Below are 66623 nucleotides of genomic sequence, written 5' to 3'. Positions count from 1 at the left end.
GGCAAAGAGCTAGAGTTTGATCTCTTTGTTGCCACCTTGTGATGGGCTGGACTTGTGCAGATCTGGTAGTATTCTGTAATACCAGAATAAATCCAGTTATCCAAAGAGGGTTTTTCCCCCCACAGATAAACACACATTGATCATCTGTTTGCAAACTTGGGGTTGAGCTAGGATTCTAAGCATCCACCTGGCACCACCTCATGTTGAGCTGGAAGCATGTAGTCCTCTAGATACTTACAATCTAGTCAGAAATTGAACTTCTAATTAGTGCCTACCAGTATAAAGATACAGTGATAAGATCCGTGCAGTGTGAACAAAATCACTAGAGCTAAAAAGTAGCCTGTAGAATGCTTCCAGTTCATCTATTTAGGTATTGAGTTACAACTCATCTACAAAAGGATGCAGAACTTCCTTGGGGTAGACTTCTAAGAGTGGGGATGAGATCAAGGCTGTAAGAGAAGACAGGTTCAAATTTGGTCCAGTATGGTGGCTCAGAGACTTATTTAGAAAACAAGGGACTTCCCCCCCCCTATAGTTGATCATAGGTAAGGCCTGCCCATGTAATCTCAGATCTGTCTTGCAATCTCTACATAGTAGCAGTACTGACCAACCTTAAACAGCCATTCCACATCTTGGTTAGAGGGATGCAAAATCCACTGAGTATCCAAAATGTATAGAAGAAATCTGTGCGACGATACCTGTACAAAAACTTTATGTGGCATGAACTTATGCTGTCTGATTGCGGGCAAAACCCTTTTCAAGTTTGGGTTTTGTTTTGTTTTTTTACTTTTTACTTTGTAAGTTTTAACCTTGTTTTTCGAGTGTTTCAACTTTGCTTTTTAGTCACCTTTTATATTACGATGTGGTTTGTAAAGTTACTTAAGCAAAATTGACGGTGTAGAAATTTGATATATAAACAACTAAAAAAAGAAAACCCCACTTTGGGGGCTTAAATGTTTTATATTGCAGACAGAATGTGGCTATTTGAAATGTACATTGCCCCAAATGTCCTGCCTTAAGTGTTGAATTCCATGCAACACTTTTTTGCAACTCTTCTATGCGATTTTGCAACCGCCCAGATATGGGAGCTCTCATCTCCACTCAACTGAGCAATTTTCCCTTCCCTTCCTTCTAAAAGCTAAATGCTAAATTAGCACAAAGAATTCCACAAATGAATTTTACATGATTCAAAAATATTCCTTCTCTCTCTCTCTCTCTCTCTCTCTCTCTCTCTCTCTCTCTCTCTCTCTCTCTCTCTCTCTCTCTCTCTCTCTCTCTCTCTCTCTCTCTCTCTCTCTCTCCCTCCCTCCCTCCCTCTCTCTCTCTCTCTCTCTCTCTCTCTCTCTCTCTCTCTTTCTCACTCTGTCAGTTTGCCTTTCTTGCAGTTACTCATCAGTTCACTGAGCGATCTGAAATTCTATCACGAGAAAGGGAGTAACATCTGTTCTCTCTTTCTCTGTACAGCTGTCCCAGTTTCAAAACTCCACCAAGATTCCCTCTTGAATAACTTTCTCCTGTTCTAATTTGGGAAACTGCCAAATGTTCTAGTTCTCGGCGTGAGCTGGCACCAGCCATAAGTAGCTCAGACATTCAACCCAACCTCAATGTGTTAGACTTCAATTCTCATAACCTGGTAGGACTAGCTTTGCTCCTTTGGGATTATAGGATGTAAAGTCTATAACACATCTGGATGGAATCTAATTCTGGGAAGTGTTTTGGAATAACATCTGCTTTGGTACTCCTAAAGGTGCTTTTCGAAAGGCAACGGGACTTTCTTGTTTTTTTTCCCCCTTGAAGACGTTTCACTTCTCATCCAAGAAGCTTCTTCAGTTCTAAGCCAGAACTGAGGAAGCTTCTTGGATGAGAAGTGAAATGTCTTCAAGAAAAAAAAAACAAGCAGAAAATCCAATTGCCTTCTAGCAAAGCACTTTTGGGACAACTGTGACCTGGATGATTGAGAATCTCCATAGACATCTGCTTTGGTAATTACCATGTGGTTACACACACACACACACACACACACACAAATTCATGGAAGCACAAGTAATTTAATGCTACACCATGGGCGAACCATACTTTATTGTCTTAAAGGACATTTATATAAACATTTTATTTAATTCACCAGGCAAGCTTCCTGAAAAATAATGCTGATAATTCTGTTGATGACTATATTGCTGATTTTACAAAATGGTGGTAAGTGAAAAATCATGTCATGGTTTTGTTTCCTTCCTCTTTATATTATTTTGTATAGGCAGTTTGCTCAAATAACTACTTGGGGTGTATTTATGTGGGCAGAATAGTTGTTATTATTATTAATATTATTGTGTAAAACATAGTAAAATTAGATCCACACAATAAATCCCATTGGTTTAATTTGATAATAAAGTTGATCATTATTGATAATTGGGAGTTAGGTAGCATATACATTTAAATAATAATAATTATTACATAATTTATTTAGTTATATTTATATACCGCCCTATTCCCTGAGGACTCAGGGCGGTTTACAGGGATTTTTTTTTATTTATTTATTTTATTTTAATTCCATTTATATCCCGCCCTTCTCCAAAGACTCAGGGCGGCTTACAAGCTTAGCAGTAGCCTTCATTCTATGTATATGCCTGCTTATTAGGGCTTTCACACACACCCCCAAGCGGCATTATTACAAAGTCAGCTTAATTGCCCCCAACAATCTGGGTCCTCATTTTACCTACCTCGGAAGGATGGAAGGCTGAGTCAACCTTGAGTCTGGTGGGATGCGAACCTGCACTAATTGCAGGCAGCTGGTGTTACTTAAGGAGGCATTAGCCCACTGCTCCACCAAGGCTCAAGGTTAAAAATCCAAAATACGAAACTTAAGAACCAAATTAAAAAATATTAAATTGACCCTGTAGTCGATTAAAAAGAACCCCAAATTAAAATTTCTCCTCAGTCTGGGCCCGAGAGCTCGAAGAGCCAGGTCTGCAGGCCCCGGCGAAATGATCGGAGGTCGGGGGCAGTTCTCAGCTCCACCGGCAGCTGGTTCCAGAGGGCAGGCGCTCCCACTGAGAAGGCCCTATCCCTGGGTGTCACCCGCTGGCAGTCTTTTACCGGCGGGACCCTGAGCAGACCCTCCCTGTGGGAGCGCACTGGGCGAAGGGCATTTGATGCCGGCAGCAGGTGTTCCCTCAGATATCCCGAACCCAGGCCATGTAGGGCTTTATAGGTGATAACCAGCACCTTGAATTTCACCCGGAGGGCAACCGGAAGCCAATGGCAGATTTCTAGAATAAAATGCTGCAGATACATAGGGACCCATGGCTGAATAAGCTGTTTTTCCCCAGTATGACTATTGTAATATCACCATGATCAGGTTAAGAGTAAAATACATAATAGTTGCTTCATGATAAACATAATGACTTGCTTGTGGTCATCGCTGTCTGCCTTAATTCACAAGTTAAGATAGGAATAATCCTTCAATTTTAACAGGGGTCTTCAGACTCAGCCAGCATGCCTGGCTGAGGAATCCTGGGAGTTGAAGTCCACAAGTCATGAAAGGGCCAAGCTTGAAGACCCCTGAATTATAATAATCAGTATAACTAGTGATAATACTAATCATGTTAACCAGTGCTTTTTTTGTAAAAGAAAAAGGTGCCGGAACTCACACGTCATACAACCTGCCTTGCCTACCCTACAAGGTTCCATCCAAAAAGGGTGCCAGAACTCCGTTCTGAGCGTTCTATGAGAAAAAAAAGCCCTGATGTTAACTAATAATACTAATATTAGGCCAAAAGGACTGATGGTTTTAGCGAATTTCTAAATTAGTAGATATAGAATTAGAAACTGAGATCTGATCCTGACGAACACCGGGATAGAGTCAAAACTAAAACAGTTTAATGTACTTAGCTTTTGTTGTTTCTGTTCGAGTATTCTTTTCTAGCATTAACATGCCCAGGATTCGTATTTTTAGTCTATAGATTGATAGATAGATAGATAGATAGATAGATAGATAGATAGATAGATAGATAGATAGAGATAGATAGGTATAGATATAGATATAGATATAGATATAGATATAGATATAGATATAGATATATATTATTTTATTACATTTATATACCACCCTTTCCCGAAGGACTCAGGGCGGTTTACAGGGTGATTAAAAAACCAAAATACAAAAGTTAAAAACAAATTTTAAAAGAAATTATATGTGTCCCTGTCTAAATAAAACCCCAGTTAAAATAAAGTTAATCCTCAGCCTGGGCCAGAGAGCTCGAAGAGCCAGGTCTTCAGGCCCCGGCGGAATGAACGGAGGTCGGGGGCAGTCCTCAGCTCCACTGGCAGCTGGTTCCAAAGGGCAGGCGCCCCCACTGAGAAGGCCCTATCCCTGGGTGTTACCCGCCGGCAATCTCTTACCGGTGGCACCCTGAGAAGACCCTCCCTGTGGGAGCACACTGGACGAAGGGAACTTGATGCGGGCAGCAGGTGTTCCCTCAGATATCCCGGACCCAAGCCATGTAGGGCTTTATAGGTCATCACCAGCACCTTGAATCTCACCCGGAGGGCAACCGGAAGCCAATGCAGCTCGCGGAGTAGAGGTGTTACATGGGAGTATCGGGAAACCCCCATCACAACTCGCGCGGCCGCATTCTGCACCAGCTGAAGCCTCCGAGTGGTCTTCAAGGGCAGCCCCATGTAGAGAGCGTTGCAGTAGTCTAAACGGGAGGTCACGAGCGCATGAGTGACTGTGCGTAGGGCATCTCGGTCCAGATAGGGTCGCAGCTGGCGCACCAGGCGAACCTGGGCAAAAGCCCCCCTGGTCACGGCTCCTATATGGTCTTCAAAATTGAGTCGTGAATCCAGGAGGACGCCCAAGTTGCAAGCCCTATCAACGGGGGGTAACACCTCACCCCCCATCGTTAGAGATGGAATAGTCTGGTTGACCCGAGATGCCGATATGCACAGCCACTCAGTCTTGGCGGGATTGAGACGAAGCCTGTTTCTCCCCATCCATATATATATATATATATATATATATATATATATATATATATATATATATATATATATATATATATATATATATATATATATATATATATATATATATATATATATATATATATGTGTGTGTGTGTGTGTGTGTGTGTGTGTGTGTGTGTGTGTGTGTGTGTGTGTACATGTATATGAATATATTGATGAAAAGTCCACGAAAGAGACCTAAAACAAGATGGATCAATGACATCAGCAAGTATTGTGGGTCCATCTTGTTTTAGGTCTCTTTTGTGGATGCTTTTCATCACACACACACACACACATCAACAACAACATCTTTAATAAAAGTTCCTGTATATACAGTTTTATTAAAGATATAAAAATAAAGATAAAAAGGAACTACAAACTAATATAATTAAGAAAAAGAGATCAAAACGGAAGCTAAAAATGCAAGAGAAGGGAAAAGCATACAAACCTTCTGATCTTTACAGCAGTTGTAAGTAAAATTATAAGTTGCCTCTTCCTCTGTGGTTACAATAGGACTCTCTTCTTTCTCCTGTCTAATCCCCAAAACCATCGAAACCATAGATTCATTTTTTTTCTGCTTCATGCAAAAAGTTTATAAGGGTTTTCAAGTCATTATAAATATAGATTTTGGTCTTTGATCAAAGACGACAATTTAGCCTTCTCTGAATGTTCCATCATCTTCACCAGCCATTCCTGCATTGCGGATAATGATGAATCTTCCCATTTTTGTGCATATAATAATCCTGCTGCAGTTATTATGTGTAAAAGCAAAATTCCATAACTTTTTTTTACAATTCTTTGTCCATCATTCTTGGGAGAAGGGGGTGGGGGTCAATTTAAGTTTATCTTTTGTAAAGTGTGGAATGGTTTAGGAATGCTAACCTATCCTCAAGAGCTAATTTGATTTCCCATTTGAATGTGTGTGCATCTCTCTCTCTCTCTCTCTCTCTCTCTCTCTCTCTCTCTCTCTCTCTCTCTCTCTCTCTCTCTCTCTCTCTCTCTCTCTCTCTCTCAATGTGTGTGCGTGTGTTTGTTTGGATGGAATGGTTGATGCAGGTACTCAAGGATCAGAGACAGGAGCTACAGGTATTCCCCTGGGCCTCCCACATGCCGCAGAAAGAAATCTAAGTAAGATGTTCTTTTTAAGACGATCAATATTTTTTTTTGCAAACAAGGAGTTACAAAGCCCTGGCAACTCAACTCTCCACCTTTTCTCCTAAATTCCTAGCTAATTCCCAAATAACTGGAAAGGGCTAGTTTACAGACAGATGTAGAGAAAACCATGGAGACGATCTGTCAAGACCATTAGCAAAACATGAACTTGGGCAGAGATGTGTCCTCTAAGCTTGCTGTTTGGCTCCCAGACATTTTATGACCAAACTAGGTAACATCTTCAGTGGAGTTTTTTCCTCGCAGCAACCTTCTGACTGGTTGCTGTGAGGTGCGAAATTCACCTGGTGGGTGGGTGTAGTCAAATCTGTCATTGGCTGGTGGTACAGGTGGCCTGCTTCCTTATTGATTCATTATGGGTCAACCAGTCAGAAGGCACAAGACTTCTTCTGAATCAACCAGCCTTGTGATTCAATCTTCTGAGTCAATCAGTCCTGTGGCTCAACTAGTCACAAGACCAACCGATCACCCACGACCTATATAAATGAACGAGACACTTCCCCCCAAAACCCCTGCTGAAGATGTTACCTAGTTTAGTAATGAGATGTTTGGGAGCCCATCAGCAAGCTTGGAGAACATACCTCTGCCTAAATCTACAACCTGAGCTATGAATATTTTCTACAATTTCTAACATGAATTTAGCTTGGAAAAACAGGAATGTGTGAGAAAGTAACTCAAGACAGCATTATCATGACTTGTGTTGGTATAAGACAGGGGTCTTCAAACTTGGCCCTTTTATGATTTGTGGACTTCAACTCTCAGAATTCCTCAGCCAGGCATTCAATTCTCAGAGTTGAAGTCCACAAGTCATAAAAGGGCCAAGTTTGAAGTCCCTTGGTATAAGAGGAAGGAAGGGGAAAGGCTGATAGGTTTTCAAAATCCTGTCAATAAAGCAGCCTTCTGGTATTTTTTGTGGACTGCCTCAAAAGGTTGACATCAATCTTTTTATACCAAAGTTTATACCAAAGAGTCATGATTGGACAATTGTTAAGTTTCTTTTTATTGTCTCTCCAGAAAGAATTAACGGTTTGCTAATAGTCTCTGCAGTTCTTCTCCAAGATCATCCCAGTTATGTTCAGGAATAGCTGAACAATGTAGACTAGAGGTTTTCAGTTGGAAGTTAGGCAGTTTCCACGCTGTCCATCTTTTGGATCTCCCCAGAGATTCATACAACCCTCAACCTACTGCCTTTATATAAAACCTAGCTCTTCCCTTGGGTCTTGAATTTATGTTGGGTTGGGCCTCTTTAAATCATAAAATGGGGTGAGCATGTTTTTTTGGATTTGCTCCCTCTGAGTGATTGCTGTTTTTAAAAATACAATATTGCTGCTATTTTTTTAATTGCAAAGCCATCCAGAGTTGGTCTGGAGTTGGGCAACCTAGACATTTGATTTTTTTTTTAAAAAAACCTTAAATAAATAACTCTATCCTCTTGTGGGTTCTTTATTGAGATGTTCTGAATTGGAAATAACAAGAAGGAAATTTCAGAGTCCTTCTATATTCAAATCCTGACCTCTTGCTTCTGAGAGGTTTGAGGCATTAATAGATAATGAAAACATTAAATTATAATCTTCCCTTGAAGGCAGCAAAAGGATTGAATTACTCCCTTCAACAAATCAGAGGCAGGATTCAAAGCAGTCTTAAAGTGCATTAATGTTGGCCTTCACCAAAAAGGAAGAAAAAAGAAAGAAAAAGCAATTAAAAGGACTTCTTCGCAGCAGAAATGTGAGATTGTGTGGAATAGTACCAATTCACATTAAAGGGAGGAGAAGCTGCCATAAGTTTGACTTCTCTCTTTATATTAAATCACTTTTTGCACTTTCCAATTTTGCCAAACCGGCTCACGGAATAAAGGAATTTCCCCATAGTTCTTGCATTTACTATTGCTAATTTGGGTAATAGGCCAAAAATATGAGCAACGCCAATAACAAAGCAGTTTCCTGCCCTAAATTACGCTACCAAAATAAAACTAGCAAAAATGTAGACACCAAATATATATTCCTGTAGGTTTTTATGGACACATTGTAAACTCCATTCTGTTCTGCTTCTACAAACATACTCATTAAAAAAAATAAAAAAATAAACAGCTTGTGTTTGGGACCAAGAGATTAAGAGACAGATGGTGGATCTTGGATTTTTATCTTGTAAGGGTGAAATTTGTCTCCTGTTGCTATAGGATGTGATATAATTGCTGTGATTTTGTAATCTTCTCCATATATCAGGACAGTGGAGGCCTTGAGCTTGGTTGTTTTCTTGCAGACATTTCATTACCCAACTAGGTAACATCTTCAGGGCAGTGATGATGTTATCTAGTGGATTAATGAACCCTCTGCAGGAAAACAAGATCCCCACAGTTTTACCCCAAGCTGTGAATATTCTCTTCATCAGGACACTGTTCCTTAAACGTGGCAACTTTAAGCTGTGTGGACTTCAGCTGCCAGAATTCCCCAGTCAGCAAGATTGCCAGACTGAGAAATATTGCATTATGAGAATGCAGAATCTGGAAATCTCTGATTTTTCATGTTGGGATAATTGCAAGATAGCTCTCGTCAGACATTATGAGGCTCAGAATTCCTAAAACTAATGGAGATCAGAGCCCACTTCAGTCTTGCTTTAGATTCCACCCCAATACATTCATTTTTCTTAAGATCTGAAAAGCGTTCATGAGGGTGTGAAAATTTCCTTCAGTTCAGCTCAACTCTTCACAGCAGTAGAGAATTGCTGTTCCATTGCCTTCAAATTCCCAGGCCAGCTTACAATTTGGGGAACTTCACATGGTCTCCCATCCTAATAATAACTAAGACCAACCCTTTTTACCTTCTGAAATCAAGGCTGTATCTTTATATTTTGAAACTATTTATGTTTTAATAGTTTGTGTTTCCCCTCAGATAATATCACCTTCTTCAACGGAGTCTTTGAAAACGTGGAAGGTGTTGCTTTGTTCTTTGGTAAGTGACCCTTCATTTGCTTGTCGGTTTCCACTGGATGAAAGACTCTGCTTGCGTATATCTGCGTTTAACAGAATAACAGATTTGGAAGGGATCTTGGAGGCCTTCTAGTCCAACCCCTGCTCAGGCAGGAAACCCTATATCATTTCAAGCAAATGGTTGTCCCATCTCTTCTTAAAAATTTGTTAGAGCGCCCACAACTTCTGGAGGCAAGTTGTTCCACTGATTAATTGTGCTAACTTTTTCCATGAATGATTAAGAAACATGGATGCATCAGAATGCAGATCAGAAACTCAGGAAGGGCTAACCCACTGCATTTTGTGAATGTGTAGGTGTTACAAAGCACAATTTGTCAGGACTCTTCTGTTCTTTGCTTTGAGTTACAAAAGTAACATTGTTAAAGCACATGGCTGAGATGGCATAGGTTCTCCTGCTTGAGCAGGGGGCTGGACTAGAAGACCTCCAGGGTCCCTTCCAGCTTCTATTCTATTCTATTCTATTCTATTCTATTCTATTCTATTCTATTCTATTCTATTCTATTCTATTCTATTCTATTCTATTCTATTCTATTCTATTGGCTAAGCATGATGCACAGAAGACAGATTGGCCCATTCAACTATCTGCACGAAATCCACATCATTTTTCAGCAATAGCCTTGTACAATATCTCAGAGCTCACCCAAAACACTTAACCAGCTTAAAGGAAGATGCATTTCCTGATGGGAAATATATTACATTAGTGATAAATGTAATTGTTTTTTTATTGCTTTAAACATGGTTTAAGGTCTTGCATGAGAGTATTAATACAGAAACTCGATTACGTTTGTTATGTTAAGCTTCTTAGAAACCAGAAGGAAAAGGAAATCACTTTGAGAAACTTTTGGGTGGTTTTGAAGCTTTGCATTCGAAGAAATGAATAGCACTGTGATCCTAACATTAATGGATGTCTTTGTTGCAGCAACTTTGGTATTCACAGTGTAATTTCAGCCTTTTGAATTTTACCGCAAAGTTCAGATGAAATTTAATATAGATCTTAATCAGATCACAAGTGGCTATCAGTAAGCTAAAATTGTAAGGTAATTGAATGGCAATTTTTAATTTGTTTATTAGAGCCATTACATTTACATCATGTGTGAATTGAATGAAGCTGTTTATAAGAATTTGGAACCATACACAGTACAAAGAACTAAAATGACAAGTCAAATATACTGTAACTTACATTTTTTATTAAACATTTTGAAAGTTTCTGTCATCACGATGGAAGAAGAAAGGAAGGAAGGAAGGAAGGGAGGGGGGAAGGAAGGAAGGAAGGAGAAGAAGCAAGGAGAAGAAGCAAAAAAAGAAGAATGGAAGGAAGGTGGGAAGGAAGGAAAGAAGGAGCACATCAGGCAAAAGCAGGCTAGAGATAATGAGGGAATCAAAGAAGAAATCCCTTCCTCATTATTTTGACCACTGATTTCGCTACTAAAAGATGCCGCAGGTGAAAGATACAAAAAGTGGATTCTCCTGGAATTTAAATTTTTTTTAAAAAGAGTTGAAAGCGTTGCCCTCCATAGATAGTCCCAAGGTATTTTTGTTTTTAAGTGAAGGGTGAGCTGAACCTCAACTTTGCTTTGATGTCAGATTTGTCTTTAGCTTCTTCTCATCTTTCCAGACTGTTTGGGCTCTCACTTCACTTGGCTTCAGGCCATATTCACCAGTTTTCCTCCGTTGCTCAACTTTGTGAGCAGAATGAAGTGTGTGACCGGCATTTGCCCCAAAGACTTTGAAGACTACGGCTGTGCCTGCCGATTTGAGATGGAGGGCTTCGCGGTGGATGAAGCAGATGGGTAAGTGTTGGACTTTAGGGATGTAGAATTCTTCTTGGAGAGATGTATCTCCCCATGCTTCGTCTCTGTGGAGATTCTCAATCATCCAGATCATGGTGGTCCCAAGGTGCTTTTTCCAAAAAGTAACTGGATTTTCTTGGTATTTTCTTTGAAAATGTTTCACTTCTCATCCAAGAAGCCTCTTCAGTTCTAACTAACCAATGAAAGTCAAACCCGATCACATCACGGGCCGTTTCATGACATATCAGGACTTTTTTTGCCTTTGCAGGGCCAGGGTGGGTGTGGCCTACATGGCCACATCCAGCCCATGGGTCACGTGTTTGACATGCCTAAACTAACTGGTGGGGAATGGAAGGATGTATATTCTTTGCACTCATCTGGTTGTTAGAACTCTGAAGGTCTATCATTAACTCTCCAAGAGTTTTTACGGCCCCTTAAGGAGAAACTTCCTAACAGTGAGGACAATTAACCCAGTGGAACAGCTTGCCTTCAGAAATCATGGGCGCGCCATCACTGGAGATCTTTAAGAAGAAACTAGACAGTCACTTGTCTGAAATGGTATAGGTTCTCCTGCTTGAGCTGGGGGCTGGACTAGAAGACCTCCAAGGTCCCTTCCAGCTCTATTCTATTCTAATTCTGTTCCTTATCTGTACCCTCAGAGTCACCCAAATCAGAGTGCAGCTGGATGTGGGACCTTCTTGGGACTGTTGAAAGGATTGTGTTGTAAACAGGAGATAGGTGGTGTCATATCCCTCCCACTCTGTTGAGAGAGAGAGAGAGAGAGAGAGAGAGAGAGAGAGAGAGAGAGAGAGAGAGAGAGAGAGAGAGAGAGAGGGGGGGTTTCAATTTTAACATAGATGGTCTTTTTTACTCTTCTTTCAAACCAGTGGTCCACTCTGTCCAGAATATGAACTTTGCTGTCTTCAAAAGAGTTTGAAAGAAGAGTTAAGAGGCCATTATGTTAAAATTGAACACCCCTCTCTCAGCTGAGGGGGAGGGATACAACACTGCCCATCTCCTGTTTATAATGCAGCCTCAACGACTTTCTGAGAGCTAATGACCTGGCTTTTCAAAGGACAAAAATAAGAAAGTCCAATTGCATTTTAGAAAAAGCACCTTGAGATATCACCCTACCTCGCTCTCTTGTGGACAGAGGTTCCAGTCTAGAAATTGCTTAGAATCACAAAAGGAGCCTGTGTTCCTATCTAAATGTCTGCTATGACATGGTTGACAGGATCTGAGAGGAACATTACAACCATGCCCAACTTGGCATTGTTTTAGGCCAGGGGTCTTCAAACTCGGCCTTTTTATGACTTGTGGACTTCAGCTCCCAGAATTCCTCAGCCAGGCACACTGGCTGAGAAATTCTGGGAGTTGAAGTCCACAAGTCCTAAAAGGGCCAAGACTGAAGGCCCCTGTTTTAGGCCCAAATGCTACAAATCCGAGGTTCAAATCTTGAGATGGCCCTAAGGTGGCAGCAGCGAGTTAAACTTTTTGGGTATTTTTCTGCTGCCATGTCCCAAAGGTGCTTTCAAAAAAAGGCATTTGGACTTCCTTGAGTCTTCTGTTTCTTGAAGACGTTTCACTTCTCATCCAAGAAGCTTCTTCAGTTCTCCTCAGTTCTCAGTTTGTGACCTTCCCAGCTGGCTTCCGACAAACAAAGTCAAGGAAGGGAGCCAGATTTGCTTAACAACCACGTGAGTCACTTAATAATGGCAGTGATTTGCTTAATAACCATGGCAAAAAGGTCGCAAGTCAGGCGTGATTCACTTAACTGCCTTGCGTAGCAATGGAATTTCTGATGCCAACTGGGGCTGTAATTATCTGCATCTCTTAAAAATTCATAATGAAGTGAGTTGTTATCGCTCTGTATAAACTGAAAGGGACGCGGTGGCTCAGTGGGTTAGGACGCTGAGCTTGCCGATCAGAAGGTCGGCAGTTTGGCGGGTCGAATCCCGAGTGCTGCGTAACAGAGTGAGCGCCTGTTACTCATCCCAGCTTCTGCCAACCTAGCAGTTCAAAAGCACGTAAAAATGCAAGTAGAAAAATAGGTACCACTATGGTGGGAAGGTAACAGCATTCCGTGCGCCTTTGGTGTCTAGTCATGCCAGCCACATGACCATGGAGAGGTCCTCAGACAAGCACTGGCTCTTCGGCTTTGAAACAGAGATGAGCACCGGCCCCTAGAGTCGGAAACGACTAGCACACATGTGCGGGGGGACCTTTACCTTTACCTTTACTATAAACTGAGCATCTGCTGCAATATTGAAAAATGGCTTTTACCTATCCAAAATCTCCCACATCAGTATTGTGGCTTGCTTGACCTCAGGGATATCCATGAGGGAGGGGGTATCCCAAAATGTCAAGATGGTAACCATGCAACCCATCAAAATAAGGGGAATTTTGGTCATTAGATTTAAAATACTTGGAAATTAGTTAAAAATAAGGATCTTATGTTTAATATAAATGGAATTAAAATAAAATAAATAAATAAATATTTAAAAATTAGACCTAAAAGGGAAAAGAAAAGTAATTTTTATGAATATGTTTGATTTATCGATTAACCCAGGTAACATACACAATGGATTTGATTTATAAAAGGGGATATTGTATTATTAAGTAGATGGTTTAATATGGTGGGAAATAGATAACTTTTAGAATAGAATGTGTATTTTGGATATTATATTTTGTTATGAATTGAGACAAGGGAAATCTTGGTTAGCCACAGCCTGAAAATTATAAATATCAAAGATTAAATTGGAATATTGACGAGAAACTAAAAATTGAGTAAAAATTAATAACAGGATATGGATTGTTTATGAAGATTGAATCTAATTAAGATATGTATAAGCTAAAAATGTATTGATAAATGTGATAATGATGTTTTTATTGAGTTGATATAACTAGAACTGTACTAGCTTGAATATCAGACAGTAAATGTTAAGGGAAAAAGAGAAGAAATATCAGATGTTGTAACCTGAGATTTGTATTAAAGATTTTGGCATAGAACTATTGATTAACTTTTTAAATAATTAAACGTAAAATTGGAAAATTAATAAAATACTATTAAAAAAGGGGGGCACAGCTTGGTTAACATGGTCACAGCTGCCATTTTGACTCAATTCTAACAAAGAAAGCTGACATATGATTCATATCTTATGTATTCCAAGGGAGAAGCTAAGTTTGAAAAACAAATGCTAATCCTTGAAGCAATCAATGGTGAGGTTGAAAGCAGACCAGTCCAACTCTTGAGAAGTCTTTCCACTTTTTAGTTTTCTGGTTGTTCAGAAAAGCTTGAAGGTGAATTCGCTTAAAGCAATTTAGTCAGCCGAGACCGAATCCTGAAGCTGCCAATATGCTCACTAACAGTCTCTCCTAATTATGCTTTGATTTCTTCTTCTTTTCTGGAATCAGCTGCTGTTTTCAACATCGGAAATGTTACGAAGAGGCAGCCGAAGAAGAATGCACCTGGGATCCTGTTAAAGTCATCATGAACATCAGTTGTCTAACCAAAAACATCACGTGTGGTGAGGCTGAAGTAGCAGAGTCCTGCATCCATTTTTTATTCTGCTATTTTCTTTTGTCAGTGAAACAGAAAACCAACCTAGAACTTAGGAGAAATTTCCTAAAAGTGAGAATAATTAACCAGTGCCTTCACTGGTTAAGTTGTGAATGCTCCATCACTGGAGGCTTTTAAGAAGAGATTGGACAACCACTTGTCTGGAATGGTATGGAATTTCCTGCTTGAGCAGGGGGTTGGATTAGAACAGGGGTCCCCAACCCCCAGTGCATGTGTCAACGCTGCTAACATCGAATGTTCTTGCTTGACAAGAGATGAAGAAGCAGTTATTTCATGTTAAACTTGTGTATTGCTTTAAGAGATAGGGTTAAGGCTGGGAAGAGGGAGGATAAGGATTGTACCTCAAGGCCATGAAATTAAAGAAGATAAGAACTTGTCTAACGGAAGGGAAACTGATTCTTTAAATTAATTGGAGAATATGATTAATGACAAAATTAGAAAGGTAGAGAATTGTGTTTAATATATTGTGCAAGGGGGTGGAGATTTCAGATTCCAGCTGTATTTGCCGATGTATTGGGTTAACAAAGGACTTTTAAGGTAAACAAGGCCTCAGAGTCACTTGAAAAGCCCATACGTCAGAAACTTGACAGCATGGACCATGCAAACAAGCAAAACCCCTTCTGCGGGATGCTGCCAAAGTTTCATTCTTGACTATGATTCACTTAAGAAATAGGGGAGACATGATAGCAGTGTTCCAGTATCTGAGGGGCTGCCACAAGGCAGAAGGGGCCAGGTTGTTCACCAAAGCACGAGAGGGAAGGACGAGAAACAACGGTTGGAAACTGGTCAAGGAGAGAAGCAACCTGGAATTAAGGAGAAACTTCCTGACGGTGAGGACAATCAACCAGTGGAACAGTTTGCTTCTAGAAATCGTGGGCGCTCCATCACTGGAGATTTTTAAGAAGAGATTAGACCAGGGGTAGGCAACCTTGGCTCTTTTATGACTCGTGGACTTCAACTCCCAGAATTCCTCAGCCAGCATGGCTCAGCTTGGAAACCTCTCCCTTTCCCCTCAGTATGGCTGGCTCAGGAATTCTGGGAGTTGAAGCCCACGAGTCATAAAAGTGCCAAGGTTGCCTAACCCTGGACTAGACAATCACCTGTCTGAGATGGTATAGGTTCTCCTGCTTGAGCAGGGGGCTGGACTAGAAGACCTCCAAGGTCCCTTCCAGCTCTATTCTATTCTATTCTATTCTATTCTATTCTATTCTATTCTATTCTATTCTATTCTATTCTATTCTATTCTATTCTATTCTATTCTATTCTATTCTATTCTATTCTATTCTATTCTATTCTATTCTATTCTATTCTATTCTATTCTATTCCATTCTTATTCTGTAATTCTATTCTATTCTATTCTATTCTATTCTATTCTATTCTATTCTATTCTATTCTATTCTATTCTATTCTATTCTATTCTATTCTATTCTATTCTATTCTATTCTATTCTTAACCATGGGAATAAAAAGATTGCAAAATTAGGCCCAATTCATTTAACAAACGTCGTAGTTCCAGGACTACCTGTAGCAAAAATATTGTATCACAAAAAGAATATTGCAGTCAGGAGCATCTATGTGTGTGTGTGTCAAAGAAGTCAAGATGGCCACTGCCTAATTGAAGCCCCACCCCTTTTCAATGTACATTGGGCTGCAGACTGAAAAGGGCTGAGCTTAGATTGTGCAGTTGAGGCAACCCTCTTGAGTTTTTTTTTTGACTCCTTGTTGAGGATACACCTGATTGTAATTCAAATACTTATTGTTCTGAAGGAGAGGGGTCAAGATGGCACCCATGATGGTGTGACTGAAGCCATGCCTGTTTTTGATGTGTGTTGAGAACTTCAATCACACCCTTGTGGTTAGCCTTCTGACTTGTTTTGACTATACCCTGTGGACAACTTTTCTGTGAAGAAGGACTTCAGAAGTCTTTTGTATTCATTTCAGGGAAGACATACAGTAACTCATGCAGAAAATCCAGTTAAGGCGTTAATGCAGAAAACCCAGTTATATGCTCACAACGTATCATCCTCTGCAGGTCTTGTATTTCTCCGACACAGCCTTATCATGTCGCCCAGATCCAAAAAAATTGGAATCTTTAGAAATTGGAAATGCCATTTCTTAAAATTAAAATCAAGAGTTTGGTTCAAGAGCCTTGCGCTGTGAAAGGATGGCAGTGTTTTGGCCACCCCTAACTTTATAAGCTTTCACATGTGAGATAAAATCAGGATGCAATATTTAGCATCTCATATTGTCTCTCTTCTTCTCACCGTTGACATTCCCCATGTTCTGCTCAGATTCTGACATTATTCATTGCAAAACAGTGTTGCTTATTCAAACCTAGAAATAAGAGGACCGACATAGAACTAAGAAGAAATTTCATGACAGTTAGAACAATCAACCAGTGGAACAGCTTGCTTTAGAATCTGTGGGTGCTCCATCTCGGTAGGTTTTTAAGGAGAGATTGGACAACCATTTGTCTGGAATGGTATAGGATCTCCTGCTTGAGCAGAGGGTTGGACTAGAAGACCTCCAAGGTCCCTACCGACTCTGCTATTCTGTTATTCTTATCCCAGTCATTTAACCCATGTGGCAGACTGTATTTTCAGAGAAGCTGCTGAACATTCTTCCCGACAATTCAAGTCTTGGGAGGGGAAAAAAAAAGCATTTTCCAAAAAAAGATGAATTTTCTATTGTGTCCAAATGACTTCTTGCTGTGAAATGAACTCAATCTTGCTTTCCTCCTGCGGTAATGAACTGTGTCTGGGCCCAGGATATGAAATGTATTTCTCTGGGTCAAAACCTTACAGAGAGTCAGCAGATTATAGCTATGTCAATCCAACTTTGTAAGTGGGTCTTTTTTCTTTTTCTTTAACATGCTGTTTTTTTTCCTTCCGCCCCCTCCAGGGTCTGAGGATTTTTGTGAGCGTTTGCTCTGCCACTGTGACAAAGAAGCCATTGAATGTTTCTTGCGTTCGCCCGTTAACTCTTCCTTGAATAATTTTGATGCTTCCTTCTGCTCCTCTGTGGTGACAGGTGAGAAAATGGGCGGGAAATCTCTCAGTTCTTCGTTCCCATTCAGAGCCTTCATTTCCTTGCTCAGTAAATTCACCTTATTCTTCTGAAGGTGCCATGGGTTGAAGCAAACTAATCTCACCTGAGTTTTTTACCTCATGAAAGAGTTTGCCAAGGCAGGGTTTGTCAATCTTGGCAACTTTAAGAGGTGTGGACTTCAACTCCCAGAATTCCACAGCCACCCATGCTGGCAGTTGAACTCCACATGTCTTAAACTTGCCAAGGTTAAGAAACCTTTACCTAAGGGGAGATTCTTGACACTCTTTTCTGGAGAATTCATATAGTAAATGGTGCTTGGTTGCAATAAATTTTGGTTGCTGGAAGTAGTGGAAAAAAAATGGGCTGATTAATGTCCAGCATAGATTTCCATACCACAAAGAATACCAATTCTTCCTTCATGATATTTCCCTTCGCTCCCTTGATGGACAATTCCTTAAGTAGCTATCATTGGTAACTTCTGGTGTAAATAATTTATTTGTTTTATTTATTTATTAGGTGGAACATCATCTTTCCAGAAATAAGATTGTCCCCCACTTTGACACTGTTTCAAAAGGCCCTGAAGACATGGTTTTGCCAAAGGACCTGGGGACACCAGAGCAGTGGTGGGATTCAAATAGGTGAACAACCGGTTCTCTGTGTGGATGCCACTTCCAGAAGTCCATTCTGGAAAATTAGCTACTGGTTCTGCCGAAGTGGTGCGAACCGTCTGAATCCCACCACTGTCCCAATGTGATATATAGAGCCTGTTACATGTTTGGTCTGATTGTTCTGACCAGGGGGGTGGGGATTTATTGGCTTTTATGTTAGGGTTTTACAGGTTGTCCTCAACTTACAACAGTTCATTTAATGACCACTTGAAAAGGGATGTATGACCATTTTTCGCAAAATCGGATCCTTGGCAACTGACTCATATTTACAATGGTTGCCATGTCCTGGGGTCATGTGATCCCCTTTTGTGACCTTCTGACAAGCAAAGTCAATGGGGAAGCCAGATTCGCTTAGCAGCCGTGTTACTAACGGAACAATGACAGTGATTCACTTAACAACGGTGGCAAGAAAGGTTGTAAAATGGGGGGGGCAAAACTCACTTAACAAATGTCTGACTTAGCAACACAAATTTTGGGCTCAGTTGTAAGTCGAGGACAACATATATTTTTGTAAGTAACCATTAGTGAGTTGGGCAGCCATGTAAATTTTCTTAATAAATAGGCTGATGGATTGATGAACTAATGGATTGATAGACTGATAGATTGATAGTTTGATGGATTGATAGATTGATTTTAAGGTCAGTATCAGCAGAAGTCTTCTTCCCACAAATGTGTTATCATTTGGCTATTTCTAGAATTTTAAGAACATGAGCATTAGGGCAATCAAAAATGGAGACAGTGGGCAACTGGCAAATATTCAAACAATTGAAATAATTTCTGACCATCAAGGTCATCTGGGAACAGGAGAAGAAGGAAAAATCAAGATATTGGCCCTGTCCTGCCCCTTCCTATACGGAAACACTTTGCTGGCATCATGATGGCTTCAGATTGGCTTTTCTGACCCTGAACCCCTTATAGAATTGGCTATTCAAGACCTAGTGTGAAACAGAGGTGGGATATGGTGGACTTTTGCATTGGCACCAAAATTTTCTTGCCAACCTATCCTAAAAGTTTGCATATCCCTCAAAGGCTAGCAAGCCAAAGATCCAGGAAAGTTAAATGCTAAGCTAAAAATTTCAACTGCCTTTTTTCGTTGCAAGTTGCCAGTCCTTAGGACTCCAGAAGAAGGGAACACCTGCTAGACTTTTTAAGTCAGGGATCAGGAAATAGAGCATGTCAGAAAGGAATATGATATGTGTTGTAATCACAATATTCTACATATGCCATGTATGCATGCAATAACTTCCTGGGATACAATTATGCTATATATGCACAATCATATGATACATTTATATTACTGGCCACCTCTTCCCTTTCTTTTCAGAAACATCTAGTGTGAAAATTCACACCACAGTTCCTGCTTCAGGTATGCTGTACACCTACAAAATATTCTTTTTTTTAAAAAAAAGTTATTTGGTTACTCCTCCAATTTATAGAGCCACCTGATTCAAAAATGACACTGAGCAGCTTGGGACAGATTTAAAGTCTGATAAAATCCACAAAAACAAGGCAATTGGCAGCTGTGGACCATCACTCCATAAAACCTCTCTTAGCAGACGTAATGCCTAATGGGAAGAGACTGGCCTTCAGTCTCTTTCAAAAGAGTAGGTAGATGCCACAATGGAAAATGTGTTTTTCTTGGATCCCGTCAGGGTGGCATTGGGTGATGGATGGCACCTGGAACCTGCCTATTCTGCTGGATCAAGAGGAGCAGGCAAAATCCATTACAATTATGACATTGTAACTGGGCTGATATTGTAGCATTGGGCAGACAAATACATGCTCCCCTTTTGCTCAATGGATTGAAAAGCTGGTTGCATTGGCAGCCTATGAACAGATTTGTCTTTCCACGCACTCTGTGACTTGCAACCATTTGTTTAGGGACTGTTTGAAGTTACAATGGCACTGACAAAAGTGACTTATCACCAGTGCTCACACTTACAGGACTGTCTTAGCATGAGACTATTCCCCAGCCCAAAAAGGAACACAAAGACTCAAGCACCTCTCCAGCAGCAATTAGCACCCAGATCAGCATGGATTAACTCCAAGGTTAACGTCAGATCAACAGTCAAGGAGACACAACCCTAATCAAGAAACTGCCAAAGAAGTCAACAGCAAACAGCCCCACCAACACTGACAAGGGCAAACCACCAGAATATAAACTGACAGCAAATAGCATTCCTTACTACGTAGCACTGATGATGTTACCTAGTTAGGGTAATGAAATGTCTGCAAGAAAACAACCAAGCTCAGAGAGCACCAAAGACCCCTCATTCCCCCCCCCTCCGAGGCACAAATATCCTCCTCTATTAGTGTCCTAGCATCCCCACAGTCACGTGGTCAAAATTTGGGCAACCGGCATGTATTTATGACCCTTGCAGCATCCCAGGGTCATGTGATCGCCCTTTGCAACCTTCCCTACTGGGTACCAACAGCAAAACCAGGGGACAAACAAATAGGGAAAGGCAGATTCACTTCACGACTGCATGATCCACTTAACAACTGCAGTGATTCCTTTAATAACGGCGGGAAAAATGTTGTAAAATTGGGCACAATTCACTTAAAATCCTCCTTGCTTAGCAACAGAGATTCTGGGGTCAATTATAGTCATAACTCAAGGACTATCTGCAGATGTAAATTTTGTGTGGACAAGTTTAAAAATGGAACTCATTTATACAAAATACAGTAGGTTAAAAAGAATGATAGTAGTGTGTGTATAAAAGGTAAAGGTAAAGGTTCCCCCGCACATGCGTGCTAGTCGTTTCCGACTCTAGGGGCCGGTGCTCATCTCCGTTTCAAAGCCGAAGAGCCAGCGCTTGTCCAAGGTCATCTCTGTGGTCATGTGGCCGGCATGACTAGACGCCAAAGGCGCACGGAACGCTGTTACCTTCCCACCGGAGTGGTCCCTATTTTTCTACTTGCAATTTTACGTGCTTTCAAACTGCTAGGTTGGCAGATGCTGGGACGAGTAACAGGCACTCACTCTGCTATGCGGCACTCAGGATTTGACCCACCAAACTGCTGACCTTCTGATTGACAAGCTCAGCGTCCTAACCCACTGAGCCACTGTGTCCCTTTTAGTATGTGTGTGTGTGTGTGTGTGTGTATATACAGTATATATATATACATATATACAGTATATATATATATATATATATATATATATATATATATATACATATATACAGTATATATATATATATATATATATATATATATATATATATATATATATATATATATATATATATATATATATATATATATATATATATATATATATATTTGTATTTATCTGAGTAATATTTAGATAACTATATGTAGAATTCCAAATGTTCATTGCTACAATGGTATATTATATTTTGTTCCTTCTCTTTTCTACTGTATTTTTCATTTTTATGCATAATTTTAAATGCATTTGCTTTGTCATTATTTTAATGTTTTGTTTCTTTTCTCCTGTTTCTGTTATTTTTTAAAAAGCAATTGATTTTTTTAAAAAAAAAGGTGAGCCAGGCAGAATGAATAGGAAACAGGCAATTGTGCAATATATCTACTTCCAGAACTAACATATCAAAAATAATTATTAGGGATGGAACAGAAAGCAAAACTGTTTTTCTTGTTAAATAAATGTCGTGACAAATTATTGATTTGTATTCAATACAGCTGCTGATTTCCCTGTTCCAAGCCCTCAATGACTGAGCAATGGTTATTATATAACCATTGCTAGAAGACCTCCAAGGTCCCTTCCAACTCTGTTATTATATGAGTTGGAAGGGACCTTGGAGGTCTTCTAGTCCAGCCCCCTCTTCAAGCAGGAGATCCTCTGTTATTCCAGACAAACCATCGTCCAATTTCTTCTTGGAAATCTCTAGTAGTTTCCTTGCAGATTTCCCTGCAACTAAATTATATCAATAACTTTCCCGAAAAATAGCTTACTTGTTAGTACACAGATTTGCATCCCTTCAATGCTTAGAGAATGGCTGATATGGTTAAAAATTTTGAAGGCCTGTTTAATAAAAAAAGAATGTGTCTCTGTAATTTGGTGGTTTGCCAAGTCTGTTTCAGCAGGGCAGTATTGATTTCTAGGCTGCAGAAAAATCAAACAAAAACCCCCAGCTTAAAGAATACCATTCTTTTAATTTTTTTTCTGCAGAGCTTCAACACCCGAGGACCAAAGAGACTCAGTTAACTGACAGGACTCTGGCAGATGGTTGGTGCCTGTTCTTCTCCTCCTCCCCTTGTTTCATATTTCTCTCATGAGAATAAATGCTTTTTCCCAAGTTAAGAGATTGTTCAGCAAGGGAACTACAGGGGTTTATGAAACTATCAATTGAGGAAATACACGTAGATTTTTATATTGTTCCTTTTTTTCAAAAGACTTGGCGGAATTCCGCTTTTGTAAAAGCAATGAAGCTCCTAAAATTGAAATTCAGGATGAAGAAGTGGAATAAATGTTGATCAGGTTTACAAATGGCTGCCAAGCTGGCTGAGATAGTCAAGACCTTATGAACAGGTGTAAAATTCTATTTTAATTGGACAGATGATCCGGGCAGGTTAACATTTTGACTCAAAACTGATCAAAAAGAACAGAATGAAGCCTAACAGGGACCAATACAAAGCTCTTTATTTTCCAAGAAATAAGGAACTATGCACTTTTTTCTGCATTAGTGGTAGATAGATTTTAATATATTATATATCTTTTATCATTCCCTATCCAACTTAATGGCAACAATTTACATGAATCACTTTAAAGCTGTTTTATTACTCCCCCCCAAACCTGATTGTCAACTCCTTTGAATATTTTACAGAAACAAATAAATGTGCAGACAGGTCCAATGCATAGTGTGGGTATAGCTTGGGAATTACTGCATATGGGTTATTCTTAATTAATTCATGTGAAAAATTCTTGGATCACAAGGTGACCTGAATCCACAGGAGACTGTGAATTCTAGTCCCACCTTAGGTATGAAAGCGAGCTGGGAGACTTTAGGCTAATCACCAAGAGACTGTGAATTCTAGTCCCACCTTAAGCATGAAAGCCAGCTGGGTGACTTTGGGCCAATCACCAGGAGACTGTGAGTTCTAGTCCCATTTTAGGCATAAAAGCCAACTGGGTGACTTTGGGCCAATCACCAGAAGACTGTGAGTTCTAGTCCCACCTTAAGCACGAAAGCCAACTGGGTGACTTTGGACCAATCACTGGGAGACTGTGAATTCTAGTCCCACTTTAAGCACAAAAGCCAGCTGGGTGACTTTGGGCCAGTCACCAGGAGACTGTGAGTTCTAGTCCCATTTTAGGCATAAAAGCCAACTGGGTGACTTTGGGCCAATTACCAGGAGATTGTGAGTTCTAGTCCCATTTTAGGCATAAAAGCCAACTGGGTGACTTTGGGTCAATCATCAGGAGACTGTGAGTTCTAGTCCCACCTTAGGCATGAAACAGATTGACCACCAAGTATATCCAGCATTTGTTTGCAGTTACAGCAGCAAAAGGTTACAAACAAACATGTTACAAATCACATGAAGTTTCAGTCAGAACATTTATTCCCTCAAACAATTTTATTCAGTTCCTTTTGAGCTTCTGATACCATAATAGACAATGATGGATTGAGTTGAGCAGAAACATGCTGCAGAATTTCAGACAACACACAGCTTTCCATCTAGCATAAAAAACAAAAATAGCTTGTTGCTAGGAGAACATTTTTTTTTTAAAAATGGGATAATCGTTGGTGAGCATTCAGGCAGGGAAAGTATTGAGGTCAAAGTTTTGAAATGTTTCTGTAGGTGGCAAATCTGATTATGCTGGAAAGTCAGATGCTTCTATCCGGGCACAAACGATAATTGTCATGGCTGACATTTTCATTAAACTGTCGTTAAGAATAAGTTGGGTTCGGCTTGCAGAATCTCACAAAGATATCCTGTTTTATTATCTGTCTTCTAGTTATTTCCCAACCCACCACTGGCCCAGCTGTAATGGTTCCTAGAGCTGAGGGTAAGTGGATCGGTATTGCAATGATTAATTATTTCATCTATTTATAACTTGTTATAACAACGCCAATTCATTTGAAGGGTTATTTGTGATAAGCAGAATTGTGGGCTGTTTTTTTTTGATCAAGTCTACATTCCTGTATTCCTTTTATTCTGAATAGCTGCTGCAGAAGTGGAAAGCAACGGAAAGATCAATTTCCAAAGAGGCAGAGAAGGAGGAGGTGGAGGTATATTTTTTGACAGTTGTAAAAGTTCAGACAATTGCATGGCATGAAAATATGGAACTTTACTTAAAGAAAGACTTTCAATACAAAAAAAATGTATTATGACAATTCAGTGGCATTCATTGCTATTTTGATCTAGTGGTTAAGATAACTAGCCTAGAAAACAGTAAACTGTGAGTTCTAGTCCCACCTTAGGCATGGAAAGCCAGCTGGGTGACTTTGGGCCAATCACCAGGAGACTGTGAGTTCTAGTCCCACCTTAGACATGAAAGCCAGCTGGGTGACTTTGGGCCAATCACCAGGAGACTGTGAGTTCTAGTCCCACCTTAGACATGAAAGCCAGCTGGGTGACTTTGGGCCAATCACCAGGAGACTGTGAGTTCTAGTCCCACCTTAGGCATGAAAGCCAGCTGGGTGACTTTGGACCAATCACCAGGAGACTGTGAGTTCTAGTCCCACCTTAGGCATGAAAGCCAGCTGGGTGACTTTGGGCCAATCACCAGGAGATGGTGAGTTCTAGTCCTGCCTTAGGCATGGAAAGCCAGCTGGGTGACTTTGGGCCAATCACCAGGAGACTGTGAGTTCTAGTCCCGCCTTAGACATGAAAGCCAGCTGGGTGACTTTGGGCCAATCACCAGGAGACTGTGAGTTCTAGTCCCGCCTTAGACATGAAAGCCAGCTGGGTGACTTTGGGCCAATCACCAGGAGATGGTGAGTTCTAGTCCCGCCTTAGACATGAAAGCCAGCTGGGTGACTTTGGGCCAATCACCAGGAGATGGTGAGTTCTAGTCCCACCTTAGGCATGAAAACCTGACTAACTGACTCTGAACCAGTCACTCTTTCTCAGCCCAGCCCACCTCACAAGGGTTTTGTGGTGGGAAAAACAGAAGGAGAAAGGAGTATTAGGTATGTTTACTGCCTTGAGTTACCTGTGTAACAATAAAGGCAGAATAAAAATCTAATAAATAAATATTGATTATGCAGGGTCCTTGGTGCTCTCTGAGCTTGCTTGTTTTCTTGCAAACATTTCATTATCCAAATTAGGTAACATCATCAGTGTTAGTAAGGAGTGCTGTTTGCTGTCATTTTATATTCTGGTGTCTTTCCTGTCTGGGTGGGTGGGGGCAGTCTTAGGGATTCTTCAGCTGGGCTGTTTACTGAGGACCCCTCATTTCAACCCTGAGCTACAAATATTCTCTTTCATAAATATTGATTATAATTGCCATATTTATTTTTTGACCCCTTCTCAAAAAATCCCTCACATCTTTTATTCATGTCATCCTAAATTGTAACTTACGTCGGTTTTTTCCTGTATACTTAAATCAAGACAATTCTTCATTTAAAAAATCACTTGTGTTGATTCTTGGAGTAAGTTAGAAAGCGGAATTTGTCACAGAATCTAGTTTTTTTTCTTCAACAGATGTTCCTCAGGAGCCCAGTGACTCATCTCCAAACAACCATGAAAGATGTAGGTTAATACATTCTTCTGGACTGATGCAACTGTGGTCTCTTTGAAATTCTTAGATTTCCAGAATAACCACAGACATGATGGATAATGAATCCTTTGATTAACCTTTTCTTCTTTGCATTAGCACAGTGAGATGCAGATGGCCAAGGAGAATTTGAACGTAGATTTTTCCACACAATCCACAATTCACTCATTAGACTAGGACATCTCAATGACCTTAGCTTTTGCAGGCCTAATAGTATCTTCTATATCAGGAGTTCCCAAACTTGGCAACTTTAAGACTTGTGGAGTTCAGCTCTCAGAATGCTCCAGGCAGCATGAAGAATTCAACAACAGACTCTAGAAAGAGTACAGAGAAAAGTAACAAAGACGATTAAGGGACTGAAGGCTAAAACATATGAGGAATGGTTGCAGGAACTGGGTATGTCTAGCTTAATGAAAAGTAGAACTATTAGTAGGACAATTAATCAATGGAACAACTTAGCTCCAGAAGTCGTGAATGCTCCAACACTAGAAGAGATTGGACAACCATTTGTCTATAATGGTTTAGGGTTTCCTGCCTGAGCAGGTCTTCCAACCCAGCCCCCCGCTCAAGCAGGGGAATCTATACCATCTCAAACAAGTGTTGGAGCATTCACGTCTTCTGGAGGTAAGTTGTTCCACTGATTAATTGTTCTCATTGTCAGGAAGTTTCTCCTTAGTTCTAGGTTGCTTCTCTCTTTGGTTAGCTTCCATCTATTGCTTCTTGTCCTGCCTTCAGGTGCTTTGGAGAATAGTTTGACTCCCTCTTCTTTGGGGCAGCCCCTGAGATATTGGAACACTGCTATCATGTCTCCCCTCGTCCTACATTAGACTAGACATACCCATTTCCAGCAACTGCTCTTCATATGATCCTTGATAGACATTCATACTGAAGCAAAATTTTCATCACTTGAATCTCAATAGGACTCTGATGGCCTTTGGACTATGTTATAAGTACACAGGAGTGCCAATATTTCACCCTCTGCCCTGTAACAAAATTCTCTAAGACAGTATTTATCAACCTGTGATCTGCAGACCCCTGGGGTCCCCCCAATGTCATCACAGGGGGGGGTCTACAAAGTTTTGAAGACATGTTATGATTTAAATGATAGCAATGTTCCAATATCTCAGTCATGGCCACAAAGAAAAGTGAGTCAAGCTATTCTCTAAAGCCCCTGAAGGCAGGACAAGAAGCAACAGATGGAAACTAACCAAAGAGAGAAGCAACCTAGAACTAAGGAGAAACTTCCTGACAGTTAGAACAATTAACCAGTGGAACAACCTGCCTCCAGAAGCTGTGAATGCTACAACACTGGAAGTTTTTAAGAAAAGACTGGACAGCCATTTGTGTGAAATGGTATAGGGTTTCCTGCCTGAGCAGGGGGTTGGACTAGATGACCTCCAAGGCCCCTTCCATCATCACCATCACCATCACCATCACCATTACCATCACCATCACCATCACCATCATCACCATCATCATTATCATTATTATTAATCTTGAGTTAAGTCTTGGTGGTCCATGGCCACAAAAGATATTTAAAGAGGGTCCACAGTAAAGAAAAGGTTGAGAAATACTGCTCTAAGAAATTTCACCTTGAGGTAGATTTCACTCCTCATGGATTCCTTCAAATGAACAGATCTTATTATAAATTAATTGATGATATGAGGCTTGTGCACATTTTTTACACCCAACCTATCTGTTTTTCTTTGTTTCTTCAGACATTGAAAGCAGTGGAGTCCTTGAAACCTTCAGAGGGGCGGGTACTGTATAGATCTTCATATTTCAATAGGGAAACATGTAGAAAATATATTTCAAAGTACTTCAGCATGGGGTGAGCCACAAGCCATTTCAGGAAGCACCAATCTTTCTGAACACCGAAATTGTCCTACTTGGCTTTTGAATTATGCTCAGATGTGAGGCACAAGACAATTAAGAGATTAATTTTTTAAAGATGGCTACACCTTATATTTTGGCATGGTGCTCAGAGATTAAGATGCTGGGCTTGTCAGCTGGAAAGATGCTGGGCTTGTCAGCTGCCAACCTAGAAGTTCAAAAGCATGCAAATGCGAGTAGATAAATGGGTACCACTTTCATGGGAAGCTAACAGCACTCTGACATCATGCTGGCCACATGACCATGGAAATGTCTTCGGACAATGCTGGCTCAATGGCCTTGAAACGGAGGTGAGCAATGTCCTATAGTTGGCAATGACTAGCAGAGTAAAATCCACAGGGACTCCTTTATCTTTTTTTCCCCCTCTCACTCCACACATTTAAAGATAACATCTGATTTTATCTTTCCATTCTGGAATGTTACATCTCTTGTCAGTCTTACAACTTGTCTGATATTCTGGGGTCACCACTGACGTTCTTATCTGTCTTGAAGTTTTCCTCTGCACTTTTGCTTCGCTTAATCTAAGGATCAATAACCAAACACAGACATTTCCATAATATCAATAGCCCAATACTTTAAATGTTAAACTTTAGGTGTGCTACCACTCCTCAGCAATTCCATTTTCTGCAAAAATGCTTAGTTTTGACAAAGAGTTTACTAGTCTCACAGCAGGAGTCTCGAGACTTCAAAGATGAGATTAACATAAGCCTTATAACAATAAAGGGATGCGATGGCTCAGTGGGTTAGGATGCTGAGCTTGTCAATCAGAAGGTCGGCAGTTTGGCAGGTCGAATCCCGAGTGCCGTGTAACAGAGTAAGCGCCTGTTACTCGTCCCAGCTTCTGCCAACCTAGCAGTTTGAAAGCACGTAAAAATGCAAGTAGAAAAATAGGGACCGCTACGGTGGGAAGGTAACAGCGTTCCGTGCGCCTTTGGCGTCTAGTTATGCCGGCCACACGACCACGGAGACGTCCTCGGACAAGCGCTGGCTCTTCGGCTTTGAAACGGAGATGAGCACCGGCCCCTAGAGTCGGAAACGACTAGCACGCATGTGCGGGGGGAACCTTTACCTTTTACCTATAACAATAAAATAAAACAAATTACATTTTTTAAAAGGGGAGATGGAAACATCTTGTAAATTTATTATTGTTGTTGTTATTGTTGTTCGCCACATAATCAGACAGATCTGTGGGGTGGATTTGGCATTTTTATCCACCTACCTAGTCCTTGCCAAGGATCTGGGATTGGGAAATGTTACTGTTATTGTTATTACTGAGTGGCACCAAGTACTTGTAAAGGAGACACTGACAATATTATTATTGAGAACTTTGAGAAACTTATTGATTCACGGAGAACAGGGTGGTGGAAGTAGGGCTTCTTCTGCCACTCAGCAAACTTACTGTTTTTTTGTTGTTTTTTTTAAATGTGACATGATGATTGGCTGGTTTCCTTGCCGTATTCTTTATAGTTTGTGTTCTAGTGTTAGTTTTTAATTATATCTGTTGAATTCCGTATTAAATCTTCTATGCAGAAGGAAAGAGTATGATAATAAAAAGAAATGATTATCACTCTTATGGTGCCATCAAAAGCCACATAATGCAATGCATACAATAAAGACAGACTTAGTTTTCACAGCATTGCCTAAGGGACAAATATGATTTGAAACTTTTCTTATTCAAATTCTTGTATTTAGCAAGAGCTCACTGGGGCCTTCCTTCCTTCCTTTTTCTTTTCTTTTCTTTTCTTTTCTTTTCTTTTCTTTTCTTTTCTTTTCTTTTCTTTTCTTTTCTTTTCTTTTCTTTTCTTTTCTTTTCTTTTCTTTCCTTTCCTTTCCTTTCCTTTTCTTTCCTTTCCTTTCCTTCCTTCCTTCCTTCCTTCCTTCCTTCCTTCCTTCCTTCCTTCCTTCCTTCCTTCCTTCCTTCCTTCCTTCCTTCCTTCCTTCCCCATAGTTTTCTTGGCCATTTCCGGAAGTGATAGAAGTTTGTTTCAGCTTATTTAGTTAAGCACAAGACCTCCATTTTCATCATCTGTTAAAAAAAAAGTTTTAGAAAAGGTATTTTTATTTTTATTTATTTTATTTTAATTTCCATTTATATCCCGCCCTTCTCCGAAGACTCAGGGCGGCTTACAAACCTAGCAGTGATTGCCTAGAGAGGCATGTTTTGAAATTTCCTGATCAAGGAAATTACAAAAAGCATAAACATTATCTGATACGATAACATCAACTTCTCTCTTTTATTTTGCTTTATAGCTGTAACCCAGAAAGATGCAACTGTTGCTTTTGATAATTCTGTACAAAGAGGTAAGTTGGTACCTGCCGTTTGTTCCCAGGGTGAACAAGTCTTCAATCCTGCTGTGGAAAAATAGTTGCTTAATTTACGGTTATTGGAAACATGTGTCCTATTTTTATCCTGGCCCTTAAAAAGGCTTGAGCTGAAAGTAACCTGGCTTGCTAAGACTTTCATGCCTTGAATGACCTTGCTAGGAATATATACACACCTTACATCCAACATTCTGTCCTACCAGGTGTATCCCCCCCCCACACCTCCCACCTGATAAGGCAATACAACAAGACTTGGGAGATTGGGTGTGGAAAAACATATTTATACTTGATTTAAATTCATATAGAGTCGAATCTCCTATTAAGAAGTAGTTAATCCTGCATCTTTTCCCAGGGTTGTCAGAGAGCTATTTTACTACAATAAGAGCTGCAACTACTTCAGCTGAGATTAACATAACAGAAGCAGAATTCATCCCAGCTTCAGAATTTCCAAGACCAGCAAACCGAGGCAAGTAAAATTCCTGTTGCCATAGGATTCATTAGGAAAAAAAGGCAATGCGAGCACACCTGTGACTATGTCTAAAGTTCACCTCTACTTTTTATGTAGCATCATTATCATTCTAGCTTTTGACTATCCACTGCAGGATGACGGTCTCTTCTGCGTGTTTCCAACCAGTACTTTTTATATATAAGACACTTATTTAAAGTGAGATTCATGGGTTTTTCATTCAAGAACACTTTAGGATTCTGCTTTGCTTTTGTTACTTTTTAAATAGATCTTAGGACCCCAAATCCAGGACTTCTCTTCAAGATATCTAGGGAGGAAACTGTGACGTCGTCTACAACAATTCCAGAAGAGTCACCATCTCCTGAAGAATTTTTTGGAGAAGGTATGAAATACTTTCACTCAACCCAATAATTTAATTGGAAGGAAAGAGAGGAGACCTATAGAACAGTTAGTGTGAGAAAGTCATGTTGTATATTAAAGGGAAAAAAATAAGTAGAAAAGAAATGACTGACCAGTGTATTCATTCTTTAGGACAGGGGTCTTCAAACTTGGCCCTTTTATGACTTGTGGACTTCAATTCCCAGAATTCCTCAGCCAGCTAGGCTGAGGAATTCTGGGAGTTGAAGTCAACAAGTCATAAAAGGGCCAAGTTTGAAGACCCCTGCTTTAGGAGATGTAAAAAAAAAATCCCCTATGTTTCATGACATCCCTTAATTCAGGGTAGAGTTGGGGTGACTGGATGGAGCTGAGCATTTACTGGCCGGATGCCCTTCCTGATGCCTATGCAGAGCTCACAGCAGAGTTTTTTTTCCTTTGTGCCCTGAGAGAGAAACATCTGCCATTACTTAAGATTGAATTCTCAACCTTTCCAGTGAGAGGAGAGCGCCATCACCACTAAGCCACCACACCACTCCTTTAGCAGATATCTTGGGTTTAATTATTTTTTTTAATGGCACACAGAATTTACATCAAAAACTGCTATTTATTTATTTATTTATTTATTTATTTATTTATTTATTTATTTATTGATGGGATTTATATCCCGCCCTATCTCCCGAAGGACTCAGGGCGGCTAACAACAAAACATATAATAAGTACAGAAATCAAGATAAAAATAAAATTGAGAACATCTGTGCAATAAATTAAAATTAGAGAATTTAAAAATAAATTAAAAATACTAAATATAAATTAATTAAAATGCCTGTCAGTCTAGGTCAGCCTGGTGGAACAGGAGTGTTTTGAGGCCGCGGCGAAAGGATTGGAGGTTTTGGGCCATCCGAAGCTCAGGGGGGAGCTGATTCCATAGGGCTGGCGCTCCCACAGAGAAGGCCCTCCCCCTGGGGGTCGCCAGCCGACATTGCCTAGCTGAAATGGACCATTTGCTAGTGAAATGGACCATTTCAGAAAAAATGTTTTTTTTTATTTCAAATCGGCCTTATCTTTCTGGTACCCAGATCTTCTCTTGAAGGTTAAAAGATTCTAGGGAGAAAGTTTAAGGACTATGAGACATTCAGAAGAAAAGACAATTCCACAGTCATGTTTTTTTTAGCCATCTGTATCTCTACTAAACAGAATACAACTGTGAAATCTCCTTTCCACAGTGTGTGATCGTTACTCTTTTCTGCAATGGGACAATGGGAAACTCAAGCGAGAGTTTCCACAGTTGGGTGAGATGCTCTACTGTTTGACCGATCAGTGTCCAGAGGAATTCGAATTATATGGCTGTTTTTGTGGACAAGAAGGAAGAGGACAGCCGACTGATGAACTGGACAGGTTACTGACATTAAAAGCAAACAAAGGAATTGCATACTCTCCTAAAGCAGCATGCATTTTTTTTCCCATTTAACCCTTCTATCTAGACACGTCAGAACCTAAAGAAATATTGAAGGTTAACAATAAAGTAAAATGTAACAGAGAAAAGAAATGTTTCCCCATTTCTACTCAGCCAGAGGTAATGGGCAGGACATTGGATATTATATATTGTAAATACTCCTACACTGGAAGTTTTTAAGAACAGATTGGACAAACACTTGTCTGAAATGGTATAGGGTCAGTGGTGGGATTCAGCCAGTTTGCACCGCGGTACCTTCCTTCCTTCCTTCCTTCCTTCCTTCCTTCCTTCCTTCCTTCCTTCCTTCCTTCCTTCCTTCCTTCCTTCCTTCCTTCCTTCCTTCCTTCTCCAGAATAGGTCTGCTTTCTAGGCTCTATTACTTGTGTTACGTAAGCAACAGATAGACCCAACTCTGTCAGATCTTAAAAGGCCGTCAGAAATCATAGAGAGGTGATTCTCTTTGCCCTTCTCCACCTCCTCTAATGGCAGGCTCAGCTTCTTGCCCATGCCCCATACTTTGACCTGAACTATACAGTATGATAAAGCAAGAGAGAAAATACTTGTTTTAGAAAATATGATACCAGTAAGGTTTATACCAATGTATGGAATGCTGCAGTGTGTGTAGGTGGAAAATGGTTTTGAAATGTTAATTCTGTTATCCTCTCCATCTAACAGATGTTGTTTCTCCCATCAATGCTGCCTGGAACAAGTTAAAAGACTGGGATGCCAGCCAGAAAAAAGCCCAAGATCTGAAGTTGTGTGCTTTGATCACACACCAACATGTAAGTTTTGAGATAGCGGCGTCCAAGAATCACCTCTTTCTTAAGTGAAACATTTTTAAAAGAAAAAAACAAAAACAAAGCAGCTTTCTCCAGTGAATACCAATAGCACTTAGACTTTATATATCACTTCACACTGCTTTACAGCCCTCCCTAAGCAGTTTACAGAGTCAGCATATTGGCCCCAACAACTTGGGTCCTCATTTCACCAATCTTCGAAGGAAAAAAGGCCGAGTCAACTTTGAGCCGGTCAGGATCGAACTGCTGGCAGTTGGCAGAATTAGCCTGCAATACTGCTTTCTAACTACTGTGCCACCATAGCTCTTCCTGCAGTCAAAGTCTTCAAGGAAGGAAATTACTGTCCTCAGACAGTTAAAAATTCACCTCCCCAGTCCACTATGAAGGTACAGCTTGGGGTGGGTGGGTGGACCAAATTTGTCAAAATGATAGATTTGACCAAATAATCAAATGGAGTCCTTGGTGTTCCCTGAGCTTGGTTGTTTTCTTGCAGATGCTTCATTACCCTACTAGGTAACATCTTCAGTCCTAGAAGGCAGTGGGGGTTGATCTCTCTTTATATACAGGCAGCTTCCCTTGTCAGTGTTTGTGGAAATGTGCTTTTCTTCATTCCTTGATTCTTAGTAGTTCTTTAAATATGTTCTGACCTGACTCCCCGAACACAACAGATGGACCAATAAATCTCCAACGTTCCTTTTATTCAGGAATGCCAGCAGTTTCACACAGCCACCAGTTAAAGTCTTTAGTTGCCTCCAAACAATGGAGCTCGCTCCCTTTTCCCGTGCAAAACCCAGAGTTAATTTCGGTCTATCACCACCCTTGGAGCAAGAGTCCTTCAGGCAAGCTGGCTTTTTTCCAACATGCACATGCTCAGAAAACGCTCTGACTCTCGGCGCCACAGGATCTGAGGAAAACTCCAGCAAGTTTACAAACCAGAATCAGGAGTTCCAAATAGAAGTGGCTGAGTGGCAGGGAGATGAATAGTTGTCTGCCACACCTATTCATTTCTGCACCTGCCTTTTATCCACAGCTGAGGATGGGGCTGTTAGTAGCGGTAACTCACCCCAAAGACCAGCCCATAGCCTCTCACTGTTCTCTTCTCAGTCTCTGCCATGCCTGCGCATCGATCACTAGCCCCATGTGATCCTCCTCTTCTGAATCACTTGCCTCAAGGCATGGAGGTCTCAGCCTTTCCATCTGGGGGATGACGGACAGCCTAGTCTCTGCCTCTGTCCCTGGCTGCGACAGCTCCATTCCTTCGTCCCCATCGGAGCTTTCAGCTGGTCCTGACACTGGGGCCGATGCCCACTGCTGTGCTTCCTCCTCTGAGTTGGCCGTGGAGTCCTCCGGTGGCCGACAGGCCACAACAAAATAACCAGGTCTTGTCTCTATAACACACACTGCACACTCTTAAAAAGAGGTGGGGCTTTGATTGCCAATAGCCAATAGCAGAGGATATTTGTAGGTCAGGGTTGAAATGAGGAGTTCTTGGTGCTCTCTGGGCTTGGTGATTTTCTTGGAGATGCTTCATTACCCAACTAGGTAATGCTAGTGATGCTACTGATGACATTACATGGCTGGGTAATGGAAATGTCTGTAAGAAAAACAACGAAGCTCAGAGAGTGTCAAGGATCCCTTATTTGATTGCTCGATTGCACCTACCTTTTGACATCATTGGTTCTCTAGCCCAAGGGCCATGTCGCAACGATGGCGAATATCTCCTGCAATCATGGCCTCTGTGAGTTTTGGTATGGAAGCTGCTCTCAATCTTCTTCCTTCCTTTTAGGTGTTGGATGGAGCCTGTGTGAAAACCTCCTGTGTTCCTGTGATAAAGCTGCAGCTGAATGCATGGCTGCAGCCCCGTTCAACGAAAGCTGGAGGTTGCCCAGTAGACCAGCTTGCCAAGAGGACAAACTGGCTTGCCGCTGGGCGGGGCGTGAGAGGCCTCCAGGCAGCCCCCCGAGAGGTGCCAGAACGTCTAGCGAAGAAGAAAGTAGCAGTGAGGAGGCAGATCTAGCTCAGCCCCTCTTGAGACGGGGAAAAAGAGCGACACACCATGGTAGAAGAAGATCTAGAATAGTCCCCTTGCAAAGAAGATAATCTCTACTTCTCTGTCCAGCTACTGGTAATGTTATTCAAGAGGCAGCCAGTTGTGTATCCTATGCGGCTGTCCAGTCTCTTCTTAAAAGCCTCCAATGATGAACCACACACAACTTCTGAAGGCAAGTTGTTCCAGTAATTAATTGTTCTCAGCATTAGGACATTTCTATTTAGTTCTAGCAACTTTGTGGGCACTCCATCACTGGAGGCTTTTAAGAAGAGACTGGACAGCCACTTGTCTGGAATGGTATAGGGCAGGGGTAGACAACCTTGGCTCTTTTATGACTCATGGACTTCAACTTCCAGAATTCCTGAGCCAGTTTATGCTGACTCAGGAATTCTGGGAGTTGAAGTCCATGAGTCATAAAAGAGCTGAGGTTGCCTACCCCTGGTATAGGGTCTCCTGCTTCAACAGGGGGTTGGACTAGAAGACTTCCAAAGTCCCTTCCAACTCTGTTATTCTATCTTAGAAGACAACAGGATGCAAATGTGGGAGATCATCTGCTTATAGGATGATCTCTAAATGTAGCTATCAGTGGTGAGGAACCTCAACACACCTCCTGATTATATAGCCATAATACCTATTTCATTTTTAATCTCATAGGGGTGGAAGGTTGTATAAAGCTAAGGAGGAGCCGAGACGAAAAATTCTAAGTTGCGTTCAATACCATCATGGGATTTCTAAATCTCTGTTTCTTGAACAAGCCATGGTGATTTGATTCTCATACCTAACCCTAATAAATAGCTCTGTGCACAACACTAAACCAACAATTTCATTTTTAATGTGTGCCATTGTGCCCAGAGTAAAATAAATGACACTAAAGATTATCTATCATCTATCTATCTATCTATCTATCTATCTATCTATCTATCTATCTATCTATCTATCTATCTATCTATCTATCTATCTATCTATCTATCTATCTACTTAATATGATGGCTTATCATACCCTGTCAATCAAAGTTTCTATTAAAAGCTTGACACTGCTTCTTCCTTTGTCCTTATTTTTAGGAACAATTTAACATAATGAAACAAGTTAAGTATGCAAGCAAGAGCTGAGATGATTCTTTTTCAGGATTTGCTTTAATACTGGAGGGGTGAATCCATGGAATGAAGCCCATTTTTAAAGAACATGACAAACTAATCATGCCTGACTTTTCCTTGACTTAATTTTTGGTGTGGCCAATCATACATTTGTAGCGTTAGATGTTTGGCTTGTCTCAGAATCTTTACAACAAACTTAAATGGAGATATAATTGCCTAGAGCACAAACTGGTCTTTTGCCTCAGCAACGGGTTGGAGTAGAAGACCTCCAAGGTCCCTTCCAACTCTGTTATTCTATTAATTTCTGCTAGTACAAGAAAGAACAGATAGTACCAGGGTTTGCTTAACCTGCTCATATACTCAGTGGAATTTGAGGTAGTACAGATCTGGATGGGAATTGGGCTAATTTTGTTTTTCTGGGGGAGAGAGTAGACGTCTGCTTCTGTGGGGCTATTTACAATAAGTAGAAAAAGGTCTATGATCCCCATAGATCCTAATCCTATTTGAGAACTATGTTTTAGGATGTTCCTGCACATTTTGTGCTCCTTCAAAATGCTCACTGCACTTTTCATTTCCCTGAGCTGAACAGATTTACTGCTCCAAAGCAGAATTAATGCAAATCTTCTTTTTAAAAACTCAACCAAATATTTCGGAAGTCACCTCAACCATAACCTCTACTTTACTCTAGGAAGCTTATGGTTGAGGTGATTTCCAATGGGCAGAAACTCTCACATCATTCTTCTGCCAAGATCTTGGGATCCATTCAGTTAGCTTCCACTTGCCCTAGATCAGGGGTAGGCAACCTTGACTCTTTTATGACTCGTGGACTTCAACTCCCAGAATTCCTGAGCCAGCATGGCTCAGCTTGGAAACCTCTCCCTTTTCCCTCAGCATAGCTGGCTCAGGAATTCTGGGAGTTGAAGTCCACGAGTCATAAAAGGGCCAAGGTTGCCTACTCCTGCCCTAGATGGTCAACTGCTGTGTCATCATCACCCAGAGATGCTATCTTTCAAATTTGAGAGAGAAGGAATGAAAGAGTCAGGAAGGGAGGGAGATTTTTAGCAATGTATGAGCCATTGTCGTTGTGGGAAAAATCCAGAGAAAGAAATATTTTGGGAATATTAAAAAGGCAGAATATATTTCCCCAAAGGATTTTAAAGACAGAAACCGCTTCCCCCTCCCCCCCCCCGAAACAGAAATCAGGTCTGCAGAAATGCAGATGTGATAATCTTGTCAGAAAGACACGAGTCAGGAAGCTGGGATTAGAAAGACAAAGATCCCTAGAATCAACAATCCCTCACACCAAATAATCCAACAGTCATCAGCCCCAGCCCCAGGGAAGCAGGATATGACCGTTGGGACATAATAGGATTAACCCACCACCATCAGAATACCAGAAGGGCACACTCAGACTCAGGTCAAAGTACATGACACAGGAAATGCAAAGCCTCAAACAACTTCAAGAGCCCCAGAAAGTATAAAAGCCCACCACTCTGCTCCATGTGGTCAAGGTTTTTTTTCCCCCAGAGCCATCTTTCTGTCTGGCTCTCCTCTCCAATAAACTACAACCTTCTTTCTAAAGCAGCCTCCATGTTGTTTATTCCCGGCTTGGACTGAACCATGATGAAGACTTTTCTTTCAACATCGTCTATCAGAAAGCGCTCAAGCTTTTATGTACAGGTAGGCCTCAACTGACAGCCATTTATGTAGTGACTGTTCAAAGTTACAAAAGTGACTCATGACGGTTTTCCACATTCATCAGTATTGCAGCACGCGATCAAAATTCAGGCACTTGGCAACTCACTCATGTTTATGACTGTTGCAGTGTCCTGGAGTCATGTGATCACCTTTTGTGATCTCTTGACAAAGTCAATGGGGGAGCCAGATTCACTAACAATTATGTTGCTTTGTGATCATAAAAATACTTTAGATATTGCAACTGTATGATGGTATGGTGCCATAGCAAGCAAATATAATTAAACAGTGGAGAAGGGAGAGAAGGTTTGGGAAGTCCTGAAAAAAATTGACATTCATTTATTCTTATTTGAGATCAGGTACATTTACATTAAGAAAACCAAGATCATGGCATCCGGCCCTCCCAATTCCTGGCAAAGAGATGGGGAAGAAATAGAGGTAGTGACAGATTTTATTTTCCTGGGCTCCAAGATCACTGCAGACAGGGACTGCAGCCAAGAAATTAAAAGATGCTTGCTCCTGGGGAGGAAAACCATGGCAAATCTAGACAGCAAACTAAAAAGCAGAGACATCACCCTGCCAAAAAAAGTGCATATACAGTAGTCATGGCCATGGTTTTCCCAGTTGCAATGTATGGCTGTGAAAGTTGGACCATAAGAAAGGCTGAGCACCAAAGAATTGAAGCCTTTGAACTATGGTGCTGGAGAAGACTCCTGCGAGTCCCTTGGACTGCAAGGTGATCAAAACAGTCAGTCCTAGAGGAGATCAAACCTGACTGAACTCTAGAAGGCCAGATCCTGAAGTTGAAACTCAAATACTTTGGCCACCTAATGAGAAGGAAGGACTCACTGGAGAAGAGCCTAATGCTGGGAAAGGTTGAGGGCAAGAGAAGAAGGGGACGACAGAGAATGAGGTGGCTGAATGGAGTCACTGAAGCAGTAGGCCTGATCTTAAATGGACTCCAGAAGATGGTAGAGGACAGGAAGGCCTGGAGGAACATTTTCCATGGGGTTGCGATGGGTCGGACATGACTTCACAGCTAACAACAGCAACAGCACATTTATAAAATGTTTGCAGTGTGGTAGAATTAACTGGTCATCCCTTATATACTCCCTCTTGCACAGTTTATTGTCATTTGGACAATAAGAACGATATCAATTTAGTCGCAATTCCTTTTATACCTTATTAAGTGCATTGAGTTAAATGAATATTTCAGTCCCTGCCTGTAGCTTTGCTTTCTAATGTATCAGTACAATGCATGCCGCTAAATTGTTTTTCAGCTTTATTCCCCCAATTGTTATGGGTGGCAACATTAACCATTTATAGTCTGCATAGTCAGTTGAACGGTTTGAAGTGGAATGAATAGTTCACAGAATTGACATCAAAAACTTCACAATTTGGGTGCTATGAAAAAAAAATCTCTCTCCAATCCTTTTTCCGGCTTGTCACTAGCATAAATTCAGAAGTCTGTGGAGATTCTAAGTCAGGGGGGTCTTCAGACCTGGCCCTTTTAAGACTTGTGGACTTCAACTCCCAGAATTCCTCAGTCATCACGGCTGATTGAGGAATTCTGGGAGTTGAAGTCCATAGGTCTTAAAGTTGCTAAGTTTGTTCTAAGTCCTCCAGATCATGGTTGTCCAAAAGGTGCTTTTTCGAAAGGCAACTGGACTTTGTTTTTTTCCTTGAAGATGTTTCACTTCTCATCCAAGAAGCTTCTTCTGAACTGAACTGAAGAACTGAAGAAACTTGTTGGATGAAAAGTGAGACGTCTTCACGAAAAAAAACAACAAAGTTCAGTTACCTTTTGAAAAAGCACCTTTGGGACACAAATTCAGAAGACAAAAGTATTCAGCAAAGAAGCACTTCTGGAGATTGTAGACAGCAGGTGAGTTGATATGCAATTCTTTGAATCAGTTTTACTCAAATTGGCACTCTCTAGGTGAGTTGGACTACAATTCCCATCATCTCTACCACCAAAGGTAAGCAATCTGCTCAGAGAGTGGGCACTATGATGTGAATTCATAGAATGTCGCAGGATTAAAAAAATAATTCAAAACTAATTAAGCAAAACAACCTCATGGGATCCCATGCTTGAAGACAGAGACTGTATAAGATTCACTATCTTGTAAACTGTGAAAATAATACGTGGCAAAAGAAAATAAAGATAGTACCAATAATCACAGATGTCTTGGGTGAAATCCCCAAACATCTGGAGCACTACTTGAATACCATCAGTGTTCACAGTGACTCCTTCAGTCAGTTGCAAAAGGTGGCTTTCCTTAAAATAGCTTACATCCTGTGACGATACCCTTAATAGCATCAAACAACATCTGCTTATCCTTGGGAAGGAGTGGATAGGTAGACAAAATGCCAAATACAATCTGAAACATCTGGCTGACTTTGTGACCAACCCAAACAAATGCAAAAGGCAGCTAAAACATCTGGCTGACAGTATGGTGAACCTTTAACGCCATCAAACAACAGCATCTGCCCATCCCAAGTCCTTGGGAAGGAGTTGGTGGCGGGATAAAAAGGCCAAATCCAGTCTAAACCATCTGGCTGACTGTGTGAGGAACCCTAACAACTGCCAGAGGCAGCTTTACTTGGAAGACTTGACAGGTGCCATGACACCTTTAATACCATCAAACAAACTGCTTTCCCAGGCCCTTTGGGACTCAATAGGAGGATAAAAATGCCAAATCCAGTCTAAACATCTGGTTGACTGGGCAACCAACCATAACAACAATAAGAGCAGCAGCAGCAGTAGCAGCAACAAAATATTATTAATAATAATAATAATGATGATGATGATGATGATGATGATGATGATGATGATGATGATGCAAGGCCTTACTAGGAACAGCTTCCATCCTGCAATTATATCAGTAATACCATCAATTCAAACATCCATACCTGCCTATCCCAGGTCCTTGGTAAGGACTTGAGAGGTAGACAGAAATGCCAAATCCAGTCTGAACATCTGGCTGACTATGTGATTAATAACAATAATAATAATGATGATGATGATAATGATAATGATAATAATAATAATAATAATAATAATAATAATAATAATAATAATAGCAATTGCTACTTAGTGCCTGAAATTTAGCACTGCACTGCCATCCCAATAGAGAAAATGTTATCCAATGAAATTGCTTTAGCTTTCTAATCTCAGCCAAGGTACACTAGGTTAGCTATTACCATTTAGCTAAGTTTAGGATGATATAACAGCTAGCAATTAAACTAAAAGGGAAGGAAAGAAGAAAGAACAGGAAGAGCATCTAACTCTCTCTCTCTCTTTTTTTTTTTCCCTTCTTCTCAGCATCAGTATTTTTCTGAGGATGAAAAGTTCTGTGAAAAACTTTGGATTTTAGTTATTCAGCTATGATCTGACGTGCACTTGAAATGCTGGATGTCTTGTGATAGGGGCAAGGGCGGAGGATGAAAGAAAGGAAAGGTTTCAGAAAGGAAAATCAAAGTACCGAAGGCAGAACGCCAGGCCGCTGGGAGCTTTTGTAATTCGCCAACCATGAAAGCAATTGAAAGCCATTCCTACCACACAGGCTTTCCGTTCATTCCAGCAGGCTTCTGGGATCAGTGGAAACTGATTCAATCAACAGAGCTAAAATAAAAGGCTTCTGAAAAGAAATAGTAGAAACACTGTTGGAGATGTAACTTTTTTAAAAAAATTATTATGAACATATGATAGTGTCCCACCACAAGATAAATAATTACTTTCCTTGCTACCTTGACTAATTGGAGCTGTTCTCTTCTCTGCCTCAGCGTTAATAGTTGTGGCCAACACTGTTATTCAAGAGCCAACAAACTGCAGAGGCCAGAAACTAAGCTTGAAAGTTTTTGCTTACCAAAAAATAAAAGATCTACTACAAATGAAATAGTATTAAACTACAGCAGAGGTCTCCAAACATTTGGGCACCAGGGACCGGTTCCGTGGAGAAAGGTTTTTCTATGGTCCGGAGATTGCATGGTTTTGTGTGCTGCCTGCATCCCATGGATGGGGCTTTGCTTGTTTGTGCAGACCGGTTGCTGGCATGCTATGGCCCAGTACGGGTCCACATTTGGGGACCCCTGAGCTACAGTTAGTCCTCGATTTATAACCGTTTGCTTAGTGACTGTTCGACATTACAGCAGCGCTGAAAATGGTGATTTATGAGCGTTTTCCACAATTACGAACATTGCAGCATTCCTACGATCATGTGATCAAAGTTGGGATGCTTGGCAACTGGTTCATATTTATGACGGTTGCAGTGTCCCTTTTGCAACCCTCTGACAAGCATAGTTAATGGGGAAGCCAGATTCACTTAACCGTGTTACTAACTTAACAACTGCAGTAATTTACTTAACTGTTAAGAAAGGTCTAACACGGGGCAAAACTGATTTAACAATTGTCTTGCTCAGCAAAAAAACATTTGGGGATGAACTGTGGTCATAAGTCAAGGACTACCTGTATATGCTTTAACCTTACTGCATTTCATTGTGATCAAATAAATTTTTGCTTTATGCTATCCAGAAATAAATGGAGCATCCTGAAATGCACTTTGCAATTATTTTAAATAAAATGAATGACTAATTACTTCTTCCTTGTTTAGACTTTGGAGGAAATTCATTTTGTTTTATCTGTAGATCTTACACGTCAAGTATTATTCAAGGAAAAGAGAAACCAGGCTGTTACTGTGTTGTAACAGCAATAATAAATAAAATTTGTACACAGCCGACAGTCCCTGGGTTGGGACTGGAAAGCATACTATGAAATATATTTAAACAAGGCAGACATCTACAAAGCCATTTCCTTTTTAATTACACCCATGTTTAACAATGACAATCAATTTTCTGGAGGAAATCAAATGTAATTATGAGTTGGGAATAGGAATATTCCAGTTTATGTTTTTCATAAACCTTTTTGTACAAAAAATATATAATTATAAGTGCAATTAAACCAGGAGTGATGTGGAAGAACTACTTAACATCCAGGGCAATTGAGATGTTATTCGCAGCATGTTCAAATGGTTACATTCTTGTAACTTCTTTCTTCACTAACAAATTTAAAAAGGGCTTAAAAAGAATGGCGGAAACAGTGAACAACATAGCTCAACTGTGGCCAAGTTTCCAGTCAGACTCTGAGTCATGGCTTATAATACTGTAGACCCTACACCTACTTTAGAAAAGCAGTAAATAAAATATTCACATCAATCATTTGAATGTAAAGGAATCAGCAGTCAGATGAGGAGACCCAAACTCATTAACAGCTTCACATTACAATGAACAAGGACATACATTCAGTTTTGCAGCTACGAAGATTGTTGGCTGAGCAGGAACAAAAACAGTCAGAGAAATTATTGAAGCCTGGTAAATGGGCTCCTTGTCAGTCAACAGGAGTGCTGATTTACCACCAGCTTATCAAGTATTTAGGAGCTGAGGGTTTGGCAGCACAAGGAAACAACATTCCAACAATTTAATAGCAGGCCAACAACACCCCAAACAACAACTAAAAAATCTCACACAACCAGGCACTACATAAATACTACACAGAATAGCCCAAAGCACACAGCTAGAGAGAGGTTCCCTGAGTATGGGGTCCAGCATGAGTCCGAAAGCTCAGAAGACTAAACCTCTGCTATCAGATTGGATCCTGCAAGATTATCCTGGGACGTGTATATCTGCCTACATTTGTGAGGAAGCTTTACACCCCACCTCACCACCCCACCCCCGTAAGCTTGCCTAGCTGACTTACTTTTAAAGAAATTCACACTCATGGAGGTTTGCTGTAATCTTCCTTTATCACTTATCTGAAAATTGATTTTCCCAGCCCAAAGCTAACCAGTTCTGAATCATTCATTTGCTTGATCAGAAGCCAGTCTGACATACATTAGTCTGGTTCTTTTTGAGAAATGGTACATTTTGCTGGGGTTGAGACCAAAAACAGTTTGTTATCTGCTGCGGCAGCTGGAGGGTTAAATTTTTACAGAAAAGTTGAGGCTTTTCCAGTCAACGAGAAAAGGTTGCTAACCCCTCTTTCTACATTTCTTCACAAACTGCCACGAAAGCAAATTAATTAAGCAGTTGCTAAGACCTAACCTAAGAATGGCTAAAAGAATCCTAATAAATCTCCCAGTATGTCCATAAAAATAATGCTTTTACCCTGGTGTAAAAATAGGCTATTATTCTATCATTAAAACAACCTCCACGGATGTTCTCGAACATTTATTTCCAGCTGAATGCAAAGACCTGTTAGGCAGGTTAGATGTCAAATGACACTCCGGGAAACTTAAGTATTTGTGCTTGCTGTCTTTCAAATAAGTTTGCAAAAGTTAATAGGCTGTGATTTCCTCTAATTGCTTGCCTACTCTAATTTAAAAGAGGTTATGCATCTTTTTTAATAGCCTTTCAGTCTGTATATAAAATGGCCATCACACAAGAACGGGAGATTTTTATTTTTTTTACCAATCACAGAAGCAGTGAAAAATAACTGTTTAAACAATTTATTTTGTTACACATACAGATGGGCATATATTTTATTTATTAGATTTCTATACTGTCCATTACACTTGCCTGCCTCTGGGAGATTGACAGCTAAAACACTAAAATGTTATACTGTAAAAGCCATAGATAAAGACAAGTCAAAAGCCAGATTAAAACAAAGTGAAAGAGAAAACAACCCACTAACCAATCCCAGGGTCATTTAACAATCTTGGTTTCTAGGCTTAATGTTCATAAGGCCAGGAGAGGGGGGGTTGGGGTCTCCAAACTTGGCAACTTTAAGACTTGTGGCTGTCTGAGGAATTCTGGGAGTTGAAGTCCACAAGTTTTAAAGTTTGGAGACCCTTGCTCTAGGGCGAGCTGTTCCTTTGGGCCAAATGGCTCTCATATAAGCAAAGGTTCTTTTCCTAGACCTGAGCAACTGAAGTTGTTAACAGGGCCCATAACTTGTCCTCTGTTATGTATATATGTATATAGGAGATGTTCACAGGGATAGCCACTGACACCACCAGGTGGCAGGGTGCCCTGTCAGGATTGGCAGGGCAGTCTTTGGTGGGAAATCCGGACAATGGGATTGGTTCCAAGTATATCTGGCTAGGTATATAAGAGGGGCAGTTGCCCCTTTGTTTGCCAAGTCTGTGCTACATCAATAAAGAATGTTATGCTGAACCCTGTTGTCCTGCATCGTCCATCTTGGCCATGCGGTCCAGAGCCCACGATCTAACGGTGGCGACAAGGATGGGATGCTGTTTCAATCAGAGCTGAAGTCACTCTGAAGCGGGAAAGGCAGGAAAAAAATTTCTGAGACCTTCCTAACGAAGCAGCACTCTAGGACCGGTGTAACATGGCTAAATTTGGAGCAACCAGTGAATTTCGTTTCAACATCGATGAGCCAGAGCGATGGGGAGCGCATCTGGGACGAGTCAAAGGGTTCCTGATGATCAACAAGATCACAGAAGATAAAATGAAAGCAGTGGCGCTTTTGTGCTTAAGCAGTCAGGACGTGTATGATGTGTCCGTTGGTCTGTGCTCACTGATGCCCGTTGAAAATGTCTTGTATGCTGATTTAAAAAAGAAGTTGGAGGAGCATTTCATGCCAGCGAGAGCTCCAATCTATTGGCAGCATAAATTCATCCAGCGCAGCCAGCATCCGGGTAAGCCGACCTCGCAATTCGTCTCGGAGCTGAGACAGGCTGCTTGCCAGTGTAAATTTCCTGATCTTGAAGACAGGATCAGGGATCGAGTGGTATTTGGACTGAGAGACCAGCAATGGGGTGGGCACTGTATTAAGTCATATAGAGGAAAATGGGGAACAAAGGCCTATTGCATATTACTCCCGAACTCTGTCCAAAGCAGAAAGGAATTATGCACAAATTGACAAGGAAGCACTGGCAATTGTGTCAGGAGTAAAAAAAAATCCATGATTACCTGTATGGCAGGGAGTTCACCATTTTTACTGATCACAAACCATTGTTGGGGTTGTTCACAACTGACAAACAAACACCACAAATTCATTCCCCAAGAATGCTGAGGTGGTCCATTTTTCTATCCGCTTATGCTTGCAAACTAGTCCATAAACAGGAAAAGGACATGGGCCATGCAGATGCATTAAGCAGATTGCCAATGATGAGCAATGACCCTGATCCAGCACCAGTGGAGAAGATCCTACTCATCCAAAATCTTCCAGATTGTCCTCTACAGGTGAAGGATATTGCTGCTGGCACCACAGCAGACAAGGTACTGAGCAGGGTCAGCTCATGGGTAGCATCTGGGTGGCAGGACAAGAGCCCGGGGCCGGAATTCCAGGCATATTTTATGAGGCGGCACAAATTGTCTTCTCATAAAGGATGTTTGCTGTGGGGTAGTAGAGTTATTATTCCAGAGAAATTGAGGGAAAGGGTCTTACAATCATTACATGAGGGGCATCCTGGCATAGTAAGGACAAAGGCACTAGCTAGGAGCTACTTATGGTGGCCTGGTCTTGACAAAGCCATAGAGGAGCAGGTAGCGGGGTGCTACATGTGTCAGAGATCAAGGCCAGAACAGCCACAGGCTTCCATTCACAAATGGGAAGCGACTCACACCCCATGGTCTAGGTTACACATCGATTACGCTGGGCCTTTTCAGCAACAATCATTCCTGGTAGTGGTTGACAGTCACTCTAAATGGCTAGAAGTAGTCCCAGTCTCTAGCATGACCACTGCAAAGACAATTCAAGTGCTTTGGGGACTATTTGCCACTTATGAGTTGCCTGATGTCTTGGTCTCTGATAATGGCCCACAATTCACATCTGCCGATTTCCAGGCATTTACCAGAGCCAACTCGATTAGACACGTCACATCAGCGCCTTTCCACCCATCGACTAACGGTTTGGCAGAATGAATGGTGAGGACAACCAAGGATGCATTGAGGCGCATCATCAGTGGAGATTGGCATCACTGGTTAGCTCAGTTTCTTTTGGTGCAACATACCACTCCATGTACAGCTACGGCAAGAGCCCTGCTGAGTTGCATTGGGGACGGCGACTCATTACTAAGTTGGACAGACTACACCCAGACAGAGTGGCAGCTCAACAGGAGCAACCAGACACCACCAGAGAATTGCACATTGGTGAAAAGGTTTGGGCCCAGAACTATGGTCTAGGGCCTACCTGGATTCAGGGGGTGGTAGTGGGCAAAACGGGGCCTATATCTTACATTGTAGAGGTGTACGAGGGTCGTGAGGTGAGAAGACACATTGACCAGTTGAGGAAGAGACAACCTGAAAAGCCACAAAAAGTGTTTCCAGAGCAATATCTGGCTGTGATCAGGACCTTGATGGCATCCCAAGGGATGACTACATTGCAGACCCAGTTGCCCTTGCTGATCCGGGTGACCAGAATGCGGGGCAATCAGTGAAACGGTCAGCAAGGATCCATAGGCCACCGACATATCTCAAGGACTATGTAAGGTCTTGAGGCTAGGGTATTATAAAAAAAATCAAGCTCCACACTGCAGGGTTTTTATTCTATTAGTTATTTATTGTTTCCATTATTATTTGTTTTTGTATGGGGGAAGGGGTGTTATGTATATACTGTATGTATATAGGAGATGTTCACAGAGATAGCCACTGACACCACCAGGTGGCAGGGTGCCCTGTCAGGATTGGCAGGGCAGTCTTTGGTGGGAAATCCAGATAATGGGATTGGTTCCAAGTATACCTGGCTGGGTATATAAGAGGGGCAGTTGCCCCTTTGTTTGCCAAGTCTGTGCTACATCAATAAAGGAAGTTATGCTGAACCCTGTTGTCCTGCATCGTCCATCTTGGCCATGCGGTCCAGGGCCCATGATCTGACATCCTCCCTGTCTTTCTGGGTGGGATAGGACACTGCCACCAAGACAAGATGGTTCCTCAGATAATCTGGTCTCATGCCATGAAGGGCTTTAAAGGTAATGGCCACCATCTTAAATTGGACCTGGAAGCAATCCTAGTGGCATCCAAAACTGCTCATGTCACCAAATTCTGCGCCAATTGCAGCTTTCAGGTACTCTTCAAGGGTAGTCCCATGTAGATAAGGTCTTATCTTGCGGCGATGAGGACGGTGAAGTCTAATTACTTCGCTGCCCTCATCGCGTCCACAGATGATTGCCCGGCCACCCTGTTTAGGGTGACTCGCTCCCTCCTTAACCAGGAGGTGAGGGAGGATCCCTTACAGGGACGAGCTGAGGACTGGCGGACAAAATCGCTCAGATCCAGGCCGGTCTGGACTCTGACTGGGCAGAGTCTGATGTGGAGGAATCGGATGGTCTTGAGCATGTTATCTGGACTGAGTTCGATCCTGTTTCCCCTGATGATGTGGACAGGATCATGGGGAGGCTGAGCACCACCACCTGTTTGTTGGATCCGTGCCCCTCCTGGCTGGTTTATGCGGCCCGGGAGGAGACGCGAGGCTGGTTCCAGGCAGTAATAACTGCTTCTTTGAAGGAGGGTGTCTTCCCTGCCATCTTGAAGGAGGCGGTGGTGAGACCCCTCCTCAAAAAGCCTGTCCTGGACCCGGCTGTTTTAAATAACTATCATCCAGTCTCCAACCTTCGCTTTTTGGTGAAGGTTGTTGAGAGTGTGGTGGCGCATCAGCTTCCTCTGTTCCTGGAGGAAACTGATTATCTGGACCCGTACCAATCGGGTTTCAGGCCCGGATACAGCACGGAGACGGCATTGGTCGCGCTGGTGAATGATCTCTGGCGGGCTCGGGACAGGGGTTGTTCCTCTGTCCTGGTCCTATTAGATCTCTCAGCGGCTTTTGATACCATCGACCATGGTATCCTACTGCGGCGTCTCAGGAGTGGGAGGCACCATTTTACGGTGGTTCTCCTCCTATCTCCTGGGCCGCTCGCAGTCAGTGTTGACGGGAGGGCAGAGATCTACCCCGAGGCCTCTTGTTTGTGGAGTTCCTCAGGGGTCGGTTCTCTCGCCCCTCCTGTTCAACATCTATATGAAGCCGCTGGGTGAGATCATTCGTGGTTTCGGGGTGGGGTATCATCAGTACGCTGATGATACCCAACTTTTTCTTTCCACCCCAAACCAACCCAGCGATGCCCTCGCCGTGATGTCCCGTTGCCTGAAGGCGGTCCAGGTCTGGATGGGGAGAAACAGGCTTCGTCTCAATCCTGCCAAGACTGAGTCGCTGTGCATATCGGCATCTCGGGTTAACCAGACCATTCCACCTTTAACAATGGGGGGTGAGGTGTTACCCCCCGTTGATAGGGCTCGCAACTTGGGAGTCCTCCTTGACTCCCGGCTCAACTTTGAAGATCATATAGGAGCCGTGACCAGGGGAGCTTTTGCCCAGGTTCACCTGGTGCGCCAGTTGCGACCCTATCTGGACCGAGATGCCCTATGTACAGTAACTCATGCGCTCGTGACCTCCCGTTTAGACTACTGCAACACTCTCTACATGGGGCTGCCCTTGAGGACCACTCGGAGGCTTCAGATGGTGCAGAATGTGGCCGCGCGAGTTGTGATGGGGGTTTCCCGATACTCCCATGTAACACCTCTACTCCACGAGCTGCATTGGCTCCCGGTTGCCCTCCGGGTGAGATTCAAGGTGCTGGTGATGACCTATAAAGCCCTAAATGGCGAGGGTCCGGGTTATCTGAGGGAACACCTGCTGCCGGCATCAAGCTCCCTTCGTCCAGTGCGCTCCCACAAGGAGGGTCTTCTCAGGGTGCCGCCGGTAAATAAAAGATTGCCGTCAGATTACACCCAGGGGGAGGGCCTTCTCAGTGGGTGCGCCTGCCCTTTGGAACCAGCTGCCAGTGGAGCTTAGGACTGCCCCTGACCTCCGTTCATTCCACCGGGACCTGAAGACCTGGCTCTTCGAGCTCTCTGGCCCAGGCTGAGAATTTTAATTTTAATTGGGGTTTTTATTTGTTCAGGGATTGATATAATTTTTTAATTGTTTTTAACTTTTGTATTTTTCGTTTTAATCACCCTGTAAACTGCCCTGAGTCCTTCGGGAAAGGGCGGTATATAAATACAATAAAATAAATAAATAAATAAGTAGAGGGCATTGCAGTAATCAGTATGGGAGAGGCCCGGGGCATGAGATTTATGTCAGTGTGAGGACAATTAACCAGTGGAACAGTTTGCCTCCCGAAATCGTGGGCTCTCCATCACTGGAGATTTTTAAGAAGAGGCTAGACAGTCACTTGTCTGAGATTTTACAAGTTCTCCTGCTTGAGCAGGGGCTGGACTAGTAGACCTCCAAGGTCCCTTCCAGCTCTATTCTATTCATAACAACCGATATGTCTCAGAAAGGCAAAATCACGAAACTGTGTCTTACTTATTTTGGCCATGTCATGTGGGGGAATTCAATGGAGAAAGCCATTATGTTTGGAAGGTAAAAGGAAACCAGGCCACCAAAGAACATGGTGGCTGGACACCATCAAAGCTGACTTTTTAGGACTTTGCAAGGTAATGACCACCATCTTGCCTTTTCTTTTCACCTCCCCCTCTCCCTGCAGAATGTTGTGTGTTGCATTGCAGGGAATTATGATCTTTGCAGAGAACTTCTGTTACAGCTGTATGTGTGTTCAGAGGCTGCAACAAAGAAGAGGGGGGTCAACCTACTCTCCAAAGGACCTGAAGGCTGGACAAGAAGCAATGGATGGAAACTAATCAAGGAGAGAAGCAACCTGGAAGTAAGGAGAAATTTCCTGACAGAACAATAAATCAGTGGAATGACTAGCCTCTACAAGTTGTAGGTCCTTGAACACCAAAGGTTTTTAAGAAAAGATTGGACAACCATTTGTCTGAAATGGTCTAGGGCAGGGGTCTTCAAACTTGGCCCTTTTATGAGTTGTGGACTTCAACTCCCAGAATTCCTCAGTCAGGCACAAGTCATAAAAGGGCCAAGTTTTAAGACCCCCTAGTATAGGGTCTCCTGCTTGAGCAGGGGGCTAGACTAGAAGACCTCCAAGGTACCTTCCAACTCTGTTATTCTGTATATGTTACTGAATTCAGCATCTATCCAATTTGACTTATTCCCAAGAAAATGTTTTCAGTGCTACAGTCTGAACCCTGCTGTTGTGCATCTGCGTGGCCCACATACTTTCAACCAAGGAAACTAAGTGCTTTTGCATCCAAAAATATAAAAAAATAAAAATGAATAAAAAAGAAAATGAATCTGTTAGGGTGGGGACCATAAAAGCATCCTCTGGTTTTCACTTTCTTCTATACTCTAAAAATATCAATTTACATTTTCACTTTGCCATGATTGAAGTCAGAATGCCTAACGTATTTCTGAGCCTTAAGACTTTTTTTAAACAAACAATAATTACCATGTCAAATGTCAAAAAAAAACACACCCCACCCCGAAATGGAATGAAATCAAATGACAACATCGTGCCTTCCCAATGGCTTTTAACAAGCTAGCTATTTCCCCAAATTACAATATTGAGTCAATGTGTCTTCATGCGAGGTCACATCATTTAAAAACTACGTGGGAAGTCCACCCTGTAGAGATTCCATTTTGATAACCAGAGAGCACCCGTTAACCACTTTGTCCTCGTGCACGATTAAAAAAATAATCGGTAGGAATTATGGGTTCTAGCCTTTTGTTCAGTAGCTAAGTTATGTCCGACTCTTTGCAACCCTCCAAGGAGTCCTCTCTTCTCACTTGGTGGCCAAAGCATTTGAGCTTCATTTACAGTCTGTGTCCTTCCAAAAAGCAGTCAGGGTTGACTTCCTTTAGGATTGATTGATTGGATCTCCTTGCAGTCCAAGGGACTCTTCAGGGGTCTCCTCCAACTCCACAATTTAAAAGCATCAATTTTCGGTGCTCAGCTTTGGTCCAACTCTCACAGCCATAGATTACTACTGGGAAAACCATAGCTTTCTTTCTTTCTTTCTTTCTTTCTTTCTTTCTTTCTTTCTTTCTTTCTTTCTTTCTTTCTTTCTTTCTTTCTTTCTTTCTTTCTTTCTTTCTTTCTTTCTTCCTTCCTTCCTTCCTTCCTTCCTTCCTTCCTTCCTTCCTTCCTTCCTTCCTTCCTTCTTTCTTTCTTTCTTTCTTTCTTTCTTTCTTTCTTTCTTTCTTTCTTTCTTTCTTTCTTTCTTTCTTTCTTTCTTTCTTTCTCTTTTTTTCTTCTTTTCTTTCTTTTTTCTTTTTTCTTCTTTTTTTCTTTCCTCTTTCTTTTTATCTTCTTTTCTTTCTTTATTTTTTTCTTTCTTTCTCTCTTTCTCTTTATTTATTTATTTACTTATTTTGGCTTTCACATAGACTAGATATTTGCGGTAGATCCATGCAATATTTTCTTTTGTTTTAATGCAAAATATCCTCAAAAATCTGAATTAAAGACCCTTATTCTTCAGTTTGTTAGGTGTGAAGAATGAAGACCACACATTAAATTCCAGTTAAGCTCATGCCTATACAGAATAATAAAGGGACGTGGTGGCTCAGTGGGTTAGGATGCTGAGCTTGTCGATCAGAAGGTCGGCAGTTTGGCGGGTTGAATCCCGAGTGCCGTGTAACAGAGTGAGCGCCTGTTACTCGTCCCAGCTTCTGCCAACCTAGCAGTTCGAAAGCATGTAAAAATGCAAGTAGAAAAATAGGTACCACTATGGTGGGAAGGTAACAGCGTTCTGTGCGCCTTTGGCATCTAGTCATGATGACCACGGAGACGTCCTCGGACAAGCGCTGGCTATTCGGCTTTGAAACAGAGATGAGCACTGGCCCCTAGAGTCGGAAACGACTAGCACGCATGTGCGGGGGAACCTTTACCTTTACCTTTATACAGAATAATCTAGTCAGCAGTCAGTCAATAAACTGGAGCTAGATAAGAGTTAACAGAATTCAAGAGGGGTTGGACTTAGACTGTTCGTAGGAACTAATGACTCCAGGCTGAATCTTTTCTTGACTCCACCCACCCAGGTTCTGCCTCCTCCTACAGTGATAAAATCCATGGATTGAATAGGAACACACTCAAGTTTCAATCTAGGTGAGACTCATAAAAACTCTTGTCTGAAATCCTAAAGAATGCCAATTTTAATGATTTCCTTTTCTGGCTCCCTATCCTTTGTGCCACTTTGGCCACCTAATGAGAAGGAAGGACTCACTGGAGAAGAGCCTAATGCTGGGAAAGATTGAGGGCAATAGAAGAAGGGGACGACAGAGAATGAGGTGGCTGGATGGAGTCACTGAAGCAGTAGGCGTGAGCTTAAATGGACTCCAGAAGATGGTAGAGGACAGGAAGGCCTGGAGGAACGTTGTCCATGGGATCGCAATGAGTCGGACATGACTTCACAACTAACAACAACAATCACAATACTTTGTGCCCCATTGTAGAAGAATATTTGATAGTTAGGAACTTAGGATGCTTTCCTTCTAAACTGGATACAAAAGGCTTCTCAAAATTTGCTACTAAATCTGATGGATGGTGGATTGGATGGGTGATTCTCTGGAGGTGTTCAGAGGGAGGGGAAATTCTTCAATGATTTCTTGAAGATAGGATTCCATGTTGATCGTACTACCTTGATTGAAGAAGACCCATGGGGAAACCTTTTCTGATGTCTTCCCTTGGGATTGAATAGAAGCATTAGGGACATTAATTTATTTGTTTTGTTAAATTTATTTGCCACCTATTTTGTACCCAATGACTCTGGACAGTATAGAACAGGGGTCTTCAAACTTGGCAACTTTAAGACTTGTGGACTTCAACTCCCAGAATTCCTCAGCCAGCCCTGGCTGGCTGAGGAATTCTGGGAGTTGAAGTCCACAAGTCTTAAAGTTGCCAAGTTTGAAGACCCCTGGTATAGAAGCTGCTTTCTGTTGAAGATCAATTAATTACTAACCAAGGAGAGATCCAACCTAGAACTAAGGAAAATTTTCTTGACAGTGAGAACAATTAATCAGAGGAACAACCTGCCTCCAGAAGTTGAGGGTGCTCTATCACTGGAGGCTTTTAAGAAGAGATAGGACAACCCTTTGTCTGAAATGGTATAAGATCTCCTGCTTGAGCAAGGGGTTAAACTAGAAGACCTCCAAGGTCCCTTTCAACTCTGTTATTTTGTTAAGAGTGAAAGACAGGGATTTAATGCACAGCCCTTGGCTGTTTTTTTTTAAGGAACAGCATGAGCATTTCACTGAAATTATTGTTGCCTCTGAAAGAAGGTCTAAAGCCAATTCTTTTTCAGCAAATCAAAGGAGAAGTGGTAGGAAGCAACTGTGGCATTTCTCTGCACGGCACTAATTATGACTAAGACATTGACTCAAAACAGGCTACTCAGAGCTGCAAGTGGTTAAGAAGACACATAGCAACTTATTGCTATTGGCAGAGAAACGGTGTCCTTCTCGCTTCAGTTGGGCGGGCTCCTATCCATTTTCAATGTTTTCTCCTACGCGCAGCCATCTGTCTGAACCATATGTGCCTTCCACCCACTCCTCGGCGCTCAGTCCATATGAGAAGAGTCACAATATCCAAAAGGAAAATAAGATGAGAAACCTATTGCCTGAACTCCATGAGACCAACAGATCAACAACACATAAATAATATCTCCCAGCTCAACTTCATCTGTGCATCCAGAGGATAGAAATGTTAGTCTCGGCGAGCAAATGTCCTCCTGAATTTTATTTGAAAGCAATTTCTAGTATCTCCCAGATCCTTAATTGTAACAGGACTGCTACTCAGATTAAAAAAAAAATAGCTGCCTATATTTTTTATAGAATCACCATTTCACCAGAAGCTTTATGGGACTAAAATAACAGTTCTAAAGAAACAGTAAGTGTGTATTTCATATTTAGATTAGATAGGGGGGCGGAATTTGGTTTACAGAAGTTACTGACTTATAACACTCAGCACTTTAAACCAATATAGTAAAAAACAAAATAAAAACAGAGTTCTGGGAATTGTAGTTCAACGACTATCAGAGAAGCACAAATTCCCTGAACCAAATTTATATGACTTCTAGAGGGCATTACAGTATCTTAATGAAAGATAAATGCCTCAGCTACCACTTAGGAATATTTTGAATGCAACATTAGCATCTACACTATTTAACATCCCATATCTTTGGAGACTCTTATCACCCCAAAACCAGGAATCCATGAAGAGAAGAAGGTCTAGTTCAGGGGTAGGCAACCTTGGCTCTTTTATGACTCATGGACTTCAACTCCACGACTCCAGCTGGCTCAGGAATTCTGGGAGTTGAGGTCCATGAGTCATAAAAGAGCCAATTTTGCCTACCCCTGATCTGGTTCATTCCGTTTTGAGGATTATGTGATTGATACTCTTGTACCTTTGCAATCTACATGGAAGGAAGTGCAATCTACATGGAAGGAACTGCATCTACATGGAAGGAAGTGTGTAGTGGGGTGCCCCAGGGCTCTGTTCTGGGCCCAGTGCTCTTCAACATCTTCAACAACGATTTGGATGAGGGGATAGATGGGGAACTCATCAAATTTGCAGACGACACCAAGCTGGCAGGAATAGTCAATACTCCAGAAGATAGGCTTAAAATACAGGAGGATCTGGACAGACTTGAACACTGGGCGCTATCTAACAAAATGAAATTCAATGGTGAAAAAAGTAAGGTTCTACATTTAGGCAGGAAAAATCAAATGCACAGGTATAGTATAGGTGGTACCTTGCTCAATAGTAGTAACTGTGAGATGGATCTCGGAGTTCTAATAGACAATCACTTCAATATGAGCCAGCAGTGGCAGCTGCCAAAAAAGCCAACACAGTGCTAGGCTGCATTAACAGAGGGATAGAATCAAGATCACGTGAAGTACTAATATCACTTTACAATGCCTTGGTAAGGCCACACCTGGAATACTGCATCCAGTTTTGGTCACCATGATGTAAAAAAGATGTCGAGACTCTAGAAAGGGTACAGAGAAGAGCAACAAAGATGATTGGGGGACTGGAGGCTAAAACATATAGGGAATGGTTGCTGGAATTGGGTATGTGTAGTTTAATGAAGAGAAGGGTGAGGGATGACATGATAGCAGTGTTCCAATATCTCAGGGGCTGCCACAAAGAAGAGGGAGCCAAGCTATTCTCCAAAGCACCTGAAAGCAGGACAAGAAGCAATGGATGGAAACTCATCAAGGAGAGAAGCAACCTAGAACTAAGGAGAAACTTCCTGACAGTTAGAACAATTAACCAGTGGAACAACCTGCCTCCAAAAGTGGTGAATGCTCCAACACTGGAAGTTTTTAAGAAGAGACTGGACAGCCATTTGCCTGAAATGGTATAGGGTTTCCTGCCTGAGCAGGGGGTTGGACTAGATGACCTCCAAGGTCCCTTCCAACTTCTTCTTCTTCTTCTTCTTCTTCTTCTTCTTCTTCTTCTTCTTCTTCTTCTTCTTCTTCTTCTTCTTCTTCTTCTTCTTCTTCTTCTTCTTCTTCTTCTTCTTATTATTATTATTATTATTATTATTATTATTATTATTATTATTATTATTATTATTATTATTATTATTATTATTAATGGAGGTTGCCAAAGCAGAGAAGTCATCAGTTAAACTTTTTTGGGGGAAGTGTCCCTTTCGTATAAAAAGCCACCAGGAAGGATTATGGCTATTGCTCAAGTCATGATATCTGTGGAGCATTTAACTAGTCACAGAGTCCTTAAGACAATTTTTTTTTATCTTAGACAAAACCATCTACTGAGATTTCTGATCTTGTGGGATCCTTCTCAGCTACAATAATGTGGACCTCTTTTAACAGAGCATTTTCATTCTATCTGCTATATTTTTCTGTTGTTGTTATTGTTATTATTACTCACCAACTCTTACCCATCTGTTTATAATGTATTATATAATTTGCCTATGGTATAAACATTCCACAATGTAGGAAAAAAATAAACATACAACATATCAATAAAGAAAAATATAGCGACAATACAAAAATAATCAAACCTTATGAAGAGTGGGAGAAAGGTGACCTTGATAGGAATACACAAATTGCAGAAGTAAAGAGGAGTGAAAAATCCTTTAAGCCAGATAATATTCACAGGTGACTCTGGCAGTTTCCTTTCTAACAGAAAAACAGAGTTGGGTGGGACCATGGAGGAGACCCTTTACCATTTCAGACCAATGGCTGTCCAGTCTCTTCTTGAAAACCTCTAATGTTGGAGCATTTACAACTTCTGGAGGCAGGTTGTTCCACTGATTAATTGTTCTCACTGTCAGGAAATTTCTCCTTCGTTCTAGGCTGCTTCTCTCCTTGATTAATAGTCTATGGAGATTCTCTGTCATCCAGGTCATGGTTGTCCCAAAGGTGCTTTTTCAAGAGGCAACTGGACTTTCTTGTTTTTCTTTGAAGACATTTCACCTCTCATCCTAGAAGCTTCTTCAGCTCTGACTGGATGGTGGGGGAAATGGAAGGATTTATTCTCCTTGCAGACAGCTGGTCATTTGCATGCTTTTAGAGAATCGTTGAGGCACTTGGAGATTTATCATCATGCAGTTTTTTTCCTCTGGAAATCCATTCATGTTCCCACACCATTCAAAGGGTGTCCATCCCAGAGTGCATGGCTAAAAGTCTATGGAGATTCTTAGCCATCCAGGTCATGGTTGTCCCAATGATGCTTTTTCAGGAGGCAACTGGACTTTCTTGTTTTTCTTTGTTGACTTTCTCTCCTTCATTAATTTCCATCCATAGCTTCTTGTCCTGCCCTCTGGCTCTTTGGAGAATCGGTTGACCCCCTCTTCTTTGTTGTTGTTGCTGTTAGTTGCAAAGTCATGTATGACCCATTGCAACCCCATAGACAACGTTCCTCTAGGACTTTCTGTCCTCTATCATCTTCTGGAGTCCATTTAGGCTCACGCCTACTGCTTCAGTGACTCCATCCAGCCACCTCATTCTCTGCCGTCCCCTTCTTCTCTTGCCCTCAACCTTTCCCAGAATTAGGCTCTTCTCCAGTGAGTTCTTCCTTCTCATTAGGTGGCCAAAGTATTTGAGTTTCAGCTTCAGGATCTGGCCTTCTAAAGAGCAGTCAGGGTTGATCTCTAGGTCTGACCGGTTTGATCGCCTTGCAGTCCAAGGGACTCGCAGGAGTCTTCTCCAGCACCATAGTTCAACGGCTTCAATTCTTTGGTGCTCAGCCTTTCTTATGGTTCAACTTTCACTGACATACATTGCAACTGGGAAGACCATAGCCTTGACTATATGCACTTTTGTTGACAGGATGATGTCTCTGCTTTTTAGTGTGCTGTCTAGGTTTGCCTCTTCTTTGTGGTAGCCCTCAAATATTGGAACACTGCTCCCTGTTTCAGTGGGATAGAAGAAAGGTGTGTGAAGCACAATCAGGTTTGCAAGATGAATGTCTGCCCCACTAGGTAGACCTGAGCAGAAAAGTCAACACCACAAGAAGACTACAATTATCGATGTACTAAAAGAGTGTGTTTATCTCCTCTGCAAGATGACTTCATTTCCTTTTTACAACCCAGTAATTAAGGGAAGACCCTACCTGGGTCATTTCCAAATACAGGTGGTCCTTGCACTTGCCCCCCACAGTGGAACCTGCCCATTATTGCCATAAGTTATGACAGTTGTAACGCGGGTCACCCATGTGACCGATGAAATGTTATGATCTTGTTTTGCAGTGATTGTCACTCAGTGAACATCACTGTCTTTAAGTGAACTGATTGTTCATGTGAGGCATTTTTGCCGAAAATCGTAAGTAAATGCTGGCTTGCAGCAAAAATGTAAATTGTGGTCATGTGATTGTAGGAAGCTACAGCCATAAATATGGGCTGGTTGCTAAGCCCAAACTGTGATCATGTGACTGGAGGGATGGACAGCCACTGGAACCTTGGACCTGGGTTGTAAATAAATACCTTTTTTGTCGGGTGTGTGTGTGTGTGTCCATCGTAACTATCTGTACGTATTATCGTTCTGGACTCCATTCTAAAATGGAAATGTATCTTTTTATCTTGCTGTTAGAGCTGATGAGTACAGAATATAAATTTATTAACAAGTATTGTTTGCTAACATTTATAAACAAATGCTGTATTGTATATCCTCTTTTAGTGTTTACAGAAACAACTGGATTAAAACAAATGCATATAAATGAGCCTCAGTACAGCCACTCTTCTGAATTCTCTGTATGGTTTTATACTAGTTTATCTGTTCACTAGAGGGTGCTAAAGACCAGAATACATATTATTAGAATGAGACGCATATAAAAATAGTCTGGATTATTTCCCCCCCATAATCAAATAGTTGTTTGCAGCTACTTAATTTCAGGCTGGTGCATCATGCAGTATTTGCTTCATGGGCTTAAAAAAAGGTTTATCTATGACCAATCAACTTCTAAAACAAAAATAATTCATTCAAATACATCCAACATGGAAGGAAAGAGAGATCAGATGCAATATTCAGCTTTTGTGACTGCAGTGATTTTATGTTGAAACACACGTGTACCTCTAAGAGGTGAAAATTTAAAAGGGTGCCTTCATACTTACGGCTTTCCAGAATAAAACTTACATATTTAATGCCACCTTATTTGGGAATTGTTTCAGCAGAAAACCAGCCAGCACAGCAATTGGAGCTAGTTAACATTTTTGCTTTTATTGTTAGCAGTGTCTGCATTCTGAAGGCAGACTCATGATTCAGGCCCCAGAGATTAAAACACTGACTTTGACCTTCAATGGTTTATTTTAGGAGGAAAAAAAGTCATAAAATTGAAACAATTAGGAATAAAACAGTTTAGAAGCAAACCAAGCTTCATTAGTAACAATTTCAATGCTATCTGTGAAACTAGGACTAAAGAATTAGGAGTGCTGACCACCCATCATCTGCCTTTCTAGAACGTTCTAGAAGATTTCAGATACACTTCTTTTAATAGGGGATCACAAAGACAGCATGGCTGCGTGGTCCCACCTGATGAGTTTAACGTTTACCTTTTGAAAAATTTCTGTAGCACAAAGGTGTTTTTCCCCCCAGCTGCATTCAAAAATATTTTCTCTCAGTTTGAAAGGGAATTGATTGATTGATTGATTGTTGATTGAAGAAAAGCAGGACTAAGCTTGGATCTAAGGTAGTCCAGCCTTCCTCAATTGGGTGTCCTTTTAATGATCTCCCCCCCCTTCCATTTAATCATGTACAATTCCCAGAGATTTTATGGAAAAATTGCTGCAGTTTTCTTGGTGAGGTTTTTCAGGAGGGGTTTGTCACTGCCTCCTTCCTAGGGCTGAGACAGAGTGACTGGCCCAAGATTACCCAGCTGGCTCCACCACTATACCAAACTGGCTGTCTCCAAAGAAGCTGAGTTCCAAATGCTGTCTTCTCTGCCAAAAGGCTTTGGAGAGGATAGCTGGAATACTGGACAATTGAATGTAAGATGTCTCTGGAGGGCACCAGCTTGAGGACTGACATGTATGGAAAGATGTTTATGAGACTCAGCCATACACACAGAGAGACATCCTTCTGACATTTAAGGTATGGTGTATCTCTGCTGCAGAAGCAGCTGGTTAAAAAAAATTGAAAGAGGCAAGAAATTGAAAAATACAATTTTAGACAGTGTGGGTAAGCCAACCTTTATGAAGCTGGAGACCACACAAGTATGGAAAATAAATCTCTCCCAGACACTACTATTACTCTCTCACCACTAAGATAGATAGATGATAGATAGATAGATAGATAGATAGATAGATAGATAGATAGATAGATAGATGGATGGATGGATGGATGGATGGATGGATGGATGGATGGATGGATAGATAGATAGATAGATAGATAGATAGATAAATAGGTAGGTAGGTAGGTAGGTAGATAGATAGATAGGTAGGTAGGTAGGTAGGTAGATAGGTAGGTAGGTAGGTAGATAGATAGATAGATAGATAGATAGATAGATAGATAGATAGATAGATAGATAGATAGATGGGTGGATGGGTGGGTGGGTAGGTAGGTAGGTAGGTAGATAGATAGATAGATAGATAGATAGATAGATAGATAGATAGATAGATAGATAGATAGATAGATAGATAGATAGATAGATAGATAGATAGATAGACAGACAGATACACATGGACATACATAGATACTATGGCTTGTATGTGTCCTCAATCTTACATCCTCTAGTGAGATCTGGGAGCCTTGGTGGAGCAGTGGGCTAATGCCTCCTTAAGTAACACCAGCTGCCTGAAATTAGTGCAGGTTCGCATCCCACCAGGCTCAAGGTTGACTCAGCCTTCCATCCTTCCGAGGTAGGTAAAATGAGGACCCAGATTGTTGGGGGCAATAAGCTGATTTTGTAATAATGCCACTTGGGGGGGGGGAAGCCCTAATAAGCAGGCATATACATAGAATGAAGGCTATTGCTAAGCACATTGATTTGTGCTTAAATTGTAAGCCGCCCTGAGTCTTCGGAGAAGGGCGGGATATAAATGGGATTAAAAAAAAAAGAATTTGAAGGTTCTTTTTGCTTTTTCCTAGCACTGCAATCCTTTGGCTAGAAAGCTCTGATGTTGTTCCTGGGATTTGTAGGAGTGACACTCTCAGCTTAGGAGTCACATCCCAAGTGCTTCTATAACCTTTGGGACCATTTGGCCTTTACTTTCCACATCGTCTCTAGCTCTTCCTTCAGGCCCTGGTCCTTCTCCAGCTTGTCATACTCCTTCTTCCTGATGTTGCTGTCACTTGGCACCGCTACATCTATCACCACCACTGCCTTCTGCTCCTTGTCTATGAGGTCTAGTTGATTAACCAGTACTTGCTTGTCTGTCTTGATTGGAAGTCTCGTAGGATGTACAGTATGTACATATATACAAACACAAACATACATACTGCATACATGTGTGTGTGTGTGTGTGTGTGTGTGTGTTACTGAGGGTTAGTCACAAACACACACACAGAGACACACACGCAGCCTACCTTGAATTCCATTGACTCTTATCTACCATCAACTTCCTGGTTTCTCACTACAGGACTTTAATGAAAGATGGATCCTTCTTCCTCTCTTCCCAATTAACACCTAACATCTCTGCTCTTACAACCTTTTTCACTCTTTAGATCACCTTTTTCTCCTCCTTCTCCCCTTCTTCCCTCCCTCCCTTCTTTTTCATGACTTAAAAGCAGCAAGTTCTGCCCAGCAGACCAAGTCCCCTTGTTCTGTCTTCCAAGACCAGATTTTTACTGCTGGGATCTCTTCTCTGTGAGGTCAATAACAAAAGGGTCAGGTCCAGCCTCCACTGCAGGCTGCTGGAAATCAATCGATGGTAGGTCCAGCAGATACCTCCAGCCATAGTAGTCACAAAGCTTGGATAAATGAGTCCTCTCTCCTTCGATCCTATTTCAGCTGCCCACAATCACCTGCTGAGATGCAACCCCACCCACAGCAGAATAATAATAATAATAATAATAATAATAATAATAATAATAATAATAATAATAATAATAATAATAAAGTTGGAAGGGACCTTAGAGGTCATCTAGTGCAACCCCCTGCTCAGGCAGGAAACCCTATACCATTTCAGACAAATGGCTGTCCACTCTCTTCTTAAAAACTTCCAATGTTGGAGCATTCACCGCTTCTGGAGGCAGGTTGTTCCACTGATTAATTGTTCTAACTGTCAGGAAATTTCTCCTTAGTTCTAGGTTGCTTCTCTCCTTGATGAGTTTCCATCCGTTGCTTCTTGACCTGCCTTTGGGCGCTTTGGAGAATAGCTTGAGTCGCTCCTCTTTGTGGCAGCCCCTGAGATATTGGAACAGTGCTATCATGTCCCCCCTTGTCCTTCTCTTCACTAAACTAGACATACCCAGTTCCAGCAACCATTCCTCATATGTTTTAGCTTATACCAGTTACCAGTCTGGGCCATTTTTTCCATTCTCCACTCTCCTAATTTCTCTGACTCTGGCCTCACTTTTATCCACCACCTAATCCAGCACACTTTGCCAAAACTGTAGTAGAAAAATCTCTTGTAGCAGCATCCTGCTTTAGCCTTAATTGAAATGTGCTCTAAGTGGTGGGATCCTTGAGGCATCATGTAGGCCGCCGACTGCCAACTCATGATGCAAATTTAATGGGCTGGAAATAGTTCACCCACTCGCCGACAGAATGTCCCCAAACGAGTTTATGATAAAATAAAGCATTGGCACAGCACAGGAATGAAAAGAGGGAAAAAAAACACAAAACAAAACACAATTCTGTTCACCCATAATTCCTTGTAGCTAGCAGCAACCTCGAGGGCAGTTTTACAGACTTGTCCAAATGCCAATTTTCTCGCAGAAACCTCCACATGGCTTAATAATGAGTGACCTTCAGCAAGCGCTGCTTGAACCCAGATCTCTGTGGATCAATTTGTTACAGAAAGAATAGACAGACAAGATACCCTGCTGTGCATTAAGGTAGGTTGTTGCCTGCAATCAAACTGTTTCTAAAGATTTCTCTTGATCCGTGAATAATACTCGATTTGGGTTGATTTCTTGGTGCTGTTTTTCCGCCCTTTTGGTTTATTTTATTGCTCCTCTTTTTACTCAGAAGAGGGCAAATTGAGCATTTAAACTGAATGTAACTGTAAACACAAGCAATTTGCCTTTTGCCCTGGTGACCCACAGGGTACTTGACCTCAACTCTATGTTCTTCTGGTCATTTCCCTGACCAAGCAGGGAACTGTTCGGACTGTTGTCTCCTGCCAGGTACTGACAACTGGTGAAAAAGTTGTCTTTGCCATTCCTATTTCTTGTAGCCAAATGCCATTCTTGCCATCAATCTCCCCCAGCTCAAAGGGACATTTTGCCAAGTAACATAATGACCTCATATGAGTCAATAGGGTTAAATATTACAACATTGGCTTGGATGGATGGGGACAATTAGAGCAGGGGTCTTCAAACCTGGCCCTTTTATGACTTGTGGACTTTAACTCCCAGAATTCCTCAGCCAGCGTGTCTGGCTGAGGAATTCTGGGAGTTGAAGTCCACAAGTCACAAAAGGGCCAAGTTTGAAGACCCCTGAATTAGAGTGTGCAGAAGCCTCAGGCACTCCATGCCCTCCAAATGAAAATCAGTAACTCCAGGGTTGTGTATGTTTGTGTGGAAGAGGGGTCCATAAAATTCAAGATGGCAGAAGGGTATAGATTGTATAATCATGGGTGCCATCTTGTCTGCTTTGATTCTACCTTCTGACTCTTCTGAGCAGCTCTTGGAAGGTGTAAGAGGTGACATGGACACCATGTCTCCTCTTAGATTTATAGTAAGACGAACCAAAAGAAGAATGGTTAGATGAACAGTTCAGGGACCTATGTATGTCTAGCCTATCAAAGAGTAAGATTAAGGGGGCATGATAACTGTCTCCCAGTACTTGAGGGCAGTCATAGAGATGAGGTGACTGACTTATTCTCCAAAATACCTGAGGGTAGGACAAGAAGGGGTGGAAGCTTCTTAAAGAGAGAGCCAATCTAGAATAACAAGAAATTTCCTGATATTGAGAATAATTAATCAATAGCTTGCCTCCCAGAGTTGTGGTACTCCATCACTAGAGATTTTCAAAAATAGACTGGACAACCATTAAACCCAGACGATATAAGATCTCCTGCATTGAGCAGGGGGTTGAAGACCTTCTAGGTCTCTTTCATCCCTATGATTCTGTGTTCTATGTTCTATTTCTCAATATGTATGTATGTATGTATGAATGTACTGTATGTATATATGTATGTGTGTATGTGTATATCTATCTATCTATCTATCTATCTATCTATCTATCTATCTATCTATCTATCTATCTCTATATCTATGTTTGTCTGTCTGTCTGTCTGTCTGTCTGTCTATCTATCTATCTATCTATCTATCTATCTATCTATCTATCTATCTATCTATCTATCTATCTATCTATCTATCTATCCACACAAACACACACACACACACACACACCTGTTTGCCTACCAGAAGTCCGAAATTCAGTTCTAGTTTCTCTAGGTTGACTGGGAAAAACTGTCGGTTGAATCCCTCCCATTACCTCAAAGCAGTTGAATAGCTATGTTGGCCATGGTGAGCCAAGGTTTTGATTCAGTATAAAGCAATTTATTCAGTTGCACTGAAAAAAAGTGGTTGAAAGATGGGCAACTGCATAAATGATTTAAATAAATAAAAGTATAGGGTAGGGATTCCCTTCCAAAGATAGAAGTTTTCTCTTTCCTTATTGAATGTTTGTTAGAACATAAATTTAGCACAGTTTCCTGGACATAGAAGAAGTATTTCTTGTATGGAGAATGGGAATTCTAATCTCAATATATATGGAGGCATTGGACAGGGAAAAGTTAGTCTAGAACCCCTTCCCATCTTTAGAGCCCTCAGAATGCTCACTATGATTGCATAAAATGATGCCATGACTTCCTACCTTTTTTATATTGGAAACACAAAGTATGGTAGAAGCCTAAAATAAGCCTACTGATTTTGATTATGGGTCATCAAGCTGGTGTTAACTCTTAGACACCACTCAGATAGAGGTTCTCCTCATTGATAGGTCTCCAATCTGGTCCGTCCGGTCTTCCAACAGTACAATTCTTGTAATGGAGTTCATCCGATTTTCTGCTGGTTGTCCTCTTCTTCTGTTTCATTCCACCTTTCCTGGCATTATAACCTTCTCAAGGGGGGTGGGTTGTTGCATAATGTGTCCAAAGTAGGATGATATCTATCTATCTATCTATCTATCTATCTATCTATCTATCTATCTATCTATCTATCTATCTATCTATCTATCTATCTATCTATCTATCTCTGTGGTGCTGGAGAAGACTCCTGCGAGTCCCTTGGACTGCAAGGTGATCAAACCGGTCAGTCCTAGAGGAGATCAACCCTGACTGCTCTTTAGAAGGCCAGATCCTTGAAGCTGAAACTCAAATACTTCGGCCACCTAATGAGAAGGAAGGACTCACTGGAGAAGAGCCTAATGCTGGGAAAGATTGAGGGCGAGAGAAGAAGGGGACGACAGAGAATGAGGTGGCTGGATGGAGTCACTGAAGCAGGAGGCGTGAGCTTAAATGGACTCCAGAAGATGGTGGAGGACAGGAAGGCCTGGAGGAACATTGTCCATGGGGTCACGATGGGTCGGACATGACTTCGCAGCTAACAACAACAATCTATCTATCTATCTGTCTATCTATCTATCTATCTATCTATCTATCTATCTATCTATCTATCCATCCATCCATCCATTCCTGTATGATTTATTACTTTATTGGTAACTCAAGCTTGTGAACATTCATAAATGCTCCTTCCTCCTCCTGCTTCCCCTACAGCAACAACCCTGTGAGTTGGGTTGTGGTGAGAGAGAGTAACTGGCCCAAAGTCACACAGTTGGCGTTTGTGTCTAAGGCAGGACTAGAACTCACAGTCTGCTGGTGATTGGCCAGTCACCCAGCCAGTTTTCATGCCTAAGGCATGACTGGAACTCACAGTCTCCTGATTTCTAGGCCAGCACCTTAACCACTACACCACACTGCCTCTTTCTTTAGATATTTACATCTCAGGGATGTAAAATAAAGTGAACCCTCCAAAATCCATTCCCAAACCAAGTCCCAACGTGATGTGATCCCCCTTTTTGTGGG

General features: G+C 41.4%; 1 protein-coding gene across 1 annotated transcript; it reads left to right on the top strand.

The window, feature by feature from the left end:
- Nucleotides 1-6044: 6044 nt before the first annotated feature.
- On the top strand, nt 6045-36379 carry OC90 (otoconin 90; the record flags this gene model as incomplete). The annotated part of the gene is made up of 11 exons (XM_081323592.1): nt 6045-6129; nt 9060-9119; nt 10773-10947; nt 14362-14474; nt 17428-17556; nt 30091-30141; nt 30897-31010; nt 32230-32401; nt 33135-33241; nt 35043-35222; nt 36369-36379. The coding sequence occupies 11 exons, from the start codon at nt 6045-6047 to the stop codon at nt 36377-36379; spliced, it is 1197 nt and encodes a 398-aa protein (XP_081179718.1).
- Between the last annotated feature and the right edge of the window lie 30244 nt (nt 36380-66623).

The sequence above is a fragment of the Vipera berus genome (genome assembly GCF_964194415.1).
Source record: "Vipera berus genome assembly, chromosome: 3".
NCBI lineage: Eukaryota > Metazoa > Chordata > Lepidosauria > Squamata > Viperidae > Vipera > Vipera berus.
This window is presented reverse-complemented; position numbering and strand designations above follow the sequence as displayed.